General features: G+C 33.3%; 5 protein-coding genes and 1 long non-coding RNA gene across 6 annotated transcripts; 4 read left to right on the top strand and 2 right to left on the bottom strand.

Moving 5' to 3' along the window:
• Positions 1 to 3419: 3419 nt before the first annotated feature.
• LOC105331481 (troponin C, slow skeletal and cardiac muscles) lies at positions 3420 to 6059 on the bottom strand. Its single transcript, XM_011433700.4, has 2 exons — positions 5909 to 6059; positions 3420 to 5060 (listed from the first exon to the last, which is right to left on the bottom strand). The coding sequence occupies exons 1-2, from the start codon at positions 5998 to 6000 to the stop codon at positions 4850 to 4852; spliced, it is 303 nt and encodes a 100-aa protein (XP_011432002.3). The 5' UTR covers positions 6001 to 6059; the 3' UTR covers positions 3420 to 4849.
• A 3799-nt stretch (positions 6060 to 9858) lies between these two features.
• On the bottom strand, positions 9859 to 19764 carry LOC117687068 (uncharacterized). The gene is made up of 5 exons (XM_034463211.2): positions 19450 to 19764; positions 12680 to 14388; positions 11981 to 12178; positions 11668 to 11829; positions 9859 to 11139 (listed from the first exon to the last, which is right to left on the bottom strand). Exons 2-5 carry the CDS (start codon positions 14147 to 14149, stop codon positions 10579 to 10581), a joined length of 2391 nt encoding a protein of 796 aa, XP_034319102.2. The 5' UTR covers positions 14150 to 14388; positions 19450 to 19764; the 3' UTR covers positions 9859 to 10578.
• Positions 14388 to 19205, top strand: LOC117685953 (uncharacterized). The gene is made up of 4 exons (XM_034460580.2): positions 14388 to 15909; positions 17224 to 17411; positions 18246 to 18365; positions 18894 to 19205. Exons 1-4 carry the CDS (start codon positions 15631 to 15633, stop codon positions 19027 to 19029), a joined length of 723 nt encoding a protein of 240 aa, XP_034316471.2. The 5' UTR covers positions 14388 to 15630; the 3' UTR covers positions 19030 to 19205.
• A 12205-nt stretch (positions 19765 to 31969) lies between the features above and the next one.
• On the top strand, positions 31970 to 36981 carry LOC136272474 (fibrinogen-like protein 1). Its single transcript, XM_066074103.1, has 6 exons — positions 31970 to 32190; positions 32314 to 32332; positions 34368 to 34450; positions 34585 to 34681; positions 34993 to 35157; positions 36628 to 36981. The coding sequence occupies exons 1-6, from the start codon at positions 32053 to 32055 to the stop codon at positions 36864 to 36866; spliced, it is 741 nt and encodes a 246-aa protein (XP_065930175.1). The 5' UTR covers positions 31970 to 32052; the 3' UTR covers positions 36867 to 36981.
• Positions 36982 to 39543: 2562 nt separating this feature from the next.
• On the top strand, positions 39544 to 41840 carry LOC136272473 (uncharacterized). The gene is made up of 5 exons (XR_010710485.1): positions 39544 to 39889; positions 39974 to 39992; positions 40691 to 40773; positions 40912 to 41008; positions 41683 to 41840. It is a non-coding gene; the product is annotated as an uncharacterized lncRNA (long non-coding RNA).
• Positions 41841 to 47989: 6149 nt separating this feature from the next.
• Positions 47990 to 53247, top strand: LOC136272333 (uncharacterized). The gene is made up of 2 exons (XM_066073761.1): positions 47990 to 48534; positions 50949 to 53247. Exons 1-2 carry the CDS (start codon positions 48216 to 48218, stop codon positions 51929 to 51931), a joined length of 1302 nt encoding a protein of 433 aa, XP_065929833.1. The 5' UTR covers positions 47990 to 48215; the 3' UTR covers positions 51932 to 53247.
• The last annotated feature ends 18842 nt before the right edge of the window (positions 53248 to 72089 follow it).

Genomic DNA, 72089 nt, shown 5'->3' with positions numbered 1-72089 from the left:
TCCTGGTAATTCGTCATCACGTGTTAAGGCGGATTAGCGCAATAATTTGACGAAAACCTTTCGAGGCGTGCGCATTTATTTGAACGTATAAAAACATAACTATTTCAATGAGCTGTCATACATCAGCCAGCTTATGTTGTCAGTGTAGGTAAGTCCCAACCAATGACAGCAACATGTTAGGTGTCCAGGGAACGTAGTGGACAATGGACTCGCTTATCATCCGCTGCGACCCGAGTTCGATCCCCGTGATCGACAGTTACTAAATGTGATAGGGTATGGCGGTCGCCCGCGCTTGGACACGTTGGTTTTCTCCGGGCACACGTTACATGTATCATTTCTTACGCGGATCCGAAAAAAATTTCCAGGGATACTTTTGTTTTCCGGGGAGGGGGCATATTTACGGAGTTTTTGCTATGTGAGTTTGATTCATTTAATTTTCCAGGGGGGGGGGGTGGTTCTGGACCCCTCACCCCTCCCCCTTTAATTTTTTTTAGATCCGCGTATGAATTGTGGGCAATTGAAATGAAGTTCGAATTAAAAAGGGCGAAAAAAATAATACAAAAGTAATTAAGCAATGACAGGCAATGCAAGATGCACGTGTATTTAATAAAGTCACTCTTGACATGTATTAACCGCATATTAACAACATTTTTAAGACTTTATTATTACATCAGGACAAAACGAAATGTCCATACAAAACGATCTTTATTACGCCATTCAAAATAAAGTTTTTTTCACATCAAATTTTTAATGCGCGTATTGTTGTATTGCATTTCAAATTTCATTATTTTTTGTACTAAGCAGTACGTTTGAAATACTAGATCGCATAGTACTTTAAGGTGGCTCACTACACCGTGGAATATTTTTTCAAAAATTTAATTAAGTTAACATGAACAAAAGCTCCAGGTATCTGCGGTTCAGAAGCCCAATACTTTAACCACTGAGCTACGACGATATACAACCCAATCGAACGATATAAACAGTTTAACAAAACATTTAAATCGCCATCTTGTGACGTAGTGTCTAAAAGTATACGTGAAGGTGTAGTGAATTACCTTAAAGTCGTTATATTACGAAATAATAAGTCGTACAAACGGCATCAACCGAGTTGTACGAAGGACTAAGTCGTACAAATGAAAGACTAAGTCTTGGATACGATATGTATCGATTTTGTAATGTGTGGTCCAATAATTTTTTTAATTCTTCAATTGCTAAATATTCGGGCTTTATTGGATTTAATAACCCCCGGCCTTATTTGATCCCTTCATGATACTAAAAGACTGATTCCTTAAACACTAGTACAGTGTACATTGTACATGTATTCCTTAAATAATTTATGTGCGTCAATATAAAGTCGTCTGTAAATGATATATAAAATGAAATGAATTAACACAGCATCAATTTTCACGTGGAATAACCTCGACATGCTATGAAAAAGCAACATTTATTGTGTATTATTACAATACATATCAAGCGGGTGTTGGCCCCAGGGTAACATGTAGACATAATTTATAACATACACACATAGCGGTTAACGTGGAAATGGGTGCCATTAATTTCTTTCAGGTTTGTCTGCATTTCATTGCAATATATTTGTACTTATAAATTTCAGGAACGTAGCACCCCTTCCCCCACTTTTACTCGCGCAGCAAACATGTTTTCTTGTAGAAAATTAAATCTATACAGAACTGTAGCTAGTGTACCGGGGTGGCGGGGGGGGGGGGGGGACGGACCGTTGAGCTACAGTTCCGTCCTTACAAAAATTGTATATTTATTGCAACTCTTTTGTGCGCAATAAATATACATTTTTTCCGCGGTCCGTCAACCCGAATTTTCCGCGGAGCTACAGTTCTGCCCCTAATTTTGAAGAAGTCCCCATCCCCAACCCCAACCCCACTTTTTAGAATAACATATCAAAAACTGTAGTAAACTAGATAAAATTAACAATCGAGTAGAAGTTTTTAGGCTTGAGGTGGTGTTTTTTTGTTTTTTTTGTTTGTTTTTTTTTTTGGGGGGGGGGGGTGGCTTGTCAAGATTTCGGATAATTTTACCCCCTCCCCCAACACATTGAAAAACGACGTAATGTTACTGGGACTAATAGTATTGATGGTTCCAGTTTGCCATTTACATCTTACGTGTATATCGAAATGAAAAAAAAATGCGTTTTCCCATTAGATGTCATGAATGAAAATTTTAACGTAATGATTAGTCTAGCAAATCAATTTGAATTAGATCTAAGGTTACAGAAATTAACAGAACTTGCAAATTTGTCTGATAAGTACTGCAACAGGGCTAAAACAATTTTTACAGAACGATTAAATTCAATACATGCATTCTTGCAACAAAAAAGAAGTATTCCAATGGATAAAGAAGCTAACAAGCAAAGCAGGAAATATACATAAACCATAAATCGCTCACGTATTCATGTACGTTATATATATGGCCGAGAAGTAAAGGAACGGTAACTCTTGCTTCTACTCCGCGCACTTGAAGGTGTTTACTTATTTGTCCTAAAATTCTAAAGTTAAAACAATAAAATAATTACTATGAAACTATGCTTAGCCTTTTGTCGCATAATTCGAATAAAGTAGGGGGCGAGATTCATGATAATTTAATTTTCTAAACGTAAATTTTTAAAAGAAAATGTTTGCAGCCAGAAAAACGTAGTAGCCCCCGCCCAATGCTACGTGCCCGACTTGTAAAGCGGTCAAACAATTCACTGTGTATACATGTAGCATTCTTTCGACCAAATGTACTGGCGCGTAGCATCAATTTTGAAAGTAAAAACAGCTAGCTAATAACTCCAAGCTTAAGTCTCGATAAACAGAAACATTTTTTAAAAACTAACCTCAACAATCTTTGAAATCAGCAGTGCTTCGCAGTCATGATACTTTAAATTGTTAACAGTCGGGGGGGGGGGGGGGATTTGAAGATGGGGGAGGGGGAATTCTTTTTTCTGTATGTTTGTTTTTAAAAAAGTGAGCAATGCATGTCCTTACAAATATAAAGACCATCCTCATCACATGATTGAATAAAAGAAAGATATCCCTACAAATGTATTAAAGACGGTGTTACTTAGAATTCGTTACTTTAGGATCCTCGACATCCCATGACTATAACTTTTTTTGACAGTGCGTCACAGCATGGCGATTTTAACGCAATGTGGAACAGTTTATCTAAGAAATAAGCAACGTTATTTAGTAAACATGGCGTTGTGAATAGCAATTGCTCTGCTGGCATATTCCATGATGCGCGCTAGCGCATCATGGAAAATATGCCAACAGGGCAGTTGCTATTCATAACGCCATGTTCACTAAATAATCGTTGTTTATTACTTATATTTGAATTTTACTACTTGCAAATACCCTGTATTAGCCCAGAGTTTGACATTTAGCTATTGCATCAAAAATAAACATTCAGACGGTAATGTATTTTTTTAATTCACATAGATTTGTTAACAGAATCAATGATATGTTTATTACGTTATAACAGTAATTCCTACAAAATGTCATTATAAGAAATGTTTTAATATTAATACATCAATTTTATGGAGTTGGAGAAAAACACATGATGTATCATATAGTGGTTTCATGGAAAAGTATATGACGTCTCACCTTTATGACGTCATAATATACAGACAGAGCAATTGCTATTATATAAATAAAATTGCAGTTCCTTCTTATGGACTTACAGTGGGAAATAACAATGGTTACAATGTATGCAAATATATCGCTAAAAATTGTTGTCTATCTCTGTGGCACAATCGGTTTAGCTTTGGTCTACCAATCCACAGATTCCGAGTTCGATTACCGCAGGATTTTTTTTTTCATGAGGAGAGGGAAAAAAATAAAAATATTTATGGCCATTTAATTGTCTAACACATGCTAAAAATCCACATCTTTAATTAATTTAGAATAATGGGTTTGTATGCAGAACTTTCTTCGGGTGTGTGGAGGGCCCTTGAGGTGGTATGGGAAACTATTCGATATTAACGTTGATTAACACACCTGGGAAAAGTGACTCAAATTAGCAGGAATTTTTTTGATAATGAAAGATATAATGATAAATAAACTGTACAAATGTCAAATCATTACTAGTAAGCGAAAATTTGCAGTGTGGAGATAAAAAAATTAATAAAAATAAAATAATTATTCCGGTAAGTAACAACAAAAGCCCCTGCGGGATTCGAACTCGGGATGTACGAATCACAAGTCCGACACTATGGTTAAGTCTATAAAATCTTTTTAAAAAAACAAAATGTCGTTTCGATCAGCGGTCATCCATATCGTGATGATGTGTTATTCCACCTTAAAGTTGAAAAAAGTACAATAAATTAACATTTTTAGCATTTAAATCTTGTGACGTAGTGTCTAAAAGAGTACAAGTCTTGATGTATTGAGGTACCTTAATAAAACAGTAAAAAAATGTTACAGTAGCATATATATCTGTGTGTGATATATCGCAGTTAAACTCCAATAAATCGGAAAAATAATACCATTTGTAATAAAAATTTAATGATAATACACGTATAATATATTCAAGTAACAAAGAAATTGATACAGCAATTGGCAAGCATAAAAACTCTTCTTTACAACTTTTAAAATGCAAAATTCGAATATCCTATATTGCATCAACAGATTTTGTCTATCTCTGAGCGTCCTGAGCTTAAATAAAAAAACATAAACGACTGGTACAGAATTGCGTAGCGTGTGCCAAAAAACGCACATATTCACTCAATCTTCCGCTATATAGGAAGCTGACCATGGAAATATTGACGAATATTGAGTAATGAGAGGAACGGCAGTTCTTCAAGTTAGCTCATGATTACATAGGAAATTCGGAACAATTTTCATTGATTTTTGAAGCGGCAGGATTTGATGAAGTCGTCAAAGGATAGTTTGCCGTCGCCATCTCTGTCCGCCTTCTTCATAACATCGTCCATGTCGATTTCAAGAAGCCTCATTTTGCATTCTTCAAGTGTCGTCTGCAACTCTTCCCGCGTGACGTAGCCATCTTTGTTTCTGTCAAATTTTCTGAAGATGTCCAACATTTCAGCCTCCCTGTGTACATAAATATCAAGGGTGAAATTAGATAGTGAATATCAAGAAACACATAAAATGGGAGAAAAAACAGATCTTTTGAGATAAAAGTTTTTCTTCCACGCTATCTGTAGTTTTCAGCCAAGATGCTTTGGCAAAAGTAAAAGTCACCAATGATTTTATATTGCTCATTTTCTTTTTCCAGTGAAAAAATTATCTGCATTTCTTATGAACTTTTTGTTTAATGAAAGGTAGAAATGAGGACAACTAAACACCATTCAAATTTTTCAATCATCGTTATGATATTTCATTCTCAAGAAAAAGAGAAAACGCGATTTTTTCAAGAGGCATTCTTTCCCATGGGGGTCGGTAATTAATTTAAAATCTACCGGAAGTGACCACCCCATCCCACCCCCGAAAAAGACGTTTGTGGTCAAAAGGAGGATATAGAAACGATTGATGTTGATCTACCTTTAAACAACGCAAGTAAACAACGACCTAAATGTCTCCCGATAACGTAGCATGGCCGAGGGAAATCATGTCTCATTAAAATACGAATATAGGCGTGGCTCTAGAACCGCGTACATTGGGACCATGTAAGGGTAATAAGTATAAAACCCCGATTACAGGTTTCTGGGTCTTTTGACCTGTACGTATACCACCTTAGCAAACAAAGGTTTAATTTACAGAGAAAAATGGACCCCTTGCTTTCAATCTAAAGATAAAGACTGCTAGCCGATTTCCCAAGTTTTTTGTACATCTATTTTTGTTGTACACATATCTGGTAACTTATTCCTCTAGGGTCCTGCTGTTATTAGCGCTCTCATTGTGACCTATACGAAATAAAGAATTGATGGTAAGAAACTCACGTTCTTGATTTGGCGTCCTTCTTTGCCATTTCGTTCATGTATTCCTCGAGTGTCACCTCGCAGTCCATATTGGCATCGAGGTCAACAAACATAGTCTAAAATGGAAAGGAAAATCTATTGTATTGATATTTTCTTAAATCATTTTAAATACTCAGGAACGTTTTTATTGCATATCCGTATATAGCAATGGTAATATGTTGGTAATTTGAATTGATGGCTTCCATGAAACAAGATTTTTGATGCTATTATTTTGCTTACGTTGAAATGATTATTTCTGCAATATAAATTTTAAGTAAAATATTACTGGTTTACGCCTTTAAAATTAGAACAAAAAGAATGCTTATGCAATTTCACTGCAACTGGACATTTGACTAACATCGCCTTTTTGTTCATCATATACATGTATGTATGTTGTAAAAGAAAAGTGTTTAAAATGTAGATGAGATTTTTAATACCACATCTTAGTATTTTACGAAAGTGTTACAGCATATATATTTCATGATTTAGCACATTTTTTATCTACAAAAAAAAAACCCCTCCAACTTTGACTCGTGTGGGCGGAGTGTTTTGATTTCAATGTGTCCCACAATCTTTACAAGGATTTAATAACATATCAGAGACAACACGCTCCCTGCTGTCTCCCCTCTTGAAAGCGACCCCTCGCGGGGACACATAAAATATTACGTGAGGGGTATAGGATAGGCTGATTTATTGCATGTCAAACAAAAATTGACGGCGACTTGATCCCCGCTAATGCCATTCGAAGTGTATCGACCATAGGGGAAAATTTTTACATTCTACCCAAGATATTGGAGAATGCTATGTCCCCATAGCCTATCCGATAGCAAATCTGTATAAGGCAAAACTTTGGAATTTTGCATGAACTTCCATGGAATCATGTACGATCGATTTATAGTTCATGATATTAGGATGGCTTTTTTCAGCAACAATTGAGATTTGCAATTCTGAGAATTGGCCAGTTCATGAGTTGGAAAAGATGGAATGCGATAAAATGAAACGAATATACGTGTATATTTAATATGTAGTTGCATGTTGGATTCCCCTCTATTTGACCTTGTACAGAGTTTTCTCGGTCCGTTCAACTTTCATCTGTGCATATCAATTTTAACTGCATGCTCTTGGTTACCTTTAATTTTATCATATCATATAGATTTTCTTTTAAGAGATGTGAGGAATTCTATTGTTTCGCCTTAAAAGCTTTTTCTCGGAAAAAAGGAATATCAATTAACGGCGTCGAGCTTTCTTTTAAATTTAAGTCCATATCTGTCAATGGCATACATACTTGTCCTTGTATATGAGAGAGAGAGAGAGAGAGAGAGAGAGAGAGAGAGAGAGAGAGAGAGAGAGAGAGAGAGAGAGAGAGAGAGAGAGAGAGAGGACCGGACGGACGGACGGAAACAGACAGACAGAGAGAGGGAGGACCGGACGGACAAACACCTGTTTATGTTTGCAAACAGAATAGGTTTTTTCGTTCTAACTATAGAAAGATAGCTCTTAACTAGTTTAACTTGTGACATAATTATAATGTACTAGTATCACAAAACTCATCAATTTAACTGCAGCAACCCGTTACAGGATGTTGAGTACTGTGTTAAGGTTTTTTTTAAACCTCTGCACGTATGACAAAGTAGAATTAAGAGCTTGTTTCAAAATACCGTATTTAGTATAAAATGAACGTATAAGGCGTGTCAAGCTTATCATCTTTCTTACAGTGAAATAAAGATATCAAAGCGCTACAAAGAACACATGCTGTGGAAACCTCATAAAACCTTAGTATTATACCCGCAAGGCGTGGGCTTCAGACACCAATCCGGGTCAAGAGCAGACCGTTAACGGTTTTGTTTATTAGGTGATTATCAGTTGAAATACTTCAGAGCTATTGAAAAGTACACCAACGCCCCTTTTAAAGACATAATAAATTTAACTCTCAGATTGTAGAAGAGTTTTTGAAGTTTAAAGGTTACATTTTCTTTACTACATTTTAATATGTGGTAAATTATCCATAGTTGCAAGCTAGGTGCATGGGATAGCTCTCTCTCTCTCTCTCTCTCTCTCTCTCTCTCTCTCTCTCTCTCGTGCAAGTGAAGGGGGTGGAAGGGGGTTGCTGCCTTTTAATTCCTTGTACACTACTCAGTAAATGAAGGGTGAACCTTGTGTATATGAAATAAGCCTACAGAACCCCTCCCTCTTTCTTGTTACATGTTGTACCAATTTCATCCTACCAATAATTAACAACGATAGCTTTACTTACATTGTATTTCGGCCCTCAGCATTTATGGAACATAATCATCCATGCATAATGACTTTTTAAGAAAGCTCTAACAGTAACTGATTATCTCCAATATCAGAAACACTTTCATGTAGATTGCTTTTAGCATGTTTGGACAAAGAGACACGGGCCCAACTTTATTTCTGTTTTATATTCTTGAGTCACTTGAATTTAACGCTGCATTCCAAACAAAGAACAATTTAGGAGTAAATTATTGCTTTCTCCCCCAAAGGAAAATTTTTGTATAGCGTTTAATTACTATTTTTCTTGACCTTATGCCCGAGTCATGGTTGAAATTTTTACACAAACACCCAGGAACGAAATTAGCTTTAAGGAGGATGGTTGCATGGTCAACAAATCACCCCTGTAGATTTACCTTAAAATTGTCTTTAAGTTGTAGAGATGATTTCTATCGTCATTTATATACTATTATTGAATAATGAAAAAATCACATTACTTTTGCTTTGAAAAAAAAAACATATTTAAAACATTATACACATGTAATGTTTAATATATATTTATCAAAAACTCTTCTTCTTAACGAGATTAATATGATCTGTAAAATACACTACTGGCTCTGAAAAGTACTGAAAGTGCCATTTTTTACTGATAATTTCTGATATTTACTGATATTGAACTGTCAGTGCTGAGAATTGCTGATATTTACTGATAATTTTACTGTTGTTACTGATAATTCCTGTGGGTTCTGATATTTACTGATATTTACTGAGGCTTTTGTTGTGAGTTCTGATAATTGCTGATATTTACTGAGAATGGCTGTCGGTACTGAGAATTACTGATAATTACTGATATTTTTTCTGGGACCAGGAGAGGTAGAAAAATGCCAACAATATGATTTTTTTATAGATAAATGTACATGTACATTTCTATTTTTCTTTATGAAAGCAAAATAATTACATTTTACTACTTTAGACGACATCACAGACACTAAACACTTTATACATGATTAACTATAATTTTTAAAACAACTCTTTGTGCTATTTGACAAGTATAAGGATTTAAATTATTTTCTTCATTCGTTAATTATCGGTATTTATTATTTATTAGCAATAAAGATCCTCACCTGCGATAAATCATTTTGATCGGCATCGGAATACCAATAATTAGGTTTAAATAAAATAACTGTGAAGGCCGATTATCTATCAATATTTATTTCATCTATTCTTTCTGAATCACAAAATTACCAAAATTCATTAGTTTTCACACTAAGAGTAACTGCGTACAACTTAGAAATTTGATTGATTTAGACTTTATACTTTTATGCACTATATAGTATTTTAACACAGTAGTCTGTAAACCACTGCGCCCCTCTCGAATGACACTTATATTCTGCAGAAATATTACACATTATGTTCATTAAAAATTTGGGGGGGGTTTTTTGACATAAATAAATAATCATATCCATTAATTTCTGTACTTTCTTTACTTTGATGACCAAATTAAAAAAAAAAAGCTCAACCAATATTATGAATATACGCCCCTGATTCAACAGCTTAATGATCAATTTTAAATACCGTACAACAAGACTCTTTCAACAGTTTTATTTATACACTTTTTGTTGTCTATGATGTTTGAAAATCATTGCCAGTATAATTTTGATTAATGTTGTTTCCCTGATCAATAAATAAAAGAAAAGAAATTTCATAAGTGCTACTTTTATTAATTTTTATACTCCATATATCTAATAAATAACATACATGTAATAGAATACATCACGGTACGTGTATCAATTCTCTTACAGCCAGTATGAATTCAAACAAGAAACAGAGAAAAAAACCAAAACAGAAGACAATCATTTTAAATAAAATGCAGCAAGTATTTGAAAAGTATACTATTGCGTGAATAAAAAGTAAATAATAATCACTTCATTTGTAAATGGTTGTGGTACATAAACTATTCTTAAGTTCTATGATTAGCAAGTATATGTACACTATCAGAAAAATGAAATCAATTAGAGATGGCCGAGTCCTACCCATGTAGAGGGCATCTCAACAACAAGATACGGCGTATGAACCATCACCTAAATTGAATTGCATTTTTCATTTTCACTACGTAAATGTTCATTCAATAACTGTAAAGTCACAGTTGGTTTACCTTTCAAACCCTTTACTTATGAATATTAATATGAGTAAAATATTATATTTTCTGTTGTCTTATGTAGTTTCACACTTCACTTTAATTGTTTTTCAAAATTGCATTTCCTAAGTGATGTTATATAAACATGAATATTTTCCATCTAGACACTTGTGACATTAAGTAAACTTTATATTTTATAAACATCATTTGTCTGAATACATACATGTACCTACCTACCTACATACTACATTGCTGCATGTAAAATTATACATTAAGGCTTCATTTACAGATTTTTGATATCGGCATCATTTAACACAGATACGAAGTTGTCTTTTTGTACATACACTAGTGGATCACTAATCAAGTTAATGTGAACAAGTCTCTGGAAGAGACCGGTATTTTGAAATTTGCACAGTCCATCTTTCCTTTCTCCCAATGGGAAAACATCTACAACAGCCCATGTCTGCAATGTACAATTCACATTATGCTCGAGAAACATCCTCACTTCCCCGAACTGGAGGTGGCCACTTAACACTTTCACAATAGAGGAGTTTTTTCTTGAGTTGTGATGTTTTGTACAAATCTTTCGATCTTCTGAGCTGTATGAGTATTTCTCGCTGGCATATTCATTGAAGAAGAAGATGTTGATTTTCATTGAAGTCTCGTAGAACTTTCGCATATGTGCAGACATAGCCTCTGTAAGGATGACATCCTTGTCCTGGGATTGGCTGATCTGAAAAGTGGTGACTTCAGGGGTATGTTGGACTCTGTTCATCACTTCATCGGCACCATGCGGAGGCTTGTATTTCTGACTCATCACCATGTACATACACCAGTCATACACCTAAAATGCATATTGTAATGTGTCAATGAAAAAAATCACATTTTCGCAGCAAGTAATGTATAATGGAATCACCATGATCATTCTGAATATTAGTAGATAAAAAGCTTACGAGATACAATTTACCTCTGAAATATATAGAAAAGCTAATTTGTTGAAGAGGATGCAACTCTCTGGAATTTGCATGATTAGAATAATCCAACTCAACATTGTCAATGAACTCTATTAACTCCTGTTATATTTCAAATAAATAAATCCTCTTTAATTAAACAGAGAGTTCTAATAAAAAAATAAAGAATGCGAAAAATGTTCAAATTTTAAAGCTAAAATATTGTTTTTCCTTTTAACTACTATATTATAATTTTTTGTAGAAAAATTTACATTTAGATTTTATGAAGAATCAGACAGATAATTTGTTGACTATCCAGCCTCCTTAATACTGCAATCAAACTGCTCTCTCAATAATGAACACTCATCCTGCCTCCATAAAACTTGGAGGATCAAAAGTCTGATCATAACACAAGTACTCACAACATATGTCTCCATCACAGTTGCTTCTTCAGCTCCTTTCTTTAAACACTGTCTACTAATCCATCCATTGGCCCTTTCATAAGGAAAGAGCCATCTCCCATACAGAGGACCAAAGGTGGGGAAGCCATCCACGACATGATGCAGCAAATGAGTGACCAGATTCTGTTCAAAACAAGAGATTTTAACATTCAGATCAGATGTATATTATTTTTTTTTTCCTAGTTAAAAAAAATTAAAACAAGTACTGAAAAAAACAACGTAATTATTGAATATTCACAGGAAAATAATCTTTAGTAAACCTTTAAAATATTACCTGCATGGAAAGGGGGAAATCTCGTTCAAATAGACTCAAAGCTGAGTGTGCATCTTCCTGCAACTCGGGAATATCTTCTTCTTTCAACTGCGGTGAAACCATTCTCTTGATAATATTCAAGACCAATAGCAGGGTTTCCTCTTGTTGCTTGGGTAAAAATCCGTTGATACACCAAGCAAGAGCACCACTTGTTACAAACTACAATACAAAATACCTACATCATTACACAAACTACAAAATTTCATAGAGGTACACTTACGTAACACCTTGAAGTTGACATACACTCTTTTAAGTTTTTATCCATGTAAGAGTTATTAAATGTTTTCTTTCACAATTTTTATGTGTTACAGCATAGCACTATATGTATACTTTTAACTATAAATACCTATATTATATACAAGTCAAGAATTTGAAATCAATGGTGCTTTTTTTTTTTTATCTCAACAAGATATTAAATGTATTTTATGGTTACTTATATATTGTACAATTTGAAAATCCTAAAACAAACGGTATTTCATATTAATGTAGTCAGACATTTGAAATACTAGTATCCTACATTACACAGTTGAATCAATGATCATGAATAACAATCCACAAAACCTGAATTTAAAAAAAAAAAAAACTATATCTAAATTTAGAATCTGTTATTACAAATACATAATGGTTATTCAATTGAAACTATGTTTAAAAAAAACTTGCCTGAAGTTTTGCATTCATCGTCCGTAGTGTCCACGGCTTTGAGAAATGTGGTCCCGGTGAAATATTGTGAGCTATGCTGTAGGTGATTGAAGCTGCTCTGGCATCCGCTGTCTTTATTTGTTCCTTTGATAGGGACCAAGGTGTAGGGTGCAATACGATACTTTCTTCTGGATTCACATTTTCTTCATTCAGTCTTCTTTTTTTGTTTCGTTTTGTTCCCTGGGGTGGCAAGGCTTCAGTAACTGCTGAATTTTGCTGAACCCAAATTTCAGGAAATCGGTTGAATGACTTTTCACAACTTCTTACATTGACTCCATCATGCTTGCCAATCAGCATGTCCATCACGTGTGAAATGAAATCTGCAATAGTATGCATTCCGTCCGGCTGCATTTGATGTAATCTGTTGTGGTAGGGGAGTTTCATGAGTGCATATGTGCCCTTCAGTCCAGTCTCCTTCTGGTGTTTTTGCTTCTGAGTTTTGTTTGGCAATCTGTCATACTTGAGTCTCATTTGTTTTTCCTGCTCATTCGATATTGTCGTTGGATTTTTGGTTTCTCGGTCCTGCAATGCAAAGCCAGTCCCTTCCCTCATCTTGTCACCAATTGGCAGGAAATGTCTGTTGGATACATGTATGGTCTTCTTTAGAGAATGGCAGTAATGTCCAACTTCATTACAATATGGGCATGATCGAAGAGCTGAGTGTCCAGAGAGATGAAGAAGTTTTGAGTAGGCGGGAATGTCACAAAGAAACTGCAACAAGGCTACTTTAACTGTTGTTGGTGCCCCAATGTAAGCATTCTGTAGTGGAAACTCTGTCAGATCTAGGAGCTCTTCAATAAGGATTTCTAGGTAGGGTTCTAATGTCTTTGGTTCACATCCCTTTGGACCACTAGGAATGATACCCATCAAAAGCATAGGTCCCATAACTTGGCGGATAGTTCTTGGCAGGTTGATCCAGGTAAGAATTAGTGGCCACATGGATTTTTGGCTGGAAGTGTGCTTGTTCGGATTAACTCCATCCGTAAATAAGGAGAGTGGAACACATAATGGCTCCTCTGTAGCTTCGAATACACCACCAGTTTGAAACCATGAATTGTATAGTGATCCATCTATAAAGTCAGTCAATATTCCCCTCACACTGATTTTTTCTGCATACAGAAGCTTACAAAGGTTGAATGTTCCAAACCATCTTGCTAATCTAGGTCCAAGGGGCATATATGTAAATGATTTTCTCACTTTGCCATTGAAGTATCGTGGCTCCTTGCACTTGGGACAAGACTGTAATCCAGCAAACTCTGTATTGTCTCTATACACAACACAGTCATTAACACACACATCATATTTATATAATGGAATAAGGAGATGTTTGATCAAATCTTTCGCCTCCTTATATGATGCTGGCAAATTATTAGGTTGTGGGAGAGTCCTTTTTTCAGTCTTCAGTACATCTGTTAAAGCACTTTTCGACATCCCGTGATTGGTAGAAAACACATGTAAATGTTGTGTAACAGCTTCCAACAGAGTAGTGTTCGCTCCCGAGAAAAGAGGTGAAAGGAGATTTTCATCCCTGTATGCAGCCTCATCAAACTGATACTTTGGAAGTAAGGGCACTGTTTTGTTGCTGAAGACTTCATCTGTGTGGCGATGAAAAGTTCTCTTTGGTACCCACTTGCCATTGCATATTCCACACTTGCAGTACCACTTGGGATCTGTAAATAAGATAAAAACAAAATAAGTAAATCTAAATAAATCAAAATAAGTAATCTAAAAATTGATTTTGCTTTTTTTCCCTACTTACAGATCATAGTTAGTACATAAAACTTACTATTAGACTGAGTGTTTTCAGCAGATGAAAACATTTTAAGTAATGTCAAAAATGCAATACATAGTATTGCTCCATTACAGATCTTGCTACATGCTGACATCGAAACCTAACTAACAGCAACCTCTGAACCCTGTCTGTCCCCAAGCACTGCGATTTGAGTGGGAGTGGCTTTGTCTTAGCTGATTGGCTATTTATCATTAATGAGCGATTTCATAGGCAACAGATAGTCTACCACATAAATTCAAGTCATTTTTGTTTTTAACATCATTAGAATTGACAAAGGAATAAAAACTGTTAGACACTCAGACCCATGTATGTTACATGTATAGTTGCAGTTTTCAACAAGAACAATACATATATATATATTTGATCTTAACATTTTAGCAGTAGTTAGCCCGATATACAATGTATCTTAAAAAATGATGGATTAACAAATATTCTTGAATAAGATTAAAAAATAAAATATTTTTGCACATTGACCACAATTAAATAAACTTATAAGTTTAGCTTGTGCACATGAGTATACTAGACATACATATATTAGTTACACATGAGAAGTTAAGTTTCATTTTAATTATCAGCTTCATAAAGAGGGGTGATAGAAATCTGTTGATAAATATCTGAAAATTCATAAACACTATATATATGTATAATGTTAATTTAGAGAGTTAATTAGTTAGCTCCTTTGGCTAATTACTTGTAAATCCAACTTTTTCAATCTTTAATGCATGTACTATTGTTTGTAAGACTATATTTGTTAATATTCTCTCAACACCCAAAAATGCATGCATGCAGTTCTGAGAATGAAGAATTTTGCAGTCAATTAATTACATATTTTAACCCCTCTTCTTTCCATATGGAAGCTAGTGTAAAAGTATAATTATCTTAATTTAACTGCTATCCAATTAAAGATCAAAATTAATAGACCTGATAGATATGATTACAAGGTAGACCTATGTGACAATTTAAGTTTGCCAATTATTAAAACAACAAATAATTTGTTATAATTAGGAGTAGTTAATTGATCATGATTAATGAGCAAATTTTTAAACATGAACATGTTACATATTGGTCAGAGTGTGCAAGGACAGTCTGGAAGTAACAGTGTTTTGTATCAACTGACATCATGAATTCATATAACTACCAAACTTTGTCGTTTAACAACGCGGACTACAGCTACGGTTCAAATGGATCTATGCAGCAGAGTACATCATATTTGCCCCAAAGCGTTTCCAAGACTTGTGACTTTAACTGCATTTGTTGTGCCCGTTTTCACGTTGGAAACCCTTGCCCTTGTAATACACCGAAGACATCCATTGGGACCCAAACAGACCTGGAAGTTCCCCAGGGACTTGATTCTGAGCGTTTTTGGAAACGTGGAACCTATGAGCATAGCATTTTACAGGTAAATTTGTAACTGATATTTTTATATATTTACAAACCTTTATTGTCCTATATATCATTCCAAAAAAATGAAATGTTTTCTCTTATAATATGGATATAGTAGTTAATTCATATATTATGACAGACATATGAGGTACATTGGATTATATACATACTTGTTTATATATTTAAGTTTCTCCTCAAATGAAAATATAATATTTTCAATGAATATCATACAGTTATGAGTGTAAAATATAAATATTGAATTTACAAGTACATGAAATGTGTATTTTGTGAGAAAGTGTAAAGTACAGTACATGTGTTCTTAATATAAATTGAATAATATTATATATATAGATATTATATGTATATTATTCTTATATAAGCCATGAATTTAATTGTTAAATAAAATAAGATGATTGAAGCAGATGCAATTAAAAAATTACATGTGGGCCAAGAACCATAGATTGATAATGTTAACAAAATGTCGATTTAACTGCATGTCAAGTACATGCATGCATTTATGTAATATATTAAGATAAATGTTCATGTAAATGAGATATCTATATTCATATCAATTTGTTGGGTAAATGTACTAAAGAGTCCAGAACATTGGATTTGTTGTTTTTTATTCTATATCTTATTATAGCAATTTACATGTAGATGTTAATATTGCCCATGTGTTTCTGATAGAATGAGTTTATATATATATATATATACCTAACATTTTTTGCTTCTTTGTTAATTAACCATGGAAATGAAAGTCTAACATAAAAATATGCAAATTACATGTACATGCATGTACCTAAAACAACCATCCAATGCTATGATTATGAGGATAACTAATGAAGAATAGTTTGATAAAAACTGTTTAGGTTAAGAAGTATTTTATTCATAATGTATTATGATATTAGTTAATACAGTTGATATGGAGTTATTTAAAACAGCTGGCAAAAGTGCCTTTATAAGTCATATTTAGTTCTTTTCATTATAAGGTACAGATGTAAGTTAAACCTACAATAGTAATCGTTATGTGTTTGTTGTTATATATACATAGATTTACCTTAATAATAGTCATTAATGTCTCAAGTATATGAAGGCAAATTTATATACATTAATAGTACAATGCATGTTTCAATACACCCATTGTCCCAATCTCTAAATTTGTGTGTGTGGGGGGGGGGGTGTTTTAATCAGCTGGTACAAAATATCTTCACAAGTATATTTTAATTATGTACACATAAGCAATGTGTGTTAAAGCACTTTCTCTTAAACACAAGTATGATTTTGAGTAATTTTTTTTTAAATAATTTTATGTTTATTTCATTTGTTTTAGAAATCCGTACATGATGTTGTTCAGAAGTACCACCTCAGTGGGAAAGCAGATGCTAGTTGGGAGCAAGCAACGAGTGAGATCATGATTTCATTTACAAAGGACATGCCACAGACATCAACAAACCGGCAGAAAATTCAACAACGCATGAAGAAAGCGATTTATTGGCTTAAATTCTATGGGAAGAAAAAGTAAGTTATTCATGTGTCATTTTACTTTTTCAATGTATTAAAATCTTTAATTATGTATAAAAGTCATCATTTTTTTTAAAATCTTGAAAAATATTTAGGAATATTGTTAGACAATCACATTCTGTAAGACCTTAAGGCATTAACTTGATTTATTTTGATTTAACAATTAATCCAAAAATTTTCCCCAAGTTTTCACACATATTTATTGATCTCGCAGGTGTCTGGGGGGTCTGTATATTTACACCTAACAAATGTCTGGTTAGGACAATAGGTGTGAAACTCTCTGAGCTCCACTGGTCGCTACAATTCGCACAGAATATACAAGAAACTAACAGGGACTGACCATACAGACCAATCCAGAATTCTTTAAATAACAATGAATGACAACCACACTTTCTCCTACTGTTTGTTCACCACTTTTTTATGCTATAAAGTATTAAAGAAAAGATTTAAAATTCATGTTGTAAAATAAATGGTCAACAAAATATTAAATTTGAGCAGTGACATTTTTTTTATATGTTAAATGACAGTCTTACTTATAAGTTTACATGTTAAATAAAATATTAATGCAGTTTTTAATTGTACGTGCTGTACTTAGCCATTTGCAATTTCGACTATTTAATCAATTAGTTATCAATATGATCAATTGTCAATGATACAATTACCAATGACTCTATTGTATGCTAAAAATAATTCATGAAAAAGAGAAACGTTAGATTTGTTGTTCAATATGCACAATATGAGGACACGTAGTAACCTGATTAAACCACATTCACCACTTATATTTTTCACTTCTTATTTTTCATGTATTCAATTTTCTCAACTTTATTTCAGAACTCAAGCCATGAAGGATGGGCAGAAGTCGGTTTTTCGATTCTTGTGCAAGTCTAGGAAAGAGAAGTCTCAGACCACACCAGCTGCAACCAGCACATTGTTTAAAGATGCCCATGATATGTAAGTGATTAGAATCTGTGGTTTATTGACTGTCATGAAAACCTAGCCTCTTTTATTGCTTTTTAATATTTGTTCCTGATAATGACATTCACGATATACCAATATTTCAACACATTCTTGCATTATAACTAAATGAACCTGATATTTAAATTATCATTATAATTATTTGCGAATTGTCTTCAATTTTATTTGTCAATTGCTTATTCATATTGAAAATTGAAAAATTTGTGGCCACATGGATGCTTGAAAATACATTATGTGTTTTAACATGTTTAAATCATGTGAAGTTACATACGTCAGGTTACCAAAAAATGTAAAACAAATATCAATTCAAAAATAGATGGAACTAAGAAGTGATTATAAAAAAGAGAAAGAAATGTTTGTATGCCCCCCCCCCCCATCTCCTCTCCACATGAAAAATTATTAGTAAATATGACATGTATATTGTTTAATTCATAATTATAATTTAATAAATTACTGAATTAAAAACAGATATGATAGACTTATTAAAAATTATGCATATTTCAGAGGAGCAGACAATCGTGGAGATGACACATTAGAGGCGATGATGTCCACACCTCCCTCTGAAGATGATGACAGTTCTGACAGTGATGTCCCATTGTCTACGTACATCAGGAAAGGAAAGACAAAGAAAGGACAGTAAAGATCACAGACATTATATATGTGTGATGATATTCCAGTGACCCCATGATTGTGCGCAGAAGACTGATTCACTTCACTACAAGCCTGTATCATGTCTATTTACTAAGTTCTTGTATGGGCCTATGTGTATTTAAATGTGTAATTTGGCATGTTTACAAATGAAATGAAATAAAATCATATGGAAATTAATGTATCATTTTTGTTGAAATAAAGTCACCATTCTCTAAACTTAAATGGTAGAGATTATAAAGATGTTGACAGGTATAATTTGCCTAGGAATAAATAAACTTCTGTTTTACTCATGGTTGAGGAAATTCGAGAGTTCTAACGTTAAGAGTCTCGAATTTCCTCAGCGTTGAGTGAACACCAGTTCCACGCATACAAGTGAAATAGATCAAAATTAATGTAAAATTACACATACCTGCGAAGACTATTACAGTTCTGTTCAAGCCACAGCTTTAGGTTTTCAAGTTGTCTTCTTCTTGATTGATTCTTTGAATGTACACTCGAAACAAACGATAGGCAATCAGTACACGTGCTACATGTTGCATGGTTTACGTTTAGAAACCTTTTGAGCTCCATAGCAAGCATTCTGTACTTTTATGGCTAATTACAAATGCTCTCAGTAAATGGACACAATGTTCAAAATAATTCACGGTATCCGTTGCTGATCTGAGGCACTTGCAATAGAGTACATTTTGAAATGCCATGTATTTTCGAGGTTCAAATGAAATCGACGACAGACAATTTCGGCACCTGCTGAATAATTGGCCCGTTTTGATAAAAGTTAAAAATGTAAAAAAAAAAAAATGATTTACTATTTTGACAACTCTCTACTACTATATAACACAATATTCTATTTAAAAGTACCAATTGTTTTTGCAATACTATGTACCACGTATTTGTACCGCCTACTATTTAGTTACGCCTACGTACATGACACCCCGGTAAATTACTTGCCGTTAAAAACTTGTACAGAATTAGATTTGTATTCATCTTAATTTTCAGAAGATATATAGTTGATATATATATTGACATATGATTTTCAATAGAAATGTATCATTCTGTTCAAGAAATTTTTTATTTGAAATCTGTGTTAATTAATTATAGTATCTTTTAAAATTATCAAAATCTACCAAAACTGAAAAATAATATATTTAACTACGGGGGTGGGGATCTTTAATTAACCACTTTTTACATCTTCAAGACCAGGAAAAATATCAGTAATTATCAGTAATTCTCAGTACCGACAGCCATTCTCAGTAAATATCAGCAATTATCAGAACTCACAGCAAAAGCCTCAGTAAATATCAGTAAATATCAGAACCCACAGGAATTATCAGTAACAACAGTAAAATTATCAGTAAATATCAGCAATTCTCAGCACTGACAGTTCAATATCAGTAAATATCAGAAATTATCAGTAAAAAATGGCACTTTCAGTACTTTTCAGAGCCAGTAGTGCATCCTCATAAAATATTAAAGCCCAAATATGGGATACAGGGAATTAGCCAGCCCCTTGAATGATATTCCCATTAGAACTGTATTGTACGAAATTTCCTTCTTTCACCAGGCTAGCTTTTCTTCTTTATGGTCGTGTAAATCCAAGAAGTTTTGAGGGTCGACTGACTTTTCTCGGGGCTCCATCCTCATCAAATATGAAGACCCAAATTTGAGATAAAGAATGTAAGTTACCCCCCTTGAAAGATATTCACATTAGAAATTCAATATACGTCCTCAACACCCTATCGTTATGACTGTTATAATATTTTGAGATGATGATATAATTAATAACTAAGTGAACATTGTAAAGTATCAGTAATGAGGACATCAAAGTCATCTTATTTTCAAACGTCTATTATAAAATCTACTTACATATTTTTATACAGCGGATCGACATTATCTTGTTCACAGAATTTTTTTTTCCAAAACCTAAATAAAAAGAAACATTTATACAAAAAAAATGAAAATTTTGAGGCTGTCACACTCTTTTGATACTAATATTTTCAACACAATCTAAAAGTATGTACGTTCATCTACGTGGAAGATTAAACGACATTATTCAAATACATCTACACTGTCATTCAGAGGAAAGCTGGTCTGGTTATTTTTCAGAATAATGTATTGGTTATTATAAGAATAATTTAATATTCATTAGAGCAAGGCATTTGTATAAATGAAAGAAAATTGGTTAAATTTTAAATGTACACTATTAAAACATTTACAAAATAATACTTCATGGCTAAGAAATATTGTCTAGTACAGTACCGATCAGACCCAACCTTACACCAGAGTAAACCCCAACTAAACCCCAGGTTTACTTTAGGGGTTACTTTCGGTTTACTTGTTGAAAATTTGGATCCACTCGGGTTTACTTTGGGTTTACTTGGATATTGCGTTTGAGGTCAACAGTACGCACTGAAGTGTGAGGCAGACCCGTCTTTTATCTTACCATCCTATTGCCTGAAATTTCTCCCCCTTGTATATTCCGAATACACAGTTAGCGTCTGTTTTAAGGGGTATACTTCTAACTGGGTTTACTCTCTGCGTCCACTCTGGGTTTACTTTAGGTTTACTCTGGGTTTACTCTGGGTCCACTCTAGTAAACCCGGAGTAAACCCAGAAAGTAAACCCAGGGTTTAGTTGGGGTTTACTTTCTGTTAGGTTGGGTTTGATCGGTACTGTATCTTACTGCAGATCTCATGATTTAGTTTTTGAGAAGCCACCCTCCTTAATAGAACAAGGCGTTTTGGTAAAAAAATAATCATCAGATAAATACAACTCTACACAATTGTTATAAAACAAAATAAGCATTATTTGTCATATAAGAGACCCACGACAGCATTATATAATTTCTAAGTAATCGAGAGACCCATTGTCAAAGCGCTTACTGACAGAAATGCCAAAATTTGACTAAAATAGTTACTTTTCTTATCTGATTTATAAATGATGTTTTAAAAAATCTTTTAAATACTATTTTCCCAGCTTCCTGTATAAAAGAGCGAAACCTTCTGCGTTAAAACATAAACTTTACCCTATTTTTCCTGGTTTTTATGTATCGTTAAAAGGAAACTATCTTCTAGGATTTGAAAACAGGAAAAGACTCCTTCGACATTGGGTATTAAAGGAAGTGAACATGAAAAAATTATCAAGGGCTCAAATTTGTCTGTTTGATGTGTATAATGATATCTGAAAACCGTTTAGACAGAGCTTTCCTCAGTAAAAAGATATACCACTTAGAATAACTAATTTTTGCAATCCATGAGCGCCGCCATATTGTTAAAATTATTACCTCCCTGCTGGGTTATCTCTAAGCATCTAAGAGAGGGCAGCACTGATGCTGCCGTCAGTGAGACACATTGCATTTTTACACACGTTTAGTAACAGAGATAAAATACCATCATCAAAATGTGAATGGAAACTTGAAAGGAATGTAAAGAGTTGTCTTTTAAACAGTGTTTATGGAGGTAGATTTTAAATCTCAGAATGATGCATTCCCACCAGCAGTTAATGTGACATGTAACTAGAATGGAATGTCCGTGGATCAGTGTTATTGTGACCCATTTTTTCTGGCACTCGGGAATTTCTTGTTTATGAGTTTGAACAATATGTGTGCTACATAAATGAGCACACAAGGTGCATTGCACAGCATCCTGACTTTTAAAAAGTGTCTTAGTCCTGTTATTCTTCTGACAGCATAAACAGAACCGGCGTACATATCATCAAGATCTTATGTATTAAAAAAAAACAAATCAGAAAAATTTCCAGGGCATTTAAATAAAAAGTAACGGTATGAAACCCCACAAAGAAATGAAATTACAATTTTATATTAATTGAAATTGAAATCTAAAAACAGCATTTTATTTATGTATATAAACACTGACTGCCACATCTCAGTACAAACATCTGGAATGTGATGGTCTTATATTTCACAAATCAATTTATCTATTCATTTTTTGTACAAATCATAAATAGTTATCTGAGGTTCATTTATAGAAATGTACTTAATCCTTGTCTTCTCATGACAGTACACAAAATTTTTCTTCACATCAAGGCATATTTTTCTTCGTAACTTTTATCAACTCTGTACATAAACACTGGCCTATACTCTGTCCCAAGATATTTTGGATTCATGTTTGGCTTAATTGTTTGATATTTATACATACTTCAGGATTCAAGCGATGTTCATTCAAAGGTATTAAAAATTTCCAAGATTTCTCAGTCAAAACGCCCCTGTTAGCTTATCAGGTTTCAATACAATGCTAAAAAATGTGATGTCTACGGAGATTTTGCATTGCAGCAAGCCCGGATGATAACGTTGAAATATTGCGCGATGTATTCCGAGTGTATTCCGAATGGAGAAAAGATGTAAAGATTCCCCTTTATAAATCTCCGTAAGGAATCTGTTTTCGTTCCTGTGAATTTTTCCGAGTGAAAGATGATAATGTGTCAATGATATTATCTTGGAAAATATCCCTTTCAACTATTTCAATTGCACTTCTTTCACAGGTAAGTGTATTTTTATTAAAAATCGTCCAAATGTGCAGCATAAATATCTTGGGACAGACTTTTTATAGTTGCAACATTGACCCAGTCACCAGCAGCAATGTGGCTTATCTACGTCAGAGAACAGATGCATGCTGGGAAATAATGAATTACCTCCATAAACCTTACACTGAGTGTTAAATTGATAAAATCTCTTGATAGAAATAAACAAAAAGGTAACAGATCTCATTTTTAAGTTTCAAAAGGCTTTTAAAATTTATTAAGCAACAATTATTTATTCATGTTCACTTCCTTTAAGATAAACACATTCAGAATTCTTATGTCTAATCTACTTTTAGTTTGATTGTTCAAATGTTCAATGGAAAAAAAGCCCCAATTGACTCTCATATACATATCATCACCAAAGATAACGGGGATATTATTAGACACAAATTTAAAATTTGATGTTTAACGCTATTTTGGTTAGCTAGCGCAGTCAGCATAACATTTTCCGTGCATTAAAAGTTCATGCACTGTCAATATAACCCAAAAAGACGTCAATTACCCCGTGCTTGTCTCATGCATATGAATTCTATAATTGTAGCTCCAACAATGTTTGCTTTATAATGAGATGATATGCATTAATTTTGAACAAAGAATGATTTTCGTCTTAAAGAAGTATGCAAAAATGTACAATTTCACTCAGAATGATTTTTGTACATGTGTATTCAGACACTTGAATGAATAAAAATGCTTTCCATATACTTTGATGTAGGAACAGATTATTATTGTTCTGTGCAACTAACGAATGGGCAAATCATACACATGTAGCTACCTTGTGCAGTCAGGGGACTCATGAATGGATAATAAGATAATACCCTGTCTCTCTACATGTCTGTCTGTCTGTCTCTGTCTGTCTCTCTGTCTCTGTCTCTGTCTCTCTCTCTCTCTCTCTCTCTCTCTCTCTCTCTCTGTGCATGCTTTTTTAAACAGGTGTTGGTGCAGACAATGTGTTTCTGTATGAAAGCTTCTTACTGAATTAAATACTCAAAATACTTATTTTTAGAAGTTTTTGCCCCCCCCCCCCTCCCTGATTACAGTTGAGGTTCAGTTCCTTCCGTTTAATTTTCATCTTTTTATGTTTGAATTTAAATGAATGTTGCCTATCAGCATGAAATGCGATCCAGTACCGCCTCCCTTATTGCTACATTCCTGATTAACTTTGAGTTACAGAGTGAGAATATTTTCTACAGAAGTTATCTCTCTTATCAGAAGGACATTCCACATTAAGCATCTTAACTCCATAAATTTAACTTCGAATTGATGATTCTTGTTTGTTGTTTTGTTTTAGTTGGGTTTTTTTTAATTTCACTGTTTATTGTTCAGGTCAACTCAAACTACGAAAACACGTAATAATTATTAAAACCATATGAAATCACACAATAGCACTATCTTTTATATATTTGGTAGGACTCTGTATATTATTATACTTAATAAATTCCTTGCATTATTTTTTTTTGGTTAATGATGAAAAGCTCATTAAGAGACGGTTTGATGGTTCAGAATTTTTTAGGAGAAACTGGATAGACTACGAAAACGGCTTTGGCTCTGAAGAATCGGAGTTTTGGATAGGTAGGGGTACTACTAAATTCTTGATAGAAAAGAAAATCAGCTTAGACTTGATCTTGGGAAACATTTTACGTATATTAATATACATCTTGAATGAAAAATTAGGAATATATAAATTGTCATTTTCCGAACTTCGAAACAGATTTAAAAAATACTACAATAGCGAGTTTTCTCAAGTTGAAATACGTGACAAGTAATACCATTTTCTTCTTTATATGTAAAAAATAAAGAAATTCTACTTTAAGTCTGCTTATTACCGGGGGGGGGGGATCTCAAGGAGCCTTGATGTTACCTGGTATGGAAGGATAACTGCGACCAACATGTAGACAGCTTTACCGTTGCCCAGGAAAATGCACCAGCCTGTAACATCCCCTCCCTTTTTAGGAGGTGGATATGGCACCCGTAATGAGGAGGAATGAATGATTACATGTTTGTTAATGATGGCATGTTTGCCCAAAATTATAATGAAACTGAAAATATTTGTGTCACAAAAAATAGTAGGCAGTGCTTTTGCATTACACACGAAGTAACTTTATAGGAGAAAAGATTGTTTGGCGACAGAAAAAAGCTGCATTGTTGCTCGCAGATTGTTTAAAAATATTTGGTTTATAATGATTGTACCATATGGATAAAGGACTTAGAAGATACATTATTGGAAGTTAAGTCATTGGACCTTAAATATAAAATTAACCTATTAGAATGACACATCCTATATGTCATACATGTACCCGCTATTCTCTCTTTGACTTGGTGCCACTGCAGTCTTTGTATGCCATTCCAGGTGATTCTGGATGGCAGGTCGAGTTTTGTACCCCGGAACTGGGTCCGGCTTCTATCCTTGTCCAATAGAGAGAGATAATCCAACTATCCAGTTGGGCACACCCGGAATTTAGTTTAAAGTATGCCATTAACTTGATATAAAGTACTATTAAATTAGTAGATTTTAAACGGAAATAAAATCTCTTAATAGATGGAATAACTTAAAGAATAATTTACATCCTAGACCTCCGCAGGACAATGCCGTCGTGTCTCCATCTAGCATCTTTCCTGCATCCCTCGACCGTCAGCATGGGTTTCTGGCAATCGATGGCGACCCGTAGTCGTCTGGTGACGTTTGTGACTCACAGGAGGAATGTTGACTTAAAATGTAGAATGAATTGGGATCGATTTACCTCTCTGATTTATATTTTGCTCTTAAGAGATGAATCTGGCATGGTTCCTGTTTGCAATAATGAGTAGTCGTTACATGACTGTATACTTGAACGACAGGAAGAAAACCTCGATTTCATATCACACCATATCGCCGATGGAAACTAAATTAATTTTGTACTTTTTTAAATTCATCAAATAATTTTAATTATTTGCGTTAACGATTGAACGTCAAATAGATTTGACTTCATGATAACAACGTTGATTAAATTGAGTATTTAAGGCTAACTATAAAGCTAATATATTTCTAAGAATTATTTTCCAGTATTGTTAAGCAATCTCTACATAATAAAAATTAAATAGAAAGATCAAAGTAGTATCAGCATTTCAGTTTATCAAACGGTCTTAGAATTTTTTTTCCAGTATTGTTAAGTGATCTCTACTTAATAGATACTAAAATGAAAGTTCAAAGTAGTATCAGCGTTTCATATTTTCAAACGGTCTTTTCAGAAAAAATGTGCTTTATAAATAACAATTATGTTTTCACATTTTAGGAGACAGTATGTGGTACCATGACGGAATGTTCTTTAGTACGTACGACAGTGACAACGATTACTGGTCAAATAACTGTGGATTAACCAGGCGCGGAGGATGGTGGTATAACTCATGCCACAAGGCAAATCTTAATGGAGAGTATGGGAACACAGATTACTCCAACAGCATCAATTGGTACTACTGGAAAGGTTTTTATTACTCAATGAAAGAAGTCAGAATGATGGTTCGGAAACCCTAAAGTTGACTGCTGTAGAAAAAGTCATCAGTCATACAAGGATTTGTTTATCCCGTTTTTCTTTTTAAAAAGTTGTTTAGTGCTTGTCAAATCTTACTTTATGCGTATTTTTAATGGAATGGTCAATGTTAAATGCAATAAAGTTTGTTTTTCATGCATGTTTACAATGTATAAATGTTTGTCTTATGAGTTTATATCATAAAAAAAATCAATAGTATTTTCAAAATTGCTCTCTTTATAAAAATAACAAATAATCCTTCCAAACATTATAAATCTTTTCTAGAAGTTTGCAAAATTTGAAACTCGCCAAGATAAAATTATAAATAGATTTATTTATTCCTGCTTTTATCAAATTACAGTTACAGTAAAAATAATCTTTCAGATACGTTAACATCTGAAAATAAAAACGTAACTTCGTTTCTTACAAATTCAGATTGTAATTCCAAAATCTTCAAAATATCTATTTACACTTTTGGTTGATTAAGTTTCAAAACTTTAAACTTTGAATTTTTCTTTGATTCTTTATTTAAATTATTTCCATTTACTTTCTTTCCTCCTAATGAATTGCATTGATCGATTTGAGTGATATTTACGCATAACACAGAAGACCAAATTACCAAATCTAGTGCTTATGAATACATTTTTTTAGTGTTTCTAGACGAACATGTTTGACTTGCCTCGCGATTTCAAACCGGATCATGACCTGATATTAAACTTAAACTTCGGAACGTTTTATCGATTGAGATATTTGTTAACAGTTGGATGAATTCAATTTTTTTATTGATTATCATGCTTTGGGTTATATCACTCAATTAACATAATGAAATAACATTGCGTAATTAGAATTTATAGCGATGTGCCCTATTTTTGTCAGCATACTGTGGCTGTTCCAATTGCTCCTCCGTTAAGGGCACTTTACTCGAAGAATAAGGCAGAGATATAAAAGCATTATTTCTATTGCGCATTTTGTATGCACACACCGTTGCAGACCACATCTTTAAAAAAAATAAGATTCAATATACTGTAAATCTAGTACACGTCGGTGAATAATTCAAATAAAGTATGACTTATTTTTTTGTTCATCTTCTAATCATTCTTAAAGGAACAAAAACATATTTTATAGACGCGGCAAGAGGTGAGATTTCACTGGGATTATGCACTAACATAAAGTTAACTGCACATTCAATTATGATGAATTCTTTTTCTTCTACATTTTGAACTTTTGCGGTACCATTTTATGATTTGAACCTTCCTTCTTGGCATTTACTCAACGGCTAAAACTATTACGCCTATACATTTATATTCGAATCTGTTAAATTGTATTCTTTGATATTACACTCAAGACAAATTCACAAAAACATGAAATGTCTTCAACTGTCCTTGCAGTACCATTTAAACACAAAATAAAAATATAAACATTTCAAGTTAAACTGATCTGAACCTATTGTATGTATTTAATGATTAACCAATCATGAGCTTAAGGTTTTGAATTGCATCTCACGATTATTGTTCGTCGAAAAGTTATCATTTATTTTTATTCTTTTAATCATTTACGATATTTCTTTGCTAAATTTTGTTTTGAAATCATTCGAATGACTCAACATACACAGAGAAAGCTTAAATGGGTAAACAATTATTATTTGATAAATTACATCAAGATTAGGATCGTAACAGGTGTTGAATAGCATCAATATTTATACTTTAATACAAAATTAATATTTGTTTTGCCTCGGACTAGAATGTTTCGACATCATTGGATGACGTAGTGGAACGATTCTATATACATGTACAATGGCATTCAGGTTTGCTCAGACAACTGACGAGAAAGGTACAAAATTAGAGAATAAGCCTATGAATTTAATTGTTATGTATTATCTTTTGTTGTTTTCATATCAATTTTTAGGTCCTCGACAAAACAAAACACTTATTAGATTTGTTACGGTTTACAGAAATTTGTGGTGTCGGTAAAGTCCAGAGAAGGCTCGGCTCCACATCGCCTTCTATGGACTTTACCGACCCCACACATTTCTGTAAACAGTCAGTAACAAACCTAATAAGTAATATTGTTTTGTCATATAAAACAACAATTACTATAACAATCCAAAACATTTTACAAACAGAATAGAACACATGAGTTTATGATCAATGTGTGCCAACTTAATTGCCTAAAATCTTCTACATCTAATGATATCTAATGATATTCTACACGTTATATGTTCCCAAGGGTTTGGAAATCCTAGTATAAGCGCTGTTAGCAAACATCTTCATTATTAATATGTTATTCACCTGTCCTTTTGTTATTTGTAACGGTACTTTGTTTTGGAGTAACAAAAACGTTTATATGCGCCATCGTTTACAATAAATTCGATAAATTGAAAAAAAAATGGAAAAATTCTCTCAGTAATTATTTAGTTTTAACACCTCAATACTGAAGAAAAAGTTGGGTGGTCAATATCGTTGGACTATTCTACATTTCAATGAATGGTTATTTGTTTATTTCTAGTTTGATACAAGGGGCCGTCTAAAATAATCGTGGATACATATAATTTCACTCTAAATAACGACGCAATTATCAGAAACGTATCATAATGATTTAATATTGACCATTTTTTTTTATAATTAAGCATATGTTTAAAAATCAAAGCAATGTACCTACTTTCATTGGTGTTGTTATATATTTAAATTCCAGTGTCATTGCCGGTGATATCAATATGTATCGATTTTGTAAGATCAAATGCCGTATAATTGAGGTGTGAGCGGGGTTTGCTTATTCAGATATGAATATTTAATCGTATAATGACTTAAAAATATATAAATATAAGTAATAAGGAATAATTCTTTGAATATTATGAGGTGATAATTCGGTCGGGGCGTGATCTTATCTTTCATAAAGCTCTTCGGGCTTTTATTAGATTTGATCACACCTCGACAAAAAGTATCACCTTATAATACTCAAAGAATTAATATGCTTTATTTCTTAAATCAGTATTGTCTATACCGGCCGCATAGCTTTGTGTGACGTCTAAGGTATATCGACGCTTTTATATGTTGTTGTCCTCGCTTTGCCGGTGAGTAATATGATGTAATCACTGCCTGGCCAAAAGGTACAACCGCACACGTCATTACAAATCACTTGTGCCACTTGTAGATGAATTATGATGATCTCAAAACATTTCGATGGTTAACCGTTTTCTCTTTCATTTGTTTCGTATCTGTCGCTGTTTCACCCAAAGTCGACATAAATTGCGGGTAATTAAGGCTGCAATCGTTGCAGAAAAAAATCATACAACCTGCTAATGCGGGTTTAACTTAGTTATTTTCTGCAATGTTGTAACCTTCATATCCCCCATGAATTTCCAAAGAAAGCATTTTAATGTGTAAATAAGTCACGTCAAATTGCAAGATCGCAAGATTAACTATCATTGAACCTAACAATATTTGTTTCATTTTATAATTAACGATTTTCAGATCATTAAAGAATTGCTTTATTGACTTGAATGTTACATTTGCTCTAAACAGAGTACTAGACAAAAGCTAATCAGTTGCACAAACTACAAAAACAGATGATCGACATGCATGTCAATAAGTTAGTTTTATTTCACTACATTAATACCACAACAACTTAAAGTAGCTGCAGCATTTACAAATGATTACATTGAACAAGTATTATTTCTTTCTTTTTCTTACGGAAACTTATAGTTAATTCATAGCTCTATAGAAACAGCCAGACTGAAATCTACACGCCCCGTTTATCGATTGGTCAAAATATACAGCGGCTGAGAAACTGACAAGAATATGACAGGACAGATATTGACATGCCCTGTTTATCGATTGGTCGAAACCTACAACGACATAGGAAAAATCACGGACTGCACGAAATAATCATGACGACGTCAGAATCAAACTCTCACAGGAAACGATTTAGCTGTTTCTTTTAGCTAACGTACTTACGAACATTAACAGTAATTAAGTAAATTTTACTTACTTTTCATAATCAATTTATCAATTAGCTTAAAGAAAGATGTTAATATAAACAATAAAATGCTTTCTTTGATGATTCATTCGGGTTATGAAGGTAGCGATCATTGCAGAAAAAAATACCATAACCCGCTAACGCGGGTTATGTATTTTTCTGCAATGTCGCTACCCTCATATCACGAATGAATCACCAATGCAAAGAAAGCATTTTATAGTTTAAATAATGACACTAATAACTCTTTGCTAATTCAATGCAAAAACTTTATTTTTTGTGGAATAAATATTTTTTAATGATGAACAGCATGTGTTTATTTCTTTTTCACCATTGTCAATTCATTGTATATATTAAATTTCAATGGTGAAAAACGCAAAAGAGATTACTTGTGTAAAATTAAAACAGTGGATTAACAGTTAAACCAAACAACTTCCATTTACAATGTTAAAGATTCAATAACTGTTTGTAGTGTCAACATTCCTGTCGTTACTTTGACAAATACGCATTACTTTAAAACCACTTAATGGCTATTTATTTTAACTAATTTACTTTTTCATAATTTATCAGTGTCTAAATTTTTATCAAATATTATATTGATACACTTTTCACATGCATTTAAGTGTGATTTTTTTTATAAAAAAAAATGTTTACTTTTTTAAAAGCTTGGATTTAAACCTTTGTTAAGGTATCCATTTATTAATCGATTAATTTTTTTATATTGGTATTTGCGTATTTTTTGTTGGGAATTTTTTTAAAATAAATTCTGACGTTTTAAAACGAAAACCTGCTGATGCGATTATAACTCTGTACAAGGCGATATGAAGTTTAATCTTATAATTTCTTTTCTTTTCTTATTTGGAAAACTCAAAATAACTCGCTCATCCAAAGCGGAGAATGACTTTGTTTATGTGCAATCTGGTGTGACACAATCAAATGCATGTATTCTGAACGAGTTTGCAATAGATAACTCGACACTATCCGCTCGGTTACAATGTGGAATGCCTTGTAATGCTCTTTTAGAGTGTGTTGGAGTGGATATCATAGGAAGGGAAACAAAACGGTGTCGCCTTTTGAGTGGATTTCCTGCTCTAATACCAACACAGACAACATCAGATGAAACCGCCAGATATCAGAAAGTATGATAATTTGTTAAATAATCTTTTATTTTAGGAATTTTTGCTTAGTTTTTGCTTTTTATTGTTATTCTCAATTTTAAATAGTTATACGTCCAGTATTTTTTATATTTTGTTTTCTTATAGTCCACTGGAAGCAGAGTTGGTAATAAAACTTTTCTTTTTACATGTTGATTCATAAAATGTTAGTACTTGGTTAATTAATAACAATTTAAGAAGTCTTTGGCTATATATTAATGATCGTTAAATAGAAAAAATGTTCAACCAAATAGTTACTATTCTTTAAGTTCTTTTATTGAATTCTGTTAAAAGGGATAATTAAGGTGTTAATAATATTATGCATTTTTATTTTAAACCAAATATTTTCATCCAAGCTCAGTCCCGAGTTTTTGCTTCCTCCACTTTCCACTTGATATTTCGATCATAATACCTTAGTGCTCAAACTACTTTAATCCACTAATATCAAAAATGCCCAGATTATCTTTTTTGATATGACCCCTCCACCGCTTAAGGCTTCAATACAAAACCCAAAATTATAGAAATCTACGGAGATATTGCATTGCATCAGCCAAGAAAGAGCCCGGGTGATAACGTTGAAAAAATGTGCGAGGTATTCCAAACGAGTTCAAAATGGTGAAAAGATGTAAACATTTATCATTTTAAATCTCCGTAAGATATTATTTGTTTTCGTTCGTTTGAACTTTTATGAGCGAGAAATGATAATGTGTCAATAAAGATATCGGGGATATAATCCTGTTTATTGATTTCATAGGTATGTGTACTTTTATGAAAAACCATCAAAAAGTGATAGAAGCAGTAACGTGGGACAAACTATAATTGAAAAAAAAATAAAGATTATCATGGAACATATTTAATGTTATATGTGGCGTATTTGGAGTAAAATATTTGACATGAGTTTCAGTTAAATGTACAACATGCTTCAATCTTATAATTAGACGTTTTACAAGCTATAGGCCCGTAAAACGTGTTCTTTCTTTAGTTATTTGTCTCTAAACTGTGCTACACGTTTGATGAATATTAATGTGATCGGCCATTTGTAACGCCACTGCGCATTCGTACGGGAAAACCTAGTATTGGAAACACGATGGAAGAACAGTTTGTTTACAAATAAGAATCACGTTTTATGTCTAAAATTAGATAATTCTTATATCAGATAATACCCGAAGCATTTTTATTCCGTTGTTCTTTAATGTAGAACGATATAAAATTGCTTATTATTTGTAATAAAGATAAAACACGATTCTAGCATCAACGACACGGTTGATCCCTGCGGGATGCATGAACTGAGAGTGTTTATTTTTTTTTATTCCAACATTTCTCTAAACAAAAATCCACTTGTGGTTTATACCTTATAACGTAAGGACATGGAACACATTGAGCACGTACGAACCCTTCAACTTCATGATAAAAACTTAATTTAATTTGGCTTTAATTTCCATTCCATTAATCTACATGGTCTTTGATGACAATCTTCCCTTTGTTTATGTCCTTGTCAGGCTGTCTCTTTTTTTCTTTCTTGGCCAAATCTGTCAAACTTAACGGTATTACGGGTATACCTATCTTTCTCGTCGTCGCCATTGTTGTTGTAGTATTACGTGTCCGATTTTAGGCGGGGTTTATTCAAATGCTCTATTTATCATGGGCTCGAAAATAATTATCAAAAATATTTATTAATTTCTATATTTTTTTAAACCGATTGATATAAACTGCGTAATTTATTGTGAAGATATAACTTTATATTACATATTTGAATGAATCAATAAATCAAATATTTCTAAGCATAAAAAAATACGCCACATTACCTTTAATTTAACCAAAATGACTACAAAAGTTAAAAACAGGTGAAAAATGGAAGCCGATATATAAGAATAAGGAAACAATTACTTTTTAAAATCACCATAAACATACAATAAAATACCTTCAAGTTGATACTCATAATCTAGGTAGAATAATCATCATCTTAACTTACGTCTTACATCTCAATTTGAGAGAAAACGTGGACCTTATTGCTATGATAAAAACAATATCACAAACGCTGAATTCCATCATAAGAATACATACATTTTGTAACATTTACAATATATTTGTTCCCTTTATTACTACGTTGTATGTTAGGGAAATTTGTAAAGAACCTATCACAAAATACACCTTTTTTGTAGGCACAGATTTTTATTGTGCGGCGCAATTAACCAGTGGGCAGATTGTATCTACCATATGTAATCAGGAAAATCATCAATGGATGGTTAGAATATCTCTCTCTCTCTCTCTCTCTCTCTCTCTCTCTCTCTGTGATTATTATTGTGAATTTAAATTACCACACTTAGTATCATTCATAACTATAATTTGCTTTCTCTGATCTTATCGTATTACTAAAAGCTTATTCAGAGACGGTTTGATGGATCAGAGAAGTTTTTGAGAAACTGGGTGGACTATGAAAATGGATTTGGATCTAGAGGGTCAGAGTTCTGGATAGGTAAGAAACTTTTGAGAAAACTTAATATCAAATTTAACAGAACTTGTAGTTGAAAAGACAGTAAATGTGTATTGGCATACTTCTATTTAGGAAAGATAAGTTTCTCACAATCTTAATACATTATTAAAAAGCATTGTTGTGGGTATTATCTAAATTTTTATTTTTTTTATTCATCAAATTTTAAATTTGTCCAACGCTTCATTCGAAAATAAAAAAAATATTAACCCTTTGGGTGATTAAGCGTAATTTTAAAGAAATGCTGATAGATCAATTAATATATTGAATTTCACCTTTTCTCAAATTATGTTTAGGTAACCGAAACATTCATGAATTAACAAATGATGGCTACACTTACCTTAGAATAGAACTGATGGACCACGACTGTATTTGGAAATATGCAGAGTATTCATACTTTTATGTTGAATCCGACAGCAATAAATATAAGCTGCATGTCAATGGTTATTCTGGGGATGCAGGTACTTTAGTTTAGATAATTTTGAAATGATAATTGGTGACATTGAGAATCTTTCTACGTTTAATTGATACATAGCTTCATCTGTACTAATTATTGAAATTTTATTCAATTGTTTTTCTACATGTTGCTCTTTTAAATATTTTGTTTTCATTTTTTATTAATTTTGCAACCAAGTATATCACCAATGGATTATGAACAAAATATTGTGGTCTTTTGAATTCTTAAGGGTTTTAATATCTTTATTAACCGATGCAATGATATGATATTATAGCATTAAAAACTATGTTTGCCTCAAATAATCAGTTGCGTATCTTTTTTATTGCTAGCGCTCTGGAGCGCTAGCAACAACGTTAGTCTTTTTCACTGGAATAAGCATGCTCGACTCCATAGTAGGGGATTCTTGAAATACTGCACTACGATAGATAAACTGTACCATTTGAATTTCGTTTTATCGTCTTCACATGAAGTTTTGTGTTTTATTGTAAATGTCAAAAAGTAACAGTAGCTCAGGTCTTATAATGCAAAGTTATTTTCAGTATTATGATAAAAAGCTATCTTTATCTTAAATTCCTTCAAGCTCGGAAAACAACCTCGGATATGTTTTCCGAGCTTGTCGGAAAGTCCCGAGAAGATACGATTGCTTCAAAAAGGAACCAATGGTTCTTGAAAATGTTCACCTCGAAATTGAAATTACAGTATATACATAATGATTAAGGCATAGTCAATGGGCTATGCCATTGCCGATGTGAAGCCCACTCTAGATTAACAATTCTAAATTGAGACCCCACTCCAGCACAATTCCAGTACACCACTTTGCCTTCTTATTGTTAATAAATCGATTCAGAAATTTAAACCAATGTTTTAGAAATCTGCTTCTGTGTTTGTGATGCTACAGCGCTAGCTCACCAATCTTTTTAAAAGATAAGCTTGTGTCAAATTAATTTGATGATAATATAATTATGACTGGGCAAGCTTCAAAACCCAAAAAGAATGAACACAATTTGAACTATCTGCAATCGTTTAAAGCTATTATTCGGGCCAAATAATTTAAGCAGATGATAAATCATACAAAAGTGTAAATAAATACTTTCATTTAATAAATTTAATGCAGATTTATAAAATGTTTTAAAATTAGTAACAAAAATATGAAACCATAGGATTGTACAAACAAGTTTAAGTTATACTAAAAATGAAATGAGATTAACGCTAAATGTACGATAAACATTTAATGTTTACCATGAAATATAAGTATACTTTTGTTTAAAGTAATGTTACTGATTTACGAATTAATCTATACTTTAGACCAAACAATTATTTATTAAAGTGTTGCCTATAATAGGTACAATTCCATATATATTACTGTAATAAGTAATTCGAAAAGTTTATCATTAAAAAAATGCACCCTATTTAGAAGATTACAGATTTTTTTTTATATTTTCTTTCTTTATTTCATTTCTATTGTGTGTTTCAGAGGATAGTATGTGGTACCATGACGGAATGTTCTTCAGTACGTACGACAGTGATAATGATTATGCAGACTATAACTGTGGATTAAGATGGCGCGGAGGGTGGTGGTATCGCGAATGTCATAGGGCAAATCTTAACGGAGATTACGGGAACAATGATTATGGCGAAGGGATCAATTGGTATCACTGGAAAGGTTTTTATTACTCAATGAAGGAAGTCAGAATTATGGTTCGAAAACCTTAAAGTTGATGGCTGTGGAGAATTCTTTGTTTATCTTGATTACATTATCCTAGTTCTCTTAAAATGATTTTTAGTGTTTGTTATACATGTATTTGCCTTTATTTGTGTATTTAACGAAATGTTTTATGTGCAATTCAGTAAAGTTTTTCAAAGATTAAATTGTCCTAGTTTTCTTAAAATGAAGATCAGTGTTTGTTATACATGTATATATTTGCATTTATTTGTGTACTAAATGAAATGTTTAATGTGCATTTCAGAAAAGATTTTTGATTTTTCTTAATAATATACTTATGAATACAAACTTTAAAAATTTGTTTTCTATATTCGAGACTTCTTTCTACATGGCATTTGTAATGAAAACCGCTATTTTAACATTTTATTCCACATATTTTATTTTGCAAACTTTAAAATCGCCAATGCAAAATCATAAATGGGTTTAATTTATTTCTGCTTTTAATCTAATTACAGATGCAGAAATCAGAATCTTTTAGATATGTTGATATTTTGAAACCAAAACATATTCCGATTCCAAGTTGAAAATCTTTGAAAATTTCATTAACTTTATTTGACTAAAAGGCAAACTTTCAAACGTTAAAATTTCCTTTTATTACACACATCATGGCATATGAGTTGAATCTTAAAAGTAAGTCTACATGTATCACAAATAAGTAATACTCAAAAAAGGTATTATTATGAGTTTGACTTATTTTATATTTATGTTATAGTTATTCTTAAAAGCAAATAAGTGAATAAAACATAAACTTTAAGACCCCATAAGAGTTGGTATTTCACTGGGATTATGCAATTTCGTATATTTCACTGCAAATCAATCATTTGGGAGATTGAATATCTACAGTTTGAACTTTTGCGGTAAATAATGATGATCCCTACCTTCTAGGCGTTATGCAGTATCTTAAAAGCTAATTAAATCCTATTGCGATTAGACTTTTATTTTTGATTCTAATAACTATAGTCGTTGATATGGCACTCAAGGCAATTCACAAAAAAAACTTGAAGTATCTCCGTACATGTACCAGTACATTTTAAATACTACGTAAAACAAAATAGGCAAATAAAGCTAAACTTTTTTTTCACGTAATAAAAGATTAAAAGATTTAAAGATAAAGTTTATTTTTAGCATTTCATCTCACAAATACTTTTTGGACTCGCTGGTGATAGCTGGCGATATATTTCATGCATGTACTAATGCTGTGAATCGGATCAGATGACTTAAAACTAAACTAATTAAAATAATTTCTTTTATTTAATAAAATCAGTTAATCTGCATGCATCAGATCTGTATGTACTTCACAAATAATCCACTTTCGAGGTTTATCTGCACCATCAATCGTATCAAGAAAAGAAATTGTTACAGAACACAGATACTTAAATGCGTGCTTCAATGAAATGTAAAAAAAAATAATTTTCATGTAGGATAAATATTAATTGATGACGTAGAAAAGGGAAGAAATTATGTTTGAAAGACAAAAAGTCGATTTACTTTTTAGGAAAGCAAGTTTGACGCTACATGGAAAATTTGAGATTTTTTGGAAGGCCATTATCAACAGTGCATACGTTTTTGAAGCGTCAGGGAACTGCAATACGACTGTAAAAATTATCATTATTGTTTGTACTCTTTAAAATCTTACTATTTTAAGATATATATGTACACATTTCCCCGGAAAAAAATGTTTCTGAATACTTTACATCGAATTTCTTAATTATGTTTAAGTGTTAAGTAGTGTCAGAGATGGTGGTGTCTGCTTTGGTCCGAACACTGCTTCACTTTCAGTTAGCCAGATTAACTACAGAGAAGAGTAAATTAAAATCAACTCCTAAAAAGTAATTTTTACAAATGGATGTTGGGTTTTGATTGATATATATATATATAGGGAGAGAAACAGGAGAGGAATAAGTCCCACCTTTTAATGCACCAGCCAGCAGGCGATGGTTGGATTTAATGATTTAGTGATACATTACTTTCAATAAAATCGGCACATGTTGTGTTTAATAGCCTTTAGTTAAAATATTAGCGCACTTACTTTGTTAAATACAATTATTTGTACATGAAAAACATTATAAAAAAAATTAAAATAAAAAAATAAACACACACACAGAAAAGTAACAATCTAGCAAGGCAATACAATGATGTTGAATCGTTGCCAACCCCTTTGAAAAGGCATAACATGAATTTTGATTGAATGTTTTTCATCTGTTGTTATGGTACAATTATTTGTTTAAAACATTTTATCACCCAACAATGTCAAAAAATAGAACGTTTCTATTTGGTCAAGGCAAGGAACTACTTTCTTGATGAATAAACACTTGAATAAAAAAAACCTTTAATGTTAAAATAATCAATAAATGTCTTTCGCTATAAAGTCAATATTTGATTTGCTGTAATACAAATTTATTTAAAAGCTTTATATTAGCTGTGGGCTTCAACATTGTAAAAACATATATTCATATCGTAAATGTTCACAAAAAATCAGTTCTGACAAATGGGTTTACCTTAATGTCGACTCTAAGTATATTTACCTAATGAAGCTTCTAAAAGCCTCTTTTTATGCATTACGTTACATCATTTGTTAATCGGTTCATTTTCTTCGATTTTTAAAAAAATAATTGATGAAAACATTGAATATACTTCCAAGTTTTAAACACACCGTAAAATGTTGAAGAAAAACATCCATCTTCCTCCTGGAAACATGAAGTTATATTTATTAATTTGTGTTTTTGTCTTATCTGGAAAACTTCAAATTAGTCGTTCATCCAAAGTAGAAAATTACTTTTATTTTGTGCAGTCTGGCGTAACAAAATCAAATGCATGCATTTTAGAGGAGATTCCAGTAAAAAATTCGACTGTCTCTTCTCTGTTACAATGTGGCTTGCAATGTAATGCTCTTTCCCAATGTGTTGGAGTGGATATCACAAGGAACGAAACAAAACGTTGTCGCCTTTTGTATGAATTTCCCGCTCTAATACCAACTTACACGACATCAGGCAAAACCGTCAGATATTCGAAGGTATACATTTTATCAATTATATGTTTGAATGCAATCATTTTTTAAATGTTAGACAGATTTATATTTTGTTTTGTTATTTTGTAGTCCACAGGAACCAATGTCGGTAATATAACTTTGTCTTATCTTGAATAATGTTATCTTTGTTGTGTGTTATTCAACAATATCAAGCGTAATGCATATCAATGTAAATCAAAGGAACTTTGTTTGTAGGATAATGGTTGCAATTAAGCATTTAACCCCCCCCCCTCCGCCCCACACGCCTACATAAAGATTTACAATTCAAAATAAAACACGTGATAGGTCTATCTGTTTTTGTTTTATTAAACATCAAAAACATATTAAAAATACTTGTAAATGCGTGTAATTCTAAAAAAAGCTCATACATTAATTAAAACTAAAACGAAATATAAAAACAAAATAACAGAATATCGAAAAACATTTTCCATTTGGATTGTCATGAAACGCATTTACTTCAGCTTTGCTCATTTAAAGGTAAAGGAATTTATCTGATCATTTTAGAAAATTGGAATTTAATATTGATTTTTAATCAGATCAATTCTATGTAAAATTGAAACCTCGATGCCAAGCATAGTAACTCCTACATTTTGATAAACTTTCATATGTTAAAAAAGTAAATGCAATTACATTTTTGCTATACTGCCGTATTGATTACATACATGTAGGTTATAGTATTAATGAAAAAATAACGGTTTATTTGAGGACCCATCAAGAATGATATGAAATGATATATAATAAATGAAAGGAACCTTAGTATAAATTATTATTATTATTTTTTTGAAGGAACAGATTTGTATTGCTCTGCGAAATTAACAAATGGGAAAATCGTATCTACAATATGTAATCAAAGAAATTATCAGTGGATGGTTAGTCTCTCTCTCTCTCTCTCTCTCTCTCTCTCTCTCTCTCTCTCTCTCTCTCTCTCTCTCTCTCTCTGAACGTGAGTGCAGAACATTTTAAATACATGTTTATGAATTGTTTAATTTGAATTTTTTTGTAAACAGCTCATTCAGAGACGGTTTGATGGATCAGAGAATTTTTGGAGAAACTGGACAGAATATGAAAACGGTTTTGGATCTTATTATTCGGAGTTCTGGTTAGGTACGATATTTGTTAGAAAACAAACTGTGAACGTATTTACGCGTCGGTGGAAATTTTCCCGAGAACTTAAAACCGTGTAGAATACAATTTACCTACGTGCGTATGACAAGAAAAAACCTTAAGAGTGGTAAATAAAGCAAATGCGTATTTAATACCCAAGCGTATTAAATGATACTGGAATACGCATATTTGTGATCGGCTTCGGCCATCACAGTTGTGTCCATATGAGGCATCCGGCAAATTTAACTCTTTGTGCACGCATTGTGCCTTGCACTATTTTCTTTACTATGTAATGACACCTTTTTTAAAATCTTTAATGAGACGTAGATTACTAAAACGGTAATCTTATCCGTTTACCCTGAAAATAAAACATCGGTAGAGTTATATACATAATGATTCAAATCACGTTTTTTTCACATATGCGTAGGAATATTAATCGGAAGTATAACTCGCCTAATTAAAGTAAAGCTCATTCATGCCTTGCCATTTCGGAAATCAATAAAACGGTGCTATATATAGTTCACTACATGTTGCGTATATCATATAAACATAGCTGACCAATGATATTTCATGCCGATCATTCCTTTAAAAAGGAATACTTGTTAACCATTTAACCGTTGTTTGTGTCTGTCATTTTATATATTTCTTAAAGAAAATGATATGTTTATTGTAAGGTAACCAAAACATCCATGAATTAACAAATGATGGGTATACGTATCTTAGAATCGAAATGATGGACCAGGACTGTATTTGGAAATATGCAGAGTATTCAACATTTTATGTTGAATCTGACAGCTTTAAATATAGACTAAACGTAACTGGTTATTCTGGAAATGCAGGTACGTATTCAGACTTGTAAATAGTTTTCCAGTTTTTATTTAATGAGTATGTTGCCCCAAAAAGTGCATATCAAACTGATTTACAACACTATAATTATGACTACGCGAAATCATTTCGACAAAACAGACTAGTGGAAAACGTGTTGGCATTTTTTGTCATGGCTTAATTATTTATTGTACAAAAATGAATCAATGATATATATATATATATATATATATATATATATATATATATATATATATATATATATATATATATATATATATATATATATATATATATATATAATGTTCATTATTCAATGATGATGTTCGTAAGACAATGATAAATGGTATTGAATTGACGTTGTTAATTATATACAATTTTACCAGGAATGAAACAGTATTATATAATATGACAATTACAATGATTAATGGCTATAAACTACATCTACTTCACAAGAGTATATGATGTAGCAGATTAAATAAAAATGGCAAGAGCCCATATTACTAACCACATACCCTTGACTAAATGTGCAGCGGGACTCATTTCAAAATCCGGATAAATGCATTTGATTGATTAGCTTGCTGATAGAGGGAAGGCACCCGCCACACGCAACAAATTTTGGAAAAGGGAAACGGGTCCCCATGTGGAGCTAGAGTCCCGAATCTCTGGCACTGAAACCGAAATAATGGATCTGCTAGAGTTTTTATATCCTTTTATGCTGCAGGTAGCTTGGATTTGGATATTATACTTTTAACAAATGAGCACAGGATGCCTAATCAAGGACATGACCCTTTCAGACTTACTCGACTTGTAGTTGACAATGTGGACTAAGGTCATGTTGTCGGTATTTATCAATACTTATTTGGCTGCTAATTGTTCTGACCATAACCATATAGCTACAAAGATAGGTATGGTCTATGCGCAGCTCTAGGTCCCATATATCAGGCCAAACTAAACAGTCCAATGTTTGTTAAAAAATGCGCCTCCACCACAGGAGCCGCAACTGTCGGTGAAAACTTACAAAGTATCGTTGTTGGACAAAATTAATAATTGAAATGGAGTTTTACCATCACAATTTCGTTCACCTAGTTATAAGAAATCGTCAAGATTAGGAATAATGTCATCATTGCCCGCATTTGTAGAAACTAGTCAAAGGAGAAAAGTATATTAGTGTTTAAACGTTGAGCAAGCGATTGCGCAACCGAATGGCATATACATTTATCAAAATAGTATTTTCCATCAATAAACATGCCCAGAAAACAGAAGTATGGTGGATGGATTGGAAAAAGCTGGAAGGCACTGGACAAATCCATTTTGCAAACTTCAGAGCCCTTACCCTGAAACAATATAACTTATATTGCTTGATTGAAAGAAGAATACAAAACGGAACGTAATTCATGGTCAATACTGCTGTTGACACCATTATTAACGGATACTGATAAATTTGTTATAAGCCTCCAACCACAGTCTTTTTTGGTTGCACTCCTACTCGGTTTACACCTCTAATTAGCCATAGGTGGATTAAAAATTGGACCCGACATTCGCCCCTCAGTTGAACCTCTTTCTAAATAATACTTAGAAGTTAACGTTTATGAGAAGCTGCTGATTATAAGTTTTTGTGTATTAATGGTATCCTTAAACCCGTAAAATACAAGTAACACCCTTTTTAAAACCCATTAAACAAAGAAGTTGCAATATTTTTACATGGATAATCCACAAGGCATTTCTGAAGGTTGTGAATATTAATTAATTTGGGAATGGTCAAAGCCCAATATATCTTTGTCTAGGGAGATGTGGCATGAATCTAGATCTGACGGAAATTTGAGAGAAATTACGTTGTGGACGTGAGTTGAATTGCAAGTTTGGCTATGTAATATTGGTCTGAAGGGGTTCATTTAGCTTGCAATAAATACGGTGGCGAGTTTTGTGGCGGTACATGGAGGAACATAGATATAAACATGGATACTTTGTTCAAGAGTCCCTGAAGTAATAATTGCAACATTTCAAAGTGGAAAGATGCTGAGTGGTCATTGGTTCTTGTCATGATGACATATATAACAGCCAGAGTTTAGCATCGATTGAGCCCCAGAGAGTGGGCGTATACTTGGACATTTTTAATCTGAATTGCCAGTCATTCTCAATCCAGTATGAAGAAGGTCTGCGATTGGCCCCCAAACGTATAGTCTGCATGCTCTTATGAATGCCCTGTGCGTCATTTGGATACTTTGTAAGGTAGGTATTGGCGAATATTAAGAATGCATCGGTCCATGATTGAATTGAAGTGATTTTTTTTTTTATTGGGCTTCGGTTGAAGAACCGACTGATCTTGAACTATAGCAATTTTTGTTGATCCCCCGAATCAATATCGGATTGCATGACTTTAATAAAGTCGATGTACTGTTTTCGCATATTTTGTCCTTAGCTGTTTCCGAAACACGAAGACCAAGATTATCGGATACGCTTACAAGGGGAGTAGAATTACTGGTATTAAAGCCTAGAGGGACCTTGGACAGATGTGGGAATGGCTGAGGACATGTGGGGATAGATAGCATTAAAATACTTTGGACAGCTATTGGCAAACGTAAGCATTCCTTACGTGGAAGGAGATGCGTCGCTTTGATCCGCATAAGGGTTAATTATAGATGATCAAGAAGCAGAACTTGATGGAATCCCAGTGGAAGGAAAACGTGCGGATCCTGAGGCAACGCTAGAGGGCGAGGATTGAAACTACATTGGCTGCTGGGTCAAATGAGGGCGCGGATCCTAAGGCAACTGCATGACGAGAGCCAGAGGCAACATTGGTGGGCCCTGTTTGCGTTGCTGTCACAGCACTGGCTGTGCCAACGCTGGGCATTGATACTGTTGTGTTGCCTGAAGTGGGCCGGTTACCACGCGCTTTGAACGGGTGGACATATGGCGACGTGCACTTACGTTAAGTTCTCAACATGATGTCTTAAAAAAAAAGCAAAAAAAAAAAACCGAGAAAATGTAATTAATCAAATTAGCGATTATTCAATTGACCATATGCACGGCCGAAATTACAAAATTAAAAACTAAACCCTTATTAAATAGATATTAAATATAGATTTTTCGCAAAACTTTCTCTACAAGTAAGGCCAATAAAGATACGCCTAATGAAAATATAAGAAAAAGAAATATGAATTTAGAAATTGCACTTCAGAAGTTATCTTTCTTGGGCCGGCTTACTCTGTTTGTCTCAATAAACGGACTTAACACATAGTGAGTTAAGTCTAAATAAATAAATTAAAAAATAACAAGTATTAATATATTTTAGCTGTATGTTGTTATTCAATGTTATCTAAGAAATACAGATTAAACAGATAACAAATCATTAAAAAGTATACTTGCTGGGTACTTATTTTTATTCATCATATATGATTTTTCTTCACATCAAAGTTTGACAGACATCTAATCGCGTTGTGTTTAGTAATTAACACCCCGATATGATACCCGAGGCATATCCCAACGTGTGATCAGGTCAGGAAGGCTTTTTGAAGTCATTGACCATATTGATAATGACGATGTGAGTTGAAAATAATTAAATATACAGATATGAGTGGCCCGGTCTAATTAAGAGGTTTTTGAGTGTTATGAACTGTACCTCCACCCATAGTCTTCAAAATAGAATGTTGAAGAATAATCACACCTTTAAACAAACACATAAATAATGGGTAACAAACTCATTGATGCTGATAAACAAGATTGAAAACTTTTTTTTGGTATTGAATCGTATGTTATGAATACGTATGAGATACTTTGGAATACAAGTGTTGCTCCAAATATTTATTTCGCTTTGTGATAATATGTGGAAGCTTAGATATTCATTATAATATTACCGTAGTTGGGACACGATTTGAAATGAAAAACAATTATGTTATTTTCAATATTTTTATTGTTATTCCGTATTACAGGAGACAGCATGTGGAAGCATGACGGAATGTACTTCACAACATATGATAACGACAACGATAATTTGGGGGGCAACTGTGCAACAACATATCATGGAGCGTGGTGGTATAATGCATGTCACTGGGCAAACCTTAACGGGGAATATGGGAACACTAGATATGGCGAAGGGATCAATTGGAATTCCTGGAATGGTGTCCATTACTCCATGAAGGAAGTTAGAATGATGGTTCGAAAATCTTAGGGATGCAACCTATTAAGAACTCATCAAACAAGGATCGTTCATATATTTAAAAAAAAATATGCTTGAAAATATTCAGTTTTTGCTACATGTCTATTCATTTGTACATTCAATGAATTGAAGAATGTTAAATGTAATAAAGCATGTGTTAAACTATGCTTTTCTTTAAAACAATGAGTTTGTAGTATAATAAGAGTCGAATTTAGTTTTACTTCTGGAAGTCGAGTTAAAGTTAAACATTAAAAATCACTTTTATAAGCGTCCGAGAGTTGCATCTCACCGTACGGAAACCTGCAACATTTACGCACCTATCACAAAATATTGGTATGCATGAAGATATTTAACCCGTTTATCCTTTCACAGGTCGGGTACACTACCTTATATGGATAGCATTATTTAACTTGTGACAATATTTACGTCAAACAGGTTCTCCAATCCATTGAATGATTCGCAAAGCATGACGGTCTACAACGTGTTTACTTTTCAACACATACACGTGGTTTGTGGCTGTTTTATACACAAAATATAATTGCTTGCCGGAAAATTCGTACAACTTGGTTTTTACTTTAGAAGGTAAAAAAGGAAAGATTACGTTCCGTAGACTTTTCTCATGCTCATATTGAAAAATACTGTTGTTTTAATTTATCAATTGATGCTTCAAAATGGATCAGCATCAATAGACTGGCATGCATACGTATACAAGTACAAGCAAATTTTGATAAGGAAAAACTGAATAATTGTTTATTTGTGACTTAATTTTTGTACACCATTGATAAATGCAGGTAATTTTACATTTTTAACATACGTAAATAGCCACGATAGTAGAAATGAACAAATATACAAATACAGATGTACAAGTTATGGATCATGTAGTATTTGTACACTAAGCATAACATTTCAAATTTCGACTTATGTTGTCCCAAACCTAGGACATCACATGAAAAACGCACTCAATGTTTCTAATATGATAGCACGAACCTCTCTTTTGAACTTTGACAACGGGGTATTTAAATAGGTTTGATATAAGGCCTCATAGGCAATATTTTTCAAATGTTAGCATAGAAATGAAAGATGAGACATGGTTTTCCATATTTATTGCATTAATTCTGAAAAATAATTGAAAATGAGCTTTCAAAGAACAATTCCAAATGGTATATATTTTCAATACGCTTTGTATACACTGAAACTTGTAGTAGCCCACAATGCCTTGAAACTCATTCACCTGTTTGGTATGTCAATAAAAGTAAAGATATAGCTAATTTTGTATGCAAATGTATGCCGATATCACAAAGTCTGATGGTCTCGACCTGTTTCAACTAACAGTTACAGACAAACAAAGATGCTCATAAAATACATTAACTTTTTTTGAAATACACACTTTGCATAGTTTTCAACATATTAATTCTGATTTAAAGATACTAATTTTTAAAACTGTATTCGCTTTTTATTTAATTAAGGTAGCACGAAACACCCCTGAAATTATTTATTTGAAATATTTTCTCAAATGCAGAAAAATGTGACTAAATATTATTTAAAAATTAATTTCAATCCATTATATTAAGAAAAAATATATAAAGCATACCCGTTAATTACTCAAGGCCGAAAAAAATTAAAGTTCAACGTATTTTGATAATTTTGAAACGTACGGTTATATGGTGTTCGTATGATTTTTGTGCAATTTAACCTTATATCATTTAAAAATGCGTAACTTGTGTTGTTTTCAAAGTAAAGACTTGAAATCTGGATACAACAACCACCAGTATTTAGACTTTATGTCAAACGAATTCCAAGGTCATATCAACAGGTCAAATATTATGACATCTTCTGGGATTTTTATTAATTTTTACCTTCGTCAAATATACTTAAACCTTAATCAATCTTAAACCAATGATTACATTTTCTTTATTTTTATAGTAGTATTTGATTTGTGAAATAACTCCTTGTGTAACTGTTTTGCTGTTTTATAGTGAATTTGACTTTTTTGCATTTATCACCATATTGTGATAAATGCTTTTAATTCCTGTGCAAGCGAGACAACTCTGCATCATTGTTCAATTCAAACGTCCCTGAGACTATGATTTTGGCATATACACATTGTTCATATGACTAAGCCTCTAATAGATACTGATTTATCAGACAACAGTTACAAGGCAGACAAGCAGCTTAGAAAATTTCAGAGCGATACGAAATTTAAATCGGTCGCCATCAAGTCAAATGCCTCCTAAAAAACACAAGAAAGGCAACCAAAACGTTCAGGGGAAGCCGGCGAAACGGATTAGAAGGCCGAGCCGAAGGATTATCGAGGCGACATCGGCTGTGAGCGAGACCAGTGATGTACATGTACCATGCGCTCCTGCATCAACCAGCGGAGGAGAGACGATCAACGTCAACCTGGATCATCTACCTTCTGCATCACAGGTCATTCCACAGTCGTCGTCATCGGATCGCCAAGACCCAAGTAGACAGCCTCGCCCTCAGGGTCAGTTACCAACAGACCAAAGTCTGCAGCACAGTGTGGGCACCTCAGCCACAGGTACAACCGTTAATTTTAGTCCGGATGTTTTGTCTGTTCAAAATTCTGCATTTAATCAGTCGAGTGTAGGCTCTGTCGTGGAGAACCAGTGTATTGGGGGTCTCATTACTGGGGAACAGGTGCAGGTTAGTCGGCCCGCCGCAGAGATGAGCATTGGTGACCCCATTGGAAGTCACGTGCCCGTAGCCATCCGCGAAAAGATATGGGCGGGGGCCTACATTGATTTACCACTATTGTTGAAACAGGCCCGTGACTTACGGACGGACCCTCACATTACAGGGGAACTCGTTATTAAAAATGGTCAACTTGTCATCGAAAAACAACACCTTAAGCCTATCAACAACATAAACACCTGGACAACTGCATTCACAATTTTCATGTCCATTTATCTCGAAAAGCCTAAGATATGCTTAAATACATGCATAACATCCGTTTGGCAGCTGGTAGGCAGGGTCATCTGGGGTGGGCCAAATATGATGAGCAATTTAGATTGAAAATGGAACGCCATCCAACATCATCATGGGGGGGTTGTAGATGTCGAGTTGTGGGTCATGTTTATCTCACCTGGGCAATTACAACAGTCACCTTCACACTCATTTGACAGAGACACGTGGGGAGGTAATAATGGGCCTAGTTATCCCTTTCGTAATGCCACGGGGACCCGAACCCAAGCCCAGTACCCAGGGCCCAACTCTTACGGGGCTGGGGCAGGATTCAAACCCCGCCAAAGTACCAGTAAGCTATCTAGGCCCATCGGCAACTGCTATGCCTTTAATAGGGGGTCCTGCTCTTTCAACCCCTGCAGGTTTAGACATAGATGCGAACATTGCGGAGGACCCCACCCTCAAGCCAATATTGCCCGAGGCAAAACTAAGTCTGTCAGATGCATCCCCCTGTATAGTCTGGGTTCAACACCCATTGTTTATAATAACCTATGTATTGAGTTAGATTCATACCCGTTTCAGAATGACAAACTTCAATTGGTAAGAGGTTTCAAATTTGGTTTTCCATTACAGTATGCTGGACCAAGAATTTATTATGAAGCAAAAAACCTTAAATCAGCCAGGGATGCTCCTCATATAGTGCAGCAAAAGTTAGATAAGGAGGTTAGCTTGGGTAGGATGGCTGGTCCTTTTGATGAAATTCCTTTCCCCACATTTAGAGTTTCACCTGTTGGCCTCGTACCTAAGAAGGATGGGGATTTTCGTCTAATCCATCACCTATCCTACCCAGATTTTAACTCGGTTAACTATTTTATTGACCCAGACATTTGCAAGGTTAAATACAGTAACATAGATGAAGCTGTACTGATGATCCAGTTACTGGGGCAGGGTACTTTGTTGGCCAAAACTGACCTCAAGAGTGCATTTCGTTTATTACCTATCTATCCGGGCGACTTTGATCTTTTAGGTATTAAGTTAGGTGACAAATATTATTTTGACAAATGCCTCCCTTTTGGTTCGAAGCTTTCATGTGCGTTATTTAACAAGTTTAGTACATTTTTACATTGGCTAACATCCAAGAAATCTGGTAGTCAAAACATCATACATTACTTGGATGATTTTTTATTTGCAGGGAGGTCAGATGACTCTATATGTAAACATACTTTACACATTTTCCACCTCATTTGTGCTAGACTTGGTGTCCCGATTGCTGACGACAAGACAGTTGAGCCTACTACATGTTTAACTTTTTTAGGGATTGAACTCGACACAGTAGCTATGCAAATGCGCTTACCTGCAAGCAAACTAGACGAACTCAGGACCAAAGTTCAAACCACCATACTTACACCAACAATTACCTTACAAGATTTGCAGTCTATAATAGGGCTTTTGAATTTTGCATGCCAGGTTGTTGCACCGGGTAGGGCCTTCATACGTAGACTGATTGATGCTACAGTGGGTGTAAAACAGGCTAAATCCAAGATTATAGTTACTTCCTGGATGAAGTTAGACCTAGAAATGTGGCTAGATTTTCTGAATCAGTACAACGGTATTACTCTCTTTCCTAGTAGGCTCTGGGTTTCAAATGATACAATTCAGTTTTTTACAGATAGTGCAGGTGGTAGGTCGGGGGGTTTTGGTATTTTCTTTCACAACAAATGGGCTTTTGGAAGGTGGCCACATCAATGGGTAAAATTAGGTAGGCTGCAGGACATGACTTATTTAGAGCTCTTTCCAGTGGTAGTTGCATTACATGTCTGGGGTCCTTTGTTGGCCAACAAGAAGATCTTATTTCATATTGATAACCAGGCAGTGGTGTATATAGTAAACAAACAAACATCTAAATCTATTGAGGTTATGTCATTGGTCAGGAAACTGGTGCTGTATACCCTCAAGTTTAACATTACATTTAAGGCAGAGTACATATACACTAAACACAATGCAATTGCAGACTCTATTTCTCGTTGTCAGTGGCCACGTTTTCGGGCTTTGGCTCCATATGCAGACCCAACACCAACACCACTACCCCCAGAGATTTGGCAGTTTTGACAGAGGAAACCGATAAACTCTTAATGGCTTCTATGGCGGAGAGTACATGGCAAACATATAAAACAGCTTTTGATAGTTTCAATCGTTTCAGGTACTTGTATGGGTTACCTCTTTCATGGCCAGCTCCTCTCGAGCATATCATTCAATTTATAGCTTCATTGTCTGCAGAAGGGAAAGCCTCTGGATCTATTAGAACTTATATATCGGGTTTGTCATACATGTACAAAATTCATGGTCTCACGGACATTACCAAGGCATTTATAGTCACTAAATTGTTAGAAGGGGCAGCCAGACAAAACCCAACACACGACACCCGGGCCCCGATTACTTTTAATATCCTGACTACACTGCTCCAGGCTTTAGAAAAAGTCTGTCTTAATAGTTATGAAATTTGTTTATTTAGGGCTGCATTCTGTTTGGCATTTTTTGGATTCTTGAGAGTAGGGGAATTAACCAGCAAATCACTCAAAAGTCGGGACTTGAGACCTTTGCAGTTTGGTGATATTGCCATTGTTGAGGCTAATGGGTATAAACATGTTAAAGTCACAATTAGACAATCAAAGACCGACCAACTAGGCTATTCCTCTACCCTATTTTTGTCAGAAACTACAGGTCAGGCATGCCCTGTTATGGCAGTGGTAAATTATTTAAAGGTTCGAGCTCAGGGTTTAGGTCAAGGTCAATTCTTAGTTCATTTTGATGGCAAACCCTTGACACGTTATCAGTTTTCAGCCATACTTGCCAAATCATTGCAATTCTGTGAGGGTAAGATCGGGCGATTTAAGTCTCATTCCTTTCGTATTGGGGCTGCAACAGAGGCAGCAATGAGGGGCATCCCTGATCAAGTTATTAAACAATGGGGGCGCTGGAAGTCGGAGTCTTATGCTTCATATATTAGGTTTTAATACTGCTACATATAAGTTCGCTTGTAGCTTATTGTTACTGTTCACTTTTTCTATTGTCCCTACATTAACAAATAATAAGATTTACAGGATGTAAGAAAGTTATATGGGTCATGGGATCGTCCATCGTGTACTGGGCTGCACGAAGTGCCTGTGTTCGGCCGGGAGGAAAACATCTTACCCTACAAGACAAGAACATCAACATTTTGTGGTTTGGAGTAAGGGGAATGAGATGGAAGGACTTTGACCCTCTTTTCGACAATAAGTTAAAGTCTAATCCACCACCAGACTACCTGGTAGTACACTTGGGTTCTAATGACCTTGGCATTTTGTGTGGAGTTGAACTAATTCATACCGTTAAATGCTCTTTATTACGTTGTAAAGTGTTGGTCACAGGTTTGACTATTATTTGGTCAGATATGTTACCACGATTGTACTGGCACAATGCAAAATCAGCCAGTAAGGTTGATGCTACACGCAAAGCTGTAAATCGTGCTGTAAAGCAATTTCTTAGACAAGAGGGGGGTCTGGTCATAAGGCACCCAACAATTACTTTTGCGCAAAAGCAGCTGTTCCGTTATGACGGAACACATCTTAATGATTTGGGCAATGCAGCATTCCTCAACAGCCTTCAGGGGGGCCTTGAAACCATGGTGTGTTCATCATCTAACATCACTGTATTCCCAGATGATCAATAAATAGTAGTATGTTCAATTTTGTTCCTTTATGCAGTGCACTTTGACATTAATTTTCATGGTAAGGCTTGGTGGGTGAAATAATTTGCAGTTTAAACATACACATGCATCGCGATTTAGTGGCGGGTGAACTCGTAGAGACAAGTTCATTTGGCGGAATCCGGGGATTACCACGAAGGAGGATTTCTCTAATGTCTGTCTCAAAACTCTGGGGGGTATCCATCCTCAGTGCTGGGGAGGATTCAGGGGTCACTTCATTGGTACATGAAGGACCGGCTTGACCCTTGGTGCCAAGGGCAAGCTTGGGGGGGCCTACCCCTGTGGGGTGTGTTATCCCCAGGTGGGTTATACCAGGGGAGGCAGGTAAGAGTTAGGGCCCGAGTCAGAACTTGATTTCTTCCTTGGGTTGTGGCAGTCACTCTGGTGGGCACCTAGAGGACTGTTCCCACCACAGTCGCCTGTGGGGGTACTATCGCGCCAGTGACCAGGGGAGGTCACCCCTGTAGGTGGGTAGTATTCCTTGGGTTCCGCTGGTATGGGCTTGCTTTGTATAAATAGATTGTGACAAAACTCGCCACTAAATGTTATTACTGTCTTATTATCGGAAATAAATTCTCTTGTTTATTTGCTTGTTGTTAATTCTAATATTCGGTGTATCTGGGATTAAACTAATATTAAAACGTCCTTACTGAGCTCTATGTATAGGGAAAAAAAATAGAAGTAAAGAGATATGAATAAAATATAAAAAATATGTATTAAACCGAACATCGTACTAGCATCATCCATTCCCATCAAAGTTAAAATGCATTGACCTAAAGTTGCGGACATTTGATGATATTCTTCATTCGGTTTTCTCACCCGGGTCGCTTTGACTAAAATCGTACCTTTGTTACCCAATGAATTGAGAGCAAAGTCTAAAAGTCGATAAAAAATCTGATACTATCCAATGAACTTCCTTGTAAGACCCATGGAATCACATGCTTTTTCTTGAACAATAGTCTTTTTAAGTTAAGTGTATTTTGAAATTTGATTGTAAAGTAGTATTGTGGGATAACTTTAACAGTCGACCTACCGAAGCCGCGTTCAATTATCAATAATACTCAAAACGACATGCATATTTCGTATGAAGTTACATGTATAAAGATTTATTTTTGGGTTTCAGTTCTAATTATCAATAGTGCTGCTGGTGATAAGGTCCACTAACAACCGTGAAAAAGGCGCGTTCTTACTAACAAGATGTCCTCGCACGTGTACCAGCTTGTGACCAGCATCATCATTGCGTGGGATCGGTTTAGTGAAATAAAACCTGTACGACGTCCGAACTAATAATAGTGGTTGAATGCAATACGTCAATCTTTACAAAGTCAGTTAATTTAAAAGGTTTTTTCACGATTCTGACTCTCATTTTCATTACGTTTAACTTTAATTTATGTACAAAGAAGTTTTTACGACCCTTTATACGCAAAAGATGAAAACAATTTTTACCCTTTTACCACATGCATGTGAATGTGTAATTGAAAGGTACACATGCATGCAGTTATTCATTCACCAAAGGCATAATACACGAAATACTTTTTGATTCGGTTTTTTATTTCATGCTATATTTTGAATTGCAAATAGCAAACACAGGGAACAAAATAGTTTTTGGACCATTCATTTATATTTCAGATACAAAATATGGTCTATATGAATTGGAAACCTTAAAATTATTTAATATAAGTTAAATAATCATAACAATATTCATAGCTTCGATTCATGAACATTTAGAAAGTTATTTAAGTGTTTTATTTTTTACCAAATATTTTGATTCCAGCAATTGTTATGCTACATTCTCTGGTTTTGGATAAATGTTACACCTCCTGGCCTCTTGGTAGAACTTTGTCCTCAAATTTACCATTAAATCTTTACGAGTAAATGAAAAGTTGTAAAACATATTGCCAGGGAGTGACCATGGGATTTGTACGACGGAGTTTCGAACCCAGGGCCTCTGGCATACCGTGCCAGTGCTCTAACCATCGAGCAAATAAGAACCGGTATTTTGACAGACAGCCACCCACCTGTTAACCTGGTGACATAATAAGTGTCCCATTGTGTTGAAAAATAAAGAAATACAGCGGAAAGTGGAAACAAACTTTTAGATTTTTTTTTGGAAAAGAATTTTTACATATCTATTTTCTGCCAGCGATCTCTTAAAAATCAAAGTATTTTTCTTTGTAAAAAGTAATTACTTCTTTAAAATTTTTTTCGACCAAATCAATTGTGTACACCAAACGACCAAAACATCTGACACGGTCAGATGAATTCTCAGTGTGTTTTTTAGATATCTTAAATATATGCATGTTGAACTTTTTTGGCTTACATGTATTTCGAATGTACTCTTATTTTCTAAACCTATCATCCGCAGAAATATAGTTATCGATTGTTTATAATTGATTATTGTGATTAAAAAAATTACAAGTGAGGGGAATTTAAAAGGAACTACCAAACATACAATACAGTTAAACAAACTTAAATTGATCTGCAAGATTTCGTATTTCAACGGTACCCCGTATATCACTTGAAATTCAGCATAGCCTACTCACATCTTGTGCGTTGCACTGCGAAAAGAACAGCTTTTACATTTTTTTTTACGGTGTATGATACATGTATTCGCTAAAATATATATTGTTAAGAAGTTTTGGTATTCGTATAAATGCATTTTAAATTAATTTTTGAAAGTTTTTGAACAAATATCTTTATAAAAACTCGGTCAAATGGTATTCTAAAAAAAAAAATAAACAGAAGTTTTATTTTAAATTCCATCCTTGTCGTTTTGTTGACTATGATGTCACATGTACGTGGATCCTAGTCATGCCAAAATAAACTTGAGCAATAATAAGGATATTTTTGTGAACAGTTGTTATATTCAAATTTAATTCAAATGTTGATTTTAACAAAAACCCAGATCTTTTAAACACATCTTAGGTGCTTTTGATGTCTTATGTCCAATGTTACTTTGTGCAGCTTTGGACAGGATGCTCATTCTTTGAAGTATCAATAGATAATGTAACGAATAAATATTCGATCCATGCAGGCTTTTGTAGTTTGCGTTTTTGTTTAAGCTTCCTTTGATAAACAATCAAAATCCCGAAGACAAAAGACCTGAATAAATATTAGTTCATTACTTGATCAACGTAAAAACATTAAAAACTTTGTATACATAAAAAATGTTTGTTTAATCATCTAATCTTCCTTAGAGCAATATGATCAAAGGAATGAATTTGTCTGTGAACAAAACTCTGTTATATTTTAAATGACAAATGATATAGGACGGAGGCTTCAAATGAATTTTATTTTATTTGATTATTTGATAAATGAGATACACACAATTTTTCAAACATAGAAATCATATAAATCTACGGAGAGGAATTTGAAACCGCCACAAAACGAAATCAATGCAATTGGCATATACACTTAGATTGGAAATTTGAAATCGGGAAAATATTAGACGGTAACTATGCAGTTTTGTTTGTTAGGCTACTTTCTTACCTTTATTGAAGTGTGTCCCTTTGTTTTCTCACGCATTACGGTCAATAATTTTGTTCGTGTACAATCTGGCGGGATTTCATCATCTGAGTGCAGTATAGACGAATTTCCTGTAGACAATTCAGCAACTTCTGCACAAATGCAATGTGGATTACTGTGCAGCTCTTCTGACCTGTGTATCGGAATGGAAATCATTGGAGAGGAGGCGAAACAATGTCGTCTTTTGTTTGGATTTGATTTTTTGAAATCATCACATAAAACTTCAAAACAAGTTATTCAATATCAAAAGGTATCTATCTATCTATCTATCTATCTATCTATCTATCTATCTATCTATCTATCTATCTAGTATATATCTATCTATCTATATATCTATCTTTCTATCTATCTTATTAAATCTATAAATCATATACAATTTTATAATAAAAAGCATAACATTTTTTAACAATTTCAATAATGAGCACACTAAATAAAACTAATATTCAAGAAGATCGGAAAAGACATTGTACGTTATTTTGGGACAACCTTCGTACTTGTAATAAAAATGTACATGTATTTTGGGGGTTTTTATATCATAGTTTTTGATGTTTGATATAGCTTACAGGAACCAATACTGGTAAAAAAATTTTGCTTTTTAAAAAAAATGAATGTTGTGTGCTTGAGGTGTTTTTTAATAATGATGGCATGGGTAAATTCCGTGAATGTCATATGTGAAAGTTGCAACAGTTTTAATCAGCAAATAAATAAAACAGAACATATCTGAAATGCCAAAAAATATACCTGGTTTATAGATGAGGCTGTTAACTCACTCTATGCTTGCCAAATAACACTATAAAATTTTACTTCATCAAATTCAATCAGCTTTATCATTTTACAATATATGTGGTGTTTTAATCTTTGATACGCTAACGAATATATCTTTTTTGCGCTTCACAAAATTGTAAACATTATTAAAATAATTTATCTTCCTATTTGCATCGGCATTTTTAAGATAAGAAAAAATTATCATATAGCAAGCAATACGAAAAATAATGTTTCCTTCCATTTTTCTCATTTACATATACAGACTTTAAAGCAGTTTGTGTTGTGGAGTTCGGAGTTAATCAAAATAACTCTCAAGTTTGTGATAGTTTACAGAAAAACCGTGCAAAACATTCTTTTTTTTCTTCATGAAAGTTAAGCTAAGCTAATGTACCTTAATTCAACAACAGTGAATTATCATAACCTTATACAATTTTAATAATTATTATTAATTATATAATAAATTCTTTATTCATGTTTTATATCTAACTCTCAATATTCTGAATCTTTTTAAGTTGAGAGGGACTCGTATTGCACAATACAATTAACAAATGGAATTGAAATATCTACACTCTGTAATCAAGGGGCCCACAAGTGGACGGTATCTCTCTCTCTCTCTCTCTCTCTCTCTCTCTCTCTCTCTCTCTCTCAATGAATAAATAAAAACAAATTAACCAAGAATATAGATGTTGTTATCATTAAAACACAATAATGTAATATTGTAAAGTTGCAAGAACGCAAGCGTGATTTTTCTGTCTTTTATATCACTAGGAATGGTGTCTTTTACTTCATTTGTCATTTTTTTTTCGATGTAAAAATTAAAAAGCTCATGCAGAGACGTATCGATGGATCAGTGAATTTCACGAGAGACTGGGCGGATTATGAAAACGGTTTTGGATGCTTGGGATCCGAGTTTTGGCTTGGTATATTCATGTTATCATTTTGTAATAATGCATATCATACATCATAATGGTTTTTTTTTTTATTAATTTATGTTTTTTATGGCAATCTTAATTTCGTGTTATTGATTCTTTAATCTATTAAAACAGTAACGACTTCACACAACCAAACACTAAAACGATCCCAAAAAGTTGACCCTCGGTCCTCTTTTTATCCGCTTGGGGTTATCTGGTAGGGGTTCTGCATTATTAGAAAATTTGGTCTGAGTGCGCTCTGAGTCTGCAATGAACTTGACTGGAACCAACCCTTTTGTTCCGCTTTACACACTAAGTTGAAGCAGACACGTCTTTTATAACTGCCCATAAGTCCAAATATTAATCACAAATATGCAGATACATCTGGTTCCTTTCAATGCAATTTTAGTGTCTTCTGATGAAATCAGGGTCTGCTTTATGTGTTTATATGACTGATACATGTAACTACTTAGCTCTAGATCTACCATAACAGACCCTGGTTTGATTGGAAAACTAGCGTATTTCACTAATATCTACTTAAGGTCAGCTCTAGATCTACCATAGCAGACCCTACTTTGATTGGAAAATTAACGTATACCTCATAAAAAATAGTTCAACTCCAAGCAATTAAAATCAGTTTACTTGATTTCATCCAACTCTATCATAAGTTTATTATCGGAAACAAACATATGGTTTTTTGAAATTGTCAATATATATTTTCTTTTAACGAAAAATAATGTATACGTTTAGGTAACCGGAATGTTCATGAATTAACAAATGATGGCTATACGTATCTCAGAATAGAACTGATGGACCATGACAATGTTTGGAAATATGCGGAATATTCAACATTTAATGTGGAATCTGGCAGCTTCAAATATAGACTCCATGTCAATGGTTATTCAGGAAATGCAGGTAAATTAGTTCATATCATGTGAAATCAATTTAATATTGGTGACTGTGAATACCTGTCGACGCTAGATTCACTTATATTCAAATCGTCATTTTGAATTCTACAGTATCTCGTTCGCTAATATATAATCATGCCGATTTAAAAAAAAAACTGTTTTACCTACAAAAACAGTTGTCTTCTTTTTCGTTTTAGGTCTTTTAATTTTATTATGCTGTGATTATGCTTATGACAGCACATTTTTAAAAAATAGAAGAACTTTTTAAGAGTTATTAGCAATAGTTTAATTGGATTATTCAGGCAATATGAATCAAACAATTACCAAATATATTAAATATTTTAAAAGTAAAAAGATATTACATTCATTCAAAAGAAATTAATGCAGGTTTCTAAATGATTTAAAAGGAAAATAAAAATAAACTTATTTAGTTTAACAACAAACTTTAGGCAGATGCACATTAATTAATATGTTATAATAAGGTTGAAACAAAGTTAAAGTTGAATGACTGTACGAAACATTTTCAAAAAATGTTTTACTTTAAGATTTATTGATAAGTATTAGAAATCATTTATATAATTATAGATATCAAGTACTTTAGACCAAACACATATTTTTGGTGTTAAGTTTAATACCTGGATTTTGTTAAACTACTGTTATTTCGAAATTCACATTTTTTTTTTGCAACTTATTGGAAAGCGTATATATTCCTAAGATCTTTACAATAGTAAGGACACGATCTTGATTTGAATTTTTTTTCTTCAAACCGTTTTTCTGTATTTTCGTTATTCTGTATTCCAGGAGACAGTTTATGGCTCCATGACGGAATGTCCTTCACTACGTACGACAATGACAATGATAACAATGGGACTGTTAACTGTGGATCACTTTTTCGCGGAGGCTGGTGGTATCACACATGTCACACGGCAAACCTTAATGGGGAGTATGGGAACACTATAAAGTCCAAAGGGATCAATTGGTATTACTGGAAAGGTTTCTATTACTCAATGAAGGAAGTCAGAATGATGGTTCGAAAACCCTAAAGTTCACAAATGTAGAAAATTTATCGGTCAGTCATTGAGTTGTCTTATCACTTTTTTCTTAAAAGGTTGGTTTAGTATTTTTAAAATCTGTCTTTATTTGTATGAAAGAAATGTTTTATGTGATAAAAAATTTTTTCACGTACGTATATACATTTTTGTTTAATGAGTTTGTAAACTAGAATAAAAGATTCAATCGCTGTCAGACTTGCACTCTTTCCAGATAGTGTGTTATTATTTCAAGCACTTAAAATAATTGAAATGCGATTTAAGAAAACTTATTTTTAGATCTGTCAAAGTAATCATTTAATAATATATATATATATATATATATATATATATATATATATATATATATATATATATATATATATATATATATATATATATATATAAGTGGGACTTCAGATACCCGGACGCCAGATATCCGGACGTTCAGTTGTCGGACGATTTTATTTGGGAACATATTTTTTATACTTTATTTTGTCTCATTTATCCGGAAATCCGCGTTTCGGACCCAGACGGCCTTTTTTTTTTTTTACCACAAAACACAGTTCAGCTATCAATTTTGCTTTATTTAACCAGATGAAAAAAATATTACGATACCCCACTCATTACTTCTGTCATTTAGTTTCACATCTTTTTTCAGGTGTTACCTCACGAGTAGCTTTTATAAAATCTCTTATTTCCAATTGCCGACAATGCTTATAGTCAGACAGGATAAACAATACCTCACTACACAAGGCTTTGGTATCGTTATCTCGTGTTTTTTTTTTTTTTAAATCTCCTCTTAATTCAAAAGAAGAATGTGCAAATTTAATTAAAAAAAAAACTTCAAAGTTTTACATATCTTGGTGGTTTATATATTCAAAGAAGTTATCTTAAACGGATTGTCTCATGAATGCATTGTTAGATTATTTCAAAACCGGAAGTAGACTTAGAAAACAAAATGAAAGCATGTTAACTCATTGTAAGTGCATCGGTGTAAATTTATAGTTAGAAATGTTTAATTTTAACAAACAAATAAACGTTTTTGAAGAATAAAAATGAGTTTTAAAAAATAAATCATCAATTTTGTGGAAATTGGCGTGTCGTGAAGCGTACAATAAAAAAAATTTAAGGTAAATTAGCAGCTATCACACCAGGGACGTACTTACCCTGATAATATATATGTCCCTGATCACAGGATTTTAGCTAAATTCGGTTATTATTATAGTCCAATTAATATTTTTTCTGTTGAATTAACGATGTAAAACGGTGTTCCATAATATTGTATTAAAAAGGTGAATTTCAACAGACAACTTTAATTTGTTGCTACTGTGTATGAAAGGGAAAGAAAACAGTATTAACACTCATTAGTTTAAACTAATACTTTATCATTTGTGACAACAATAGACACATTTCAGATATCCGGACACTTCACCTATCCGGACGATTTGACTTGGGAACGAAAACGTCCGGATAACTGAGGCTACACTGTAAATATAACACCGTTTTTAACATATTATTCAGATTCAAAGTTGCCTATCATCAGAATATGTGTTCACATTTCAGTTTGAACCTTTTCTCTTCCTTTGATAATCCACTTGATGTTTATTATCTTTTGTTTCGCATGACATATAGGCTGATTCTTAAAGTGTGAATCAAACATATCTTAATAAGAAGATAAAATGCGGCGACAACGAACATTGTTCAAAATCAAAAGTCAATAGGATTAATACAACACACGGACCTTCACAAGAGGTAGGATCAGGTGCCATCATGATAGAAGAACGAACACCATCTGCTGACTGATCACACCTGCACGCTTTGTGCATATTGTCGTAATCGAGAAAACCAAAACATTCCATGACAATTCCTTGACAGTCTGCATTCAACCTAGCGGTAGATTGCATTTGCTGACAAGGTCCTTGTATCGAGCATATAAAACTTACGAAATGATGACTTTGATCGAGACTGTTGATAATCTTGCTTTATCAACGTGTTTGTCAGTAACTTGTCTCGTTTAATGTGCAACCAATCGATATTGAATTGGAATAAGGCACATTAGTTTCATTAATCGTAGCTTTAAAACTCTGTGTCGTATTTGAAAAATCTAGGAAAATATACATGTAAATGTATAATTTTAACACTTAATAAAGAGGAATCTTCAATTTTTAATTTCATTTTTTAAAACAATTACATGAATGTGGAGTTACATGTATACTGTGAGGATAAGTGTATTTATTTTTCATTATTATTAAAAGAAACTGTTGTTGAAAAATTGCTAATGGGGAAAGGATAGGTAGTTTTTGACCACACTTAATTTATCGCGAACTTGATAATGCTCATTAAAAGCATACAGCATATCAACAATTTCTTGAAAACACGAATAACGTCGTGTTTATTTGATAAAAATATTTTTTTTTCAAGTTTTGATAGAAAATCAAATAACTGCTGATATCAATTTTTGTGGATTTGTTTCCCCTGAAAAGCTTTTAGAAAATGTTAATATTAATCACGCTTCAGTACATTTAATAGTATCTTGAATACTACCTGACGTAAAAATAAATTGCTTCTGCCAAATTAAGATGATGCATTAACACTTGAACCAAACAACTTAAACTGTTTAAAAAAGCATTTAAAGTAAACATGTGTCTCTTTCCTTCGAATGAAACTCCCATTACCTTAAAAGCTGTTTATTGTCTAGTATGAATTCAATCATGTTCTGATGAAATTTACTTATACTCAAATTAATGTTAAACAGTATCTCATTAAATATGAATCTTTTTATGTTAAGTGTATATTTTTATGCAAAAAAAATACGATAGAAAGATTCGAAAAGTTAAGGTGTCTACATTTTTCTTTGAATTATTTATTAAGGTCTTCCGTTTCATACGGAAGACCTTGTACTGATTCTGATGATAATTCTTCATTATTGGTATTCTTCTTCTAGACGTTTTTTAAACCTTAATAACTTTTTTTGTTTGTCATCCGATTTCATTCAAATTGTCAGGGTGTATTGTAAATTAAATTTAGTTTTTAAGAAACAAAAAGATGAGAAATCGTAACATCCGGGTTGAGTTATTCCCCTTTTTTAAAATGTTTAGGGGTATTCGTTTCCGTAAAAAGGCTCTGAAATGGTCCGTAGCAAATAATCCAAAGTTAGAAATCTTTAAAATTGACACTTTGGACTTTAGATTTTTCCAATTGCACCACTTGAATTATATAATCGAAATCTATGTTTTGGAAATTGCTAACTCATATTTTTGCTTCGTATTTTTTTTTTTTAGTTTGAAATTGTTCTATAGACAAGTTTTGAGTATCGCAAAAGCTATGGTGCGACTCCGTATAATTTTTTTATGCTTCCGTTCCTTCATATTGAGTCGAGATTCGCAAGCAAAGGAAATAGATTTTGACGTATGACGTTAGAATAGTCTCGCGCAATATTTTCAGCAAAAAAAGTAGTATTTATCCTTTACACATTTGGTCAAATTACATGTATACACAAATCATATTTTACAGACACGTCAATTCTCTTCAGAGGTAAAGAAAGATATTAGAGAGAATCAAGTTTATGTATTTTGTAAGATGTTTAATTTTTAACTTAGAAATATTATCGTTCTGTCTGTCTGTCTGTTCGTCTCTATTACAGTAAAACACGCTTATAACGAAGTCCCAGGGACGTTCAATTTTACTTCGTTATATGCGTAATTCGTAATATCCGTCAAGTTTACAACATGTAATAAAGTCACGGGGAATAAAAACACTCCGCTGTAAGCGTCAATTCACTATAAGCGTGTTCGTTATAACTGTGTTTTACTATACATATCTAGATTAGAATGTGACATTTTGAAAGTAACACTTTTGGGTATATGATTTTTTAAATTACATTTTAAAATGTGCAGCCGTTCGCGCGTTTTCATGGTGACATTTTAAAGATAATAGATAAGAGAAAATATGTCTCTTAAAATGTTATGATGATTGACAATCTCACAAAAATTGGTTCCTCCTCCTCCTCTGAAAGGAATACATTCTCAAAATAAGGGCAACTTTCACGGTCTGCCATATAAGCACTGCAAATGGACTGGATGACCTTGGGGCTGACTTCTACTTCCTCTGTTGGTCGTCTAGACAGGCCGTCTGCATCAGCGTTGTTTGTACCCTTCCTGTAGTAGATTGAAAACTGGAAGTTACTGAGGGCTGCTAACCAACGGTGGCCTGTAGCATCAAGCTTCGCGGTGGTTAAGACATAGGTGAGTGGGTTGTTGTCAGTTACCACATCAAACTTGTTGCCATAGAGATAGTCGTGAAATTTATCGGTGACAGCCCATTTTAGCGCAAGGAATTCTAGCTTATGAGCTGGATAATGTCTTTCACTGTTCCGCAACCCACGACTTGCATAAGCAATTACTCTCTTCTCACCATTCTGTCTCTGGTACAACACAGCACCCAAACCATTACTAGATGCATCTGTGTGAAGGATAAAAGGCTGGTCAAAGTCAGCATAGGCAAGGATAGGTGATGACATCAATTTCTCCTTGATGCACTCAAACGCCTTGGATTCCTCATCGCCCCATTTCCATGCTATTGGTGAATGTTATTTAGGACATATTCAGAATAATACGAGAATGAATATTTTGTTTCACCCGGATTTGTAATAAATTAAGCAGAAGGGCATTTATATGTTTCGACCGGCTTTTCCTCTGCCAGTGTGTATAAACATAACATCATAATGTTATGATGATTGACAATCTCACAAAAATTGAATTCAATTTGAAGAGTTTATTGTTCTCAAAATGTTATATTTGCATAACCATATACTTTTTTCTCTTAAAAAGTCGTCATTAAACATACCTTTTTGTAGGAACGGATAATTTTTGCTCAGTGCAATTAACGAATGGGTTAATTGTAAATACTATATGTAATCAGGCAAATTATAAATGGATGGTAAGATTTTTTTCTTTTTCTTTATTCCTTATTTCTTTTTTTCTATCTATCTATCTATCTATCTATCTATCTATCTATCTATCTATCTATCTATCTATCTATCTATCTATCTATCTCCATTAATTGTTGCGAAATTGATATCATACACCTACTCATAAACACAGTTTATATTTTGTTTGGTTTGTTTAATTTTTTTGTAAAAAGCTCATTCAGAGACAGTTTGATGAATCAAAACTTTTTTTGAGAAACTGGGCAGACTATGGATTCGGCTTTGGATCTAGAGAGTCGGAGTTCTGGTTAGGTAAGATACTTGATAGAAAAAATTAAACAAATATACGAGGGCTGTCCAAAAAGTTCGTGGACAATCGCGTTTTTGTCATTTTAAACGTTTTATATATGCATATTGTATACCAACATATTTATCATAAAATTCCAAATCAGATTAAAGTAGTTTTGAATGTTTTCATTAAAATTAAACTTAAATTTTACTGTATTAAAGTGTCGCGAAAAGCACGAACGGCCCATTGTCAAAATTGTCAAAACTTCGAGATTGAGTTTTCAGATAAGAATATTAACAGTATCTTTAATACGGGTAAAAACGTCAAAATATTCAACTGTGACGTAGTCAGAATTGTGAATGTCATTTTCATACGTCATTTAAAGCCGTTGTTAATTGAGCAGAGGATATTACAAGGAGTTTACGGCAAGAACATGTCTTTGAAAACGCCAGAAAAAGCGACGTCGGCGGATCGCATGGAACAGCGCGCCATCATTAAATTCTGCGTAGACTCCGGGAAAACACCTATCGAAACGAAACAAATGATGGAGAACACAAAAAGGCATCGACACATATCAAGATCACTAGTCTACAAGTGGCACAAACGATTTTCGGATGGAGTTTGCGATTTTAAAATACGCTGAAAGAAGTGGAAGGCCTTTGCTTTGTGACGATAAAACGAAATCCCGCATTCATGACATTGTCATGAAGGACAGACGTTTGATGTTAAGAGAAGTCGCGTCAATAAGTGATGTTAGCAAATCTTCGGTTTTTAAATATCCTTACTGAAGACTTCTGTATGAGTCGTGTTTGCGCAAGATGGGTGCCCAGACTTTTATCCGATGAGCACAAAAAAAGACGAATGCAGACAAGTAAGGCTTTCATACAGAATTTCAAAAGAGGAGGAGAGAAGTGGCTTGACAGAATCATTACTACGGACGAGACTTGGCTGCATCATTTTGATCCAGAAACAAAAACAGAATCCAGCATTTGGAAACACCGGGGTTCACCAGCACCGAAAAAGGCGAAGGTTGCGAAATCCGTGGGTAAACAAATGTACATATTCTTTGCTGATCGGCACGGAATGATTTTGGTCCACGCGGTACCCTCCGGTCAGACGGTGAATGCTGCATACTACTCCAAGGTAGAGAACTACCCATTTCATCACATTTAAATTGTAATTACAGATTTAAAAACGTCCATTTCGCTACATTTAGCATATCGTAATTCATAAATTTAATACCCGGACATTTTAATCTTAATTTTGATTTATTTAATTACTATATATTAATAAACCCACATATTCTAAAGCCACATACAGTGTACCAAACGAAACATTGGTTTTATTTATTACAGGTGTTACGCCGCGACTTAGTTAAGGCAATTAAGAAAAAACGCCCTGCCATGGCTGTGGACCTTGGAAATATCATCCTACACCAAGATAATTCACCTGCACATACGGCAGCTTCCACGTGTCTGGAAATCGAACCCCTAGGATTCAATCTTTTTGAACACCCGCCATACAGTCCGGATCTTGCTCCGATGGATTTTGCAATTTTTCCTTTCATCAAATCAGAGCTAAGAGGAGTAAGATTTGAGAATTCTGATGAACTTAAATATGCTACTCGAACCATTGTATCTAAAATCGACAGTAAATGGTATTCGGATGTGTTCGATTCATGGCTAAGAAGGTGTGAGAAGTGTTTGCAGTGCAAAGGTGACTACGTTGAAAAGTAACAGAAACCAACGCGCTACGTACGACGTTATAAAAACGTCGTGTAACCGTCAGACTGGGCCGTGCGGCCTGAACAGGCAATGTTTTTGTAGTGATAACTACATTATGAGAATGTACATTGTTCTGAATTTTATACACATGCATAAGTATAGTCTATATTAAAATATTTTAATACTTTTCTAAATATAGCGTCGTTATTTAGAATGAAATCACATGTGTCCACGAACTTTTTGGACAAGCCTCGTATAATATGGTAAACCTTAAAGTAAGAAGATAATGTATTGTCATTTATTCTTATAGGAGAACAAAAAAATCAGAATATAAGGTATTGTTGACGCGTTTTACTTTATTTTAATTTTTCTTAACCATATTTTCAAAATCCTTCAAGCTTTAATCAGATTTTTAGATTTATTGTCGTTCATGAGAAAAATAATTAAAAATTCCTCTTTAAAATTAACATGTTCATCATTTCATGTGTTTATGTTTAGGTAACCGAAACATCCATGAATTAACAAATGATGGTTATACATATCTTAGAATCGAATTGATGGACCATGACTGTGTTTGGAAATATGCAGAGTATTCATTCTTTTATGTTGAATCTTGCAGCTCTAAATATAGACTGCATGTAGATGGATATTCTGGAAATGCAGGTATACACACCTACAGACCCAAATACGCACACAATCCCTCTCTTTCTCTCTCTTTTCTGTTTCTTTCTAGATTTCTCTGTCTGTCTGTCTCTGTTTCTTTCTCTATTTCTCTCTCTGTCTCTGTCTCTGTCTGTTTCTTTCACTCTCTCTCTCTCTGTCTGTTTCTTTCTCTACTTCTCTCTCTGTCAGTCTCTGTCTGTTTCTTTCTCGTTTTTCTTTTCTCTCTCTACCATTAAATTTAAAAAAAAAAATAATAAAGATAATGCAGGCTAAACAATATCAAGATTACATTATATATTAATATATATCTAAAAGAATAAACTCTTACATGCACGTATTGTAATGAGGCTGAAGAATGAAAAATAAAAACTTCTAATCTTAAAAAACTGTACATGTCAGTGCTACATGAACAACTTTATTTTGAGACTACCCAGTACATTGTATGTTTAGGATATAGTCTTATAGATAATGACATCGACCTTACCTTATACGAAAGCAATTGCAAGATGGTCAGATTTGATCAAAGTGATCCTTTCACATGTAATTATTTTTTAATGTATTGTGTGAACCTTTCGTGAATGTGTAGGTAATAAATAGAAAACTTCTTCCTTAAACCAAATGTGTATTTTTAAGAGGTATTGAGTATAATGTGGTGATCGTAATTCTACTGTTAGGTCAAAGTTTTCAACGTTTGCAAAATAGTCGATTAATTACAGTTTCGTTGAATTAGAAGAGAAGTTCGCAAACGAATTTAAATGAACGATATTTTACAGGAGACAGTATGCGATACCATGACGGAATGTTCCTTACTACGTACGACAATGACAATGATTATGAAGGATATAACTGTGGATCAAGATGGCGCGGAGGGTGGTGGTACAAATACTGCCACAAGGCAAATCTTAATGGAGAGTATGGAAACACAAATTATTCCGAAGGGATCAACTGGTTTTATTGGAAAGGCTTCTATTACTCAATGAAAGAAGTCAGCATTGTGTAATTTAAATTGAACTTAAACCTGTAGATGAAGATAGCGTGGAAAATAATGGTTTAAGGAATGTCACAAGGCACACCTTATCATTACCATTTCCCCCCGAAGGGTTCAATTAAAATAACTTGAAACGTTTGTATTACTCAATAAATGAAGTCATGATGATGGTCCAAAAGCCCATAAGTTTAGAACGATAAAAAATGCATTTGTCGAGGGGGGGGGGCTATCTTTGAAATTATTTAGCTAGTAGATTTTAAATTCCTGAGTAACTTTTTTTATGATCCGAACCTTCATTGTAGGTGTTTTGATGTTTCCCATTAGCAAATTGCTAACATAAGTGGATGTGTATTCTCTAATCTTATTATAAACCATATTCTTGGATTTGATATTTAAGACAATTTACAAAACATTTTTTAAAAATTGCATATTTTAAGTAGTTTTAAAATACAAAGCAGCTGAAACTAAACCTGTTTCACCAAAAAGCATATTTAAAGGCGTTTAACTGTAGATTGGCTATGCCATCTGCCACTATTGGAGTAAATAAGCTCCTTTGTTACGTGTAGTTATATTATGGTCGAATATCATATAATTAAAACTAACTTAAATTTTACAATGTTGGTAAATGCAACCTTTTTTCATTATAGATATACATATATGACAATTAACGTCCTTATAATAATTGTGATTTTTTTCTTATTGTTTGCAAAAATGGATCATGTGCAATTTTAAAAGGATGAAGGACTTTATAAATCTTCTCCTGTGTTGGTTTTCGTACCAAGCATGATTTATTAGGTATTGCAGAAATAATTGTTGGGGGAAATTGTTTGAAGGATGAAGATAACTTATAATAATAATAATTTTAATACATAAAGGTTAAATAGCCAATAATAACTACATGTATTACGTGAACTGTGCCAAATCTTGACGTTGGGATGGTAACAAATACTGTCACGATGCAAACTGAAATGGATAATTTGGAAAAACCGAAACCTTCCAATGGCATCGATTGGAACCTATGGAAAGGACTTCACTACTCAATGAAGGAATTCAGAAGTATGGGGCGAAAAAATGGAGACTAGTTCAATCCCTGAAAATTTCCAACTCTTCGAAATCTAAAGTAAACTTTTGTTTGTTCTTTTTTTTCTTTTTTTACATATTTCTTGTTGTCTTGCATATTTGTTAATTAACGGTTGTTTGTATATTAAAGATTAATATAACAAAATATGCTTTGAAATGTTTTATTTTTTGTTTGTATATTAAAGATTAATATAACAAAATATGCTTTGAAATGTTTCATTAAAATAAATAGATCCAATAGCAGATGTTGGAATGCATGTATTTATAAAATTATTTTTACGAAAAATCTTTTAGAATCAACTGAAAATGGTCAACAAATAAATTTGTTTAATTTCTTACATTATTTCAATCCTAAAACCTGTAGGTTGTTCAAGTGAATGATTTAGAACTATTGACGTCATAATTCCGAAAAAAAAGTGTTCATTCATTTCTTGTTAAATAATATCAGTACACACATGCAAATCTAACGTGTTTATCACTTCATATATCGGAATTTGCTTCAATTTCTTGTAATTATAAAAAAAAATACAGCTAGAATCTGCGAGTAGACATGCAAACACCCTCAGATATACAATACTGTTTATTATCATATGTTAAATTGATAATCTTTCAATTGATCTATTTTGAACCAATCAATTAATGTCACTCAACAAGTTAAGATTCTGTCAACGTTTTACAATAGGTGTTCACTTTATATCTTCTGATACATGTACATATGATCCAAAATAATACCAAAACGGTAATTTTAGCTAAAATTTTCGTTCTTTTCTTACCAATGACAGGTAAAAAGCTGGCAAATATTGATGCATCACTGTGACTTATTAGGTTTGTTACTGACTGACTACAGGAATATATTTGGTTGATCAATCTCATAGATGGCAATGCAGTTACTTGCTGTGTTAAAACTAACGAAAGTGTGGAATTTTAGTCCGAGGGAAAAGAAAAAAAAAACGTTATTTGCTTACGTCGAGGTCTATGCATGTAATAAAAGTCATGCACTTGTCATGAATAATTGGTATAATGAGAATAACAAGTAAAAGAAAAAGAAGTCTAGCCGCAAGATAAGATAGCAATGTGTGATAAACAGTCAAGTGCTAGATTCTGCCGAGTGATTTGCTTCTGTGCATAAAATTTGATATGATATGGTTAATTATCTTGATACCTACACGTACAACATTCTGACCGCGCTGTGTACAAATTCAAAAAAGTAATCTATCAATATATACGTGTTTCAGGCACTTGCTGTTTATTTTAATTGTGTAATTTGAACGTCCTTTTAAAAAAACAAATTTGACTGAAATGAGAGATATAAATTGTGTTGCCAAAAATATATTTTTGAAAATCATATTATGACAATAAGTAAAATATTACTGTTAAACATTCATATACACTTTGGTATATTCACCAACACAAGTGTTTACGTTTTACAAAATTATTAAAAAAAAAAATAAATGAATCCTAGAAAATAAATACTGCTTTAACCTACATCTGTGTTTGGATATATCTTTCTTAAATACGAAAAACTGCGTATACGGTAAATCTTTTTTGTTGATCAATACGTTTTCATAGAAAAACAACAACAAATTTCTTTAACATTTAATGATCATTCTTGGAACTCGACTAATTTTTACTTCATAGACAAAAAAAGTCAAGGTGTGACAAATACAGCAAGCTTTGTTTTATTCAAGCTGACATATATTCACAAACATACATTATTTTCCTATAAATCTGACTAATAATTGTTACACTTATCGTTACTCACTCTTTATATAAGTTCAAAATTCTATCAAGTTGCCTCTCATTCGTGTATTTTAATAACCCGAACACTGTGCCTTGTGCACGTATATTTGTTAAAGCGTGTTTTAAAAAATGACAAACACTGCTCTAGTAATGAAACCAAAAAATCAAGGCTAACCTGTTTCTAAACAGAATGGTAACCAGTTCTGTTCTTACACTGCAATACACTTAATGCTTTTTTTTTAGTCAATGCGGGTTTAATAAATATCATACTCCTCTGGAATATGAATCAACGTGAAACCAGCAATAATTGTTTAATTAGATGCGATTTGTGACAAATTGATATAAACATATAAAATAAAATGTTAAATACCATCTTACAACTAATTAAATTTATTTAGTTTTGTACCTTCAGGTAAAAGTCAATGTTACAGTAGCACCAAACAGAGTGAAATACGCAAAATTTCCTTGATTGAGAGTAATGTTATAACCATGTTATTACTAAGAATAGGATTATTAATTGTTGTAAAGCAAGAAGAAGAATCAAAGTACTGAAGTACTGACGGGAGTTTATTTTATCGATTATTATTCAATTTAAAATCAACGATATGTTACTTTGCTTGGCAAGTAGTTGATAATCTGTCTTTGAATTACGCACATTTTAATAATATGAATTCTCGGACTTTTCCGACAAGAATTTTGAGAAAAACCCCGTATGAATCGTGTTGTGTAATGATTAAAGATAGAATTGATTCCATCAAACTATGTATAAGTAATCGAAATATTCAAAAAAATGTATGGATTCAAGCAATAGTGAACTCTCGTCTCGTTCAACCAGATGATCGGCTGTCTCCGTTAATCTCCAACAGACAGGAATGT

Source organism: Magallana gigas, chromosome 10 (genome assembly GCF_963853765.1).
Source record: "Magallana gigas chromosome 10, xbMagGiga1.1, whole genome shotgun sequence".
Classification (NCBI taxonomy): domain Eukaryota; kingdom Metazoa; phylum Mollusca; class Bivalvia; order Ostreida; family Ostreidae; genus Magallana; species Magallana gigas.
The sequence above is the reverse complement of the archived record's forward strand: the minus strand, read 5'-3'. Positions and strand labels throughout refer to the sequence as shown.

What these genes read in the sequence shown, in the direction of transcription:
- LOC105331481 (XM_011433700.4), bottom strand. Translation starts at nt 6,000, where the DNA reads ATGTTTGTTGACCTCGATGCCAATATGGACTGCGAGGTGACACTCGAG. An exon ending in AAGGACGCCAAATCAAGAAC is followed by an intron (nt 5,061 to 5,908) that starts GTGAGTTTCTTA and finishes TTATGTACACAG; the next exon opens with GGAGGCTGAAATGTTGGACA.
- LOC117687068 (XM_034463211.2), bottom strand. Translation starts at nt 14,149, where the DNA reads ATGTCGAAAAGTGCTTTAACAGATGTACTGAAGACTGAAAAAAGGACT. An exon ending in ATTTCCCCCTTTCCATGCAG is followed by an intron (nt 11,830 to 11,980) that starts GTAATATTTTAA and finishes TGTTTTGAACAG; the next exon opens with AATCTGGTCACTCATTTGCT. An exon ending in CTGTGATGGAGACATATGTT is followed by an intron (nt 11,140 to 11,667) that starts GTGAGTACTTGT and finishes TATGCATTTTAG; the next exon opens with GTGTATGACTGGTGTATGTA.
- LOC117685953 (XM_034460580.2), top strand. Translation starts at nt 15,631, where the DNA reads ATGAATTCATATAACTACCAAACTTTGTCGTTTAACAACGCGGACTAC. An exon ending in ATGAGCATAGCATTTTACAG is followed by an intron (nt 15,910 to 17,223) that starts GTAAATTTGTAA and finishes CATTTGTTTTAG; the next exon opens with AAATCCGTACATGATGTTGT. An exon ending in AAATTCTATGGGAAGAAAAA is followed by an intron (nt 17,412 to 18,245) that starts GTAAGTTATTCA and finishes ACTTTATTTCAG; the next exon opens with AACTCAAGCCATGAAGGATG.
- LOC136272474 (XM_066074103.1), top strand. Translation starts at nt 32,053, where the DNA reads ATGCCTTGTAATGCTCTTTTAGAGTGTGTTGGAGTGGATATCATAGGA. An exon ending in AGGGTCAGAGTTCTGGATAG is followed by an intron (nt 34,682 to 34,992) that starts GTAAGAAACTTT and finishes AATTATGTTTAG; the next exon opens with GTAACCGAAACATTCATGAA. An exon ending in TGGTTATTCTGGGGATGCAG is followed by an intron (nt 35,158 to 36,627) that starts GTACTTTAGTTT and finishes TGTGTGTTTCAG; the next exon opens with AGGATAGTATGTGGTACCAT.
- LOC136272333 (XM_066073761.1), top strand. Translation starts at nt 48,216, where the DNA reads ATGCCTCCTAAAAAACACAAGAAAGGCAACCAAAACGTTCAGGGGAAG. An exon ending in TGTGGGCACCTCAGCCACAG is followed by an intron (nt 48,535 to 50,948) that starts GTACAACCGTTA and finishes TCTCGTTGTCAG; the next exon opens with TGGCCACGTTTTCGGGCTTT.